Consider the following 65,286-nt stretch of genomic DNA (forward strand, 5'->3'; position numbering starts at 1 on the left):
GAAGTGTCAGGAGTGAAGTGTTTCATGTGAGTAGTAAACGAGACACACAGGAAACAAAGATATAATAAAGAACTGGATTTTCTCCACACAGCTGGAAAACTGAATCCTTGCGCTATCATCTGTCATCTGTCACCTATCTCTATATTTGTATATTGTCCTAGTTCTGATCACCAAAAAGGCTTGTCTGTATAAAGGGCTAAAACAAGTTATTTCTCCTTCTCCATGGAGTTTACTTTCTATAGCTGTTCTCCTGGGAATCTGATAAGAGTGGAATGTCAGCTGCGTTACTAGGCGGCATTGCTTGTGGTAAAAATGGTGCACTGTATCTGGACTGTGAGGACAGTGAATGAATTAGGAAGCCCTCATGCGAAGCTATGGTTTGGGAGAATCATGACTTAGAACTGGACATTTGTCCTGTCAGGGCACAGGAGTAAGCTAGTCCCATAAATTGTTACTAGTGATATTGGCTCCTAACTGGGATAAGAGGTTTTTATTCATTGTTTCTCTGAAACTGAGTCTCAATTGGGCATCCTGCACTTGAGCTGGCAATCCCATGGTAGAAACAGGGGTGGGGGGTGTTGGTTTGCAAACTGGCCCCTATCCCCGGAGGGCAAGGAGAGACTGAAGAAAGAGGCGGACCCCTCCAGATCAGTAGGTGGCCAAGTTTAATCAGCAGGGGAACTTACTTATGAGGCTGCTCTTGTGTGGCTAGCAGCAAGATGAACAGATCTCTGCCTGCCAGAACCTTCAAAGTCCTACAGAGGACTTAACTGGGTTCAGTTACATGCACAGCCCAGAGGGTCTCCACAATACCTTACTCTATCAAGGCTATGTCCTTGGAGTAGCTCCCACTGTGGGAGGGGTAGGCAGAAGTGTATATTCCAAGTACTGGGGGTGGGGTTGGAATAGGGGTTGGAGGTAGACTGATGGAGGGGGTGGGTGGTGGTGAGGAGCCTCTCATTTTCCCAGTCTAGCTCATGGGTCAACCATCAGTCGGCGCCCTCTCGATGACCAACTCCCATGGGGGCAGGGCGTGTAGGACCTAGAGAAATGCCCCCCACTGCCTGGCTGGTGTGCTGTGTTTCCTGTCCTTGGATCCTTATTCTAAGTGAAATCAATGCCAAGTATGGCCTATTATAGTTATGTGAGTCCAAATGTTTAAAAGAGCCTGAAAAGAATGCCATAGTAGGCACTGTAACCTACAAATGGTGACCAGCTCAGGATCAGTCTCACCCTGAGAACCCAGACGGGACTCTCTACATAATATTTATTTAAAGGAAATGGCTGATTCCATTTGGGACACCAAAAGTACAGGATGAACCTGGCACCTCTTGTCATACTGAAGAACAGGACCACTTGAAGATGACTAAGTTCATGTTGAAGAACTCAGGAGCTTGTATGGAGAAGCTAGGATTTGCTTATGTGAAGAGACAGGGTATAAAGGAGGTGTTGGGTATGTGAGGATTCATTATGTCATTTCCTCTAAATTTGTATTTTTGGAATTGTCCATAATAGAAATCTAAAAATAATAAAATAAGAAGTGACTGCGCCAATTCCTTTTCCCCTCCAGGAATTGTAGAATCATAATTATCATTTAAAATGGCTGCACAGAGTTGAAGTAGTATAAATTATTTATACATCCATCTATCATTTTAAATATATTTTAAAAGACAAGTTGTTATTTAGGTTGGGAGTTTGAAAACTTTGAGTGTAAAAAGACCACGTGAAAAATTGCAGAGACCTGACATACAATGAAGTTAAATGCATCAGTAACTGAAAAACGAGCTTTAACAAGTGAAGAACCAAGGTTGAGAGAGAATTTCGATTCTGTTTAACAGAATAAACCAGAGGAACCACACTGGCCATTGTGGGATGCGTATACCTGTGAACTCCCTATTCTTTTGTCTGGGAGCAGAGATGGGACAAACCAACCACCCTGGGTCCCCAGAAGACCCATTCTATGAGTCTAGAGGTAAGGCACCCTTCCCTGTCTCAGCATATACAGGGCTCTTAGGACAAGTCATCACTACACCTTGCCACAAGGGGACGCTCTGAGACAATAGCCTAAGGTGAGTTAAGGGACACAGAGAAGGAGGCTCCTTCTTCATGGGAGGAGCCAGGGTTGCTGAGAGTTACTGTTCAAAAACCTCTTCTCAACTGTTCAGGGCCCAGGAGGAAGTTGTGCTGGGACGCCGACGAACAGTGTCTCTGAGCGCCCTCCTCAGGCAGTGTGGATGCTGGCAAGCCCCATGCTGTGGCTCAGCCTGTCCCACGTCACCCAGGTGCCCTGAGCCCATGAGGAACCCCCACCCGCCCACAGTGCCACTTAATGTCTTTTGAACACTTCCTGTCTCCTTGTAGAACAGGCCCTGGGCCACAGCAGAAGGGGCTCCGTGGTGGAAGGCCTTCTGGACGGTTGCCAGCCTTGAGGTCTACTTGCAGTTACTGGAAAGCAGCTTTAAAAATAGAAATAGCTGTGGTAAAAACTGTGGTCAGAGCCATCAAACCACAGTAAGGCCAACTTCTCTCTCTTGAAAACTCATTTCTGAGAAGTGGTCTGTTTCCAGCGGTGGGAATCTCCAGTTCCTAAAGGTGCAGAAGAAGCCTGTGGTGGATGATGGCCCCACTTTCTCTGACCCTGGCTGACTTGTCAGCAGGAAACCGATTTCATAGCCAAATTGGGCCCCTTCTGGATTGCAACTGCTGCCTAATACATATCTTTTAAATCAAATTTACTCTTGCTTCACCTCCTTGACATTTTGGGTAAGAGAAACATACAATTACAGCCATGCTGGCAAGCATTTGCTTCTAGAAAACTTCAACGTCTCGTTTTTAGAATGAAAAGAGCTTGACTTTGTATGCCATTCTTCTCCCTGTTAAAACACTTGGATGGCCTACCTTGGGAGCACAGATTACAGAGTAATTATTATTTTGTTCAGCACATATAACAGGGAGGAAGCACAAATGGATAAGGCTGTATCTTATATTTATTTTATTTTTTAAAAAAGATTTTATCCATTTGGGAGAGAGAGAGAATGAGAGAGAGCGCATGAGAGGAGGAGGGGGTCAGAGGGAGAAGCAGACTGCCTGCTGAGCAGGGAGCCTGATGTGGGACTTGATCCCAGGACTCCAGGATCACGACCTGAGTCAAAGGCAGTCACCCAGCCAACTTCGCCACCCAGGTGCCCAAGACTGTATTTTAGATAAAACAAAGTGTTCCTCTGCCAGGACTTTGAGGTCTTTTTCCTCTCCTACTGTTTAACAGATGCCACCCCTATTGGGTGGCAAATACTGTGCCTCTCTAAGCCGATGAAGAGAAAATGTGGTCTTATGTGCTCCTTCCCATGACATTGATCACCTGTCATTCTCCTCAAACTCGTCTGGAATCGTTCTCTGCCTACTCTGAAGAAAAGCTCCTCTTGGTCCTCCTAACCTTTTTCTACAGATGTTCTGAAAACATGAAGAGAGACCTCAGTGTGTTCCTTTTTTTTTTTTTTTTAGTTCGGTGTCATGGAGAGGAGAACATTTTGTGTATGGCATCCATGGGCTCACATCTCTCATATATACATCTCTCATATTCTCTATAAAATTCAACCAGACAAATATTTATCAAGTGTCTACAGTCAGTAAGAATCTACCAGAAATAAGTTTGGCTGCAAGTGACAGAAAAAAAAAAAAACAACAACTTAAAAAGTGAGATTCATTTTTCTCATGTAACAAAAATTCAGGAGACATGCAGCTTCTGGAATTGGTTCAGTGGCTTATTTGAAGAATATTATGTATAACATCTGTGATTGTTTTGCCATTTCCTCACAAGTTCAGGATAACTATTATAGCTCCATATTCATCCATATGAATCTATATTCAAGTCAGGGAGAAGGATGAGGGGCCATGCAAGCACTGTCTGTGCCTTGACATTTGGAAAGACTTTTGCTAACATCGCATTGGCAGGACTATGTCCCATGGCCACTTTTAGCAGCAAGGCTAGCTGGAAAAGCAACTATTTAGCTTTTCCCATTCCAAATGTAAGTCCAGGAAAGAAGGAAGTTGGCAGTGGGCACTGGATTAGCCAAACTACAGTGTCTACAATGAGACCCTTCCAACTACATTTGGAAAAGTAAATGCCATCAGAGAAGTCCATCATCCAAACATTAGGAGTTCTGGAGGAGAAAACAGAAAATCAGAAAGGATAGCATCATCAATAAAATGCTTCAACAAAATCTCCCACAACCAAAGGACACCAGTTTCCAGGTTGAAAGGCTCACCTAAGTGCCTAGCACAATGGATGAATATCACATATCATCGTGAAATTTCAGATCTCTGGGGTCAGAGAGAAGATCCTGCTGGCTTCTGGAGAGAGAGGGAAAGCGAGCAAAAGAGAGAGGGAGAGCGAAGAAAAAAACAGTCCACAAAAAAAAAGGATCAGGAATCCACACTGGAAGTTAAAAGAACATTGGAAGAATGCCTTTAACAGTGGAAGCTAGAAGAAAATGGAAAAATGCCTCTAAAACTGAGTGAAAATAATTTACAATCTAGAACTTCATGCCCAAAGTATTAATCAACTGTGAAGGTGAAATAAAGTCATTTTCAAATATGCCAGGCTTCTAACTTGTTATTTCTCACACTCTTCCTCAGAAAGTTGCCGGAGGATGTGTTTCAGCAAAATGAGGGAGAAAACCAAGACAGAAAAAAAAGGCAGGGATACAGAAACAGGAGACCCAAGAGGTGTGGAAAGTGAAAGGAATCCAGGATGATACTGAAGGGATATTGCAGGATGACAACTCTGTAGCAGGCACAGGGGGACGACCAGCCTGTGTTTGAGCAAGCCAGAGGCTCTGGAAGACAGTTCCTCAGAAGGCAGAAACTTATAAAATGCCTGATGTGAATACATGTCTTGAGAAGAGATTTAAATAATTGGAGGAGGATTTAAGAATGGATTGCTAAAAAGTTTATAGACCGCTAATAAAAAAAACTAACCAGGCAGGGCACTTGGGTGGCTCAGTTGGTTAAGCTCCTGCCTTCAGCTCAGGTCATGATCCCAGGGACCTGGGATCGAGCCCCACATTGGGCTCCCTGCTCTGTTTCTCCCTCTCCCTGTACCACTCCTACTGCTTGTGCACCTGTGCCTTCTCTCTCTCTCAAAGAGATAAATCTTAAAAAACCCCCCAAAACCTAACAAGTTAAAAAAAAGACAATTATTAACAAAACAAATGTACAAGAAAGGAAAAATAATCATAGTTTGTTACATGGCTCAACTCGGACACACAAAATTATAATAATGTAAAAAACGAATATTGATTTAAACAAAATTATGATATGACTATATCAGGTTGGGTAGGGGAACAGGAATCCAAGAGTGGCAGGAGATGAGAGGGATGAAGGACTTACGTCTTCATCTGTCACGATATGAAGGCAACAGCTATATCCCGAACTGAAAACCAAGAAGTCGTAATCCAGGCATTCTATTTAAAGATACAGAGGCAAATACCAAAAGAATCAACTACAAGAGTTAAAAGAAGTTATATATGGGGCTGGGAAATGGAAGGAGGGAGAAGAAAGACTAGATCTTATTGAGCTATTGGACTCATTAAATCACCATGATGTCTAACTTCAAAACAAAAAAGTAAAAAGAGAAAAAAGAAGTTGATACTCATATAACTCAAGTGGACATTAAGATTTTTATTTATTTATTTGACAGAGAGAGATCACAAGTAGACAGAGAGGCAGGCAGAGAGAGGGGGAAGCAGGCTCCCTGCTGAGCAGAGAGCCCGACGCAGGACTCGATCCCAGGACCCTAAGATCATGACCTGAGCCGACCTGAGCCGAAGGCAGCGGCTTAACCCACTGAGCCACCCAGGCACCCTCAAGTGGACATTCTTAATATATTATATTACTATATATATTATATTACTCAAGATTTAAGTAAAATTTCTTTAAAAAATAAGATTTAAGTAAAACCTTACCTGGATCAATTAGCTTAATGGAACACGAATGGAACATGTTATCACGGACGGTTAACTATCAGGTCCCCATTTAATACCATGATTCTCAGCCCTGGCTGCAGGACTCTGGTGGGTCGCACAGGAGAATCACCTGGAGAACTTTTAGAACCTGCTCAAGCCATGTCTCGCCTAAGCCAATCAAATGGAATCTCCAGAGCTGGCAGGGGCATCCCTAGGGCTTTTTTTTTTTTTTTTAATTTATTTATTTGACAGAGAGAGATCACAAGTAGGCTGAGAGGCAGGCAGAAAGAGAGGAAGGCAGAGAGAGAGGAAGGGAAGCAGAGAGCCTGATTCGGGGCTCGATCCCAGGACCCCGAGATCATGACCTGAGCCGAAGGCAGAGGCTAAACCCACTGAGCCACCCAGGGGCCCCTCCCTAGGGCTTTTTAAAGCGCTGCAGGTCCTTCTAGGGTGTAACAAGATTGACAACAACTGGTCTAGTGACCACCTGAGGAACATGTTTGAAAAACTTTCCCTGACATTTCCTTTCAAGGCAGCTCATATGATCCTTCGTCAGTGGCCCACCATCTACCGAAGAATCTGGCTCCACTTCCTGACGAAGGAGGTGATGTGGAAGATGTAAGTGGAGGCTGACATGCATACCCAGCACAGAAGCAGGAGTGGACCGGGCCAGCTAGGCTGCCTGGAGAAGTCAAGGTCAGTGTTGCCTCAGTCCTAGGGTCAGGAGACTGGTGGTCTCCACAGTTTCAATGCCAGATTAGGATTGCAGGGTGAAGATCACAGATTTATTTACTTTCTTATTTTTGCATTTTCAATTCCTCCTGAATATCAAATGCTGGAAGATTTCCTCTTTACCAGATGGTTGGAGCAAAAGTTCGTCTGTGGCCCCTGAAAACACAAACACGAAGATCGAGCCTTCAAAACTATTTTTAGCAGATGGTAAGTGCACCTGATTACCCATTACAATCCACTCCCTGTGTTTGGGCCGCCAGACCATTTGTTTCATTAGTCTTGGAGGCAGGATGGCTTCATGATTCATTAGGTCTGCTTCCTATTTTTCATTTATTTATTTGTGAGAGAAAAACAGAGAAAGGACACAAGTAGGGGGAGAGGCAGAGGGAAAGAACCTCAAGCAGATGCCCTGCTGAGTGGGGAGCCTGACTTGGGGCTCGATCTCACAACCCTGAGATCATGACCTGAGCAGAAACCAAGAGTTAGATGCTGAACCGATTGAGCCACCCAGGCACCCCAGGTGTGCCTCCAATTTCTAAGAACACATTTTACGGACAAGCATTAGATCAGCATCAATGTCCTATTCAGTGTTTTCATAAATTGAATGCAGAAAACACTTGGAGCCAAGATGTGCCAAGATATCTGGGGCTGTATCAAGAAATCAAGGTCATTACCATTGTAATCCAAGTCAACAGCAATGGCCTCAGATCTCTGCTCTTAAGATATAGTCTTGGCAGTTACGGGGTGCCCTTACCTGAGGGATAGGATGGAAACTTGCTTGTAAGCAAAATAGAGTTCCGTCTTCCTCAAGTATAAACTCCCCCTACTTTCCTCTAGGCCTTGTAGATCTCTCCTGGCATCAGACACGGAGATGTGATAGCAGGGTTGTAAGTGCTTTGTGTGGATTATCATCACCGAGGACTCTAGTCAGAACTAAGAGTCCGATATCAAGGTAGAAGGCGCACACTGGGATGGCACTGGGTTAAATGCCCACAGGACAAAAGGGACTCTGGAAAAGATGTGATGGAGGGCTGCTGGGAGGCCGCAGAAGAGGAAGGCAGCGCTGGTGCCAGACGGCTCTCCTTCTCGACCTAGCCTTTCTCTTTATTCAACCCTCCTATCCCACTCATGCCTGCTGCTTGCCCTCTCATCCTCTCCTGGGGAAAGAACATCGGACCAGGCGGGTTCTGGAGTGTTCCTGCATTCACACATACCTGCGGCCTGGTATGTAGAGCTGTCTCAGCAAATGGCTCCCACCTGACACTGGGGTCCACGGGGTCAGGGGGCTGGGAAGGGTTCTGCCTTGCAGTCAGAGCACTCTTAGGTGATGAGAACAGCTGTGTCCTCTCTGCCTGCTTTACAAAGCCTGAGGCCTCAACGGGATATTGAGCTCAGGGATGATGGTAAAACATAGCTCTGTGATGTTGGTGTAGAGGGAGACACTGCCTGGACCGGACGCCGGATCACCTTAGTAAGCCAGTGCTCAAACTCGGAAAGTTGCAGCTGGTAGGTCCTAAGGGCCTCCCTAAGTATATGTCTAACCAGATGGGGATAGCAGGGCCTTGTTCTGGGTTTTTATAATCTGCGGTCACCAACATTATCAATTTCTTTGAATTTCACAGGGTATCAGAAGAAGTGTGGCTGGGCACCTGGGTGGCTCAGTGGGTTAAGCCGCTGCCTTCGGCTCAGGTCATGATCTCCGGGTCCTGGGATCGAGTCCCGCATCAGGCTCTCTGCTCGGCAGGGAGCCTGCTTCTCTCTCTCTCTCTGCCTGCCTCTCCATCTACTTGTGATTTCTCTCTGTCAAATAAATAAATAAAATCTTTTATAAATTAAAAAAAAAAAAGGAAGAAGTGTGGCTGAGAAACATGAACAGATACATGTCATTAGCCCCTTGTGCAGAACCAGAACAGCAGCTGAAAGATGGACAAATCAGGACCAAGGCCTCAGGGCACTAGCCGCTGAGTGTGGTGGGTTCCCAGGCGTGGCCATGGCTCTGCGTGGGGCAGAGGGACGATGACGGCAGCTGGCCTCGGATCTTGTCTAGGAGAGGTGTCCTGCCCTCCGGCTGCAGGGATGGTGCGTCAGGATGGGTGGGGTCTGAGGCAGGCAGGGGACACAGGTCATAGGTTCCATGGTAAAGGCGCAAAGTGTGTTTTCCTCAGATTCTCCTTGGTGAGTACTCTCCCTTTCCCTTTGAAACCCTGAGGTTTAAAAGCTGAAGCCGGAGCTCTTCTATGTTGCTGATGAGCATGTTAGTATGACTGCTGTGGAAAACAGTTGGGCAGTTCCTCAAAATATTAAACAGAGCTACCACATAACCTGTAATTTCACTCCTAGACATATACCCAAGAGAACTGAAGGTTTGTCCACACATTTTGTAAAAGAATGTTAAAAAAAAAATTCATGGCAGCATTACTGATAATATCCAAAAAGTGTAAACAATCTATGTCCATCAGCAGAAGAATGGATAAACAAAGTCGGGTGTAGCCACACAATGGAGTACTACTCAGCCATAAAAAGGAATATAGTATGGATACATGCTACAATGTGGTTAAATATTGAAAACATTATGTTAAATGAAATCAGACACAGAAAACCATTTGTTGTATGATTCAGTTTATATGAAATGTCCATGATAAGCAGATCTGTAGAGACAGAAAGTAGATGTTCTGGTTGCTAGGGGTTGGAGAGGGGGAATTGAAAGTGACCTCTTTTTGAGGAGATGGAAAGGTCTGGAATTTGGTAATGGTGCTGATGGTTCACATTGTAAACTAAAAACCACTGGGTTGTACGTTTGACAATGGTTAAAATGGTGACTTTTATCTAAAACTGCATTGCAAAAAATAATGGAAGAACAGAAAAACCTTTAACTTTTTAAAAGATTGCCAACCCCCCACCCCCCCCCCCGCCAGCAGATTTATTTAGTGATGTTTTTAACTTCTAAAACCTTGGGTCATAGGAAGATTTTTAAGTGGCTCATGATTCCTCCAAATCTGAGGTATTAACGTGTACTTCAAAGTTTTATTTTAGATTCCCCTTTGCTGTTGCTTCTTGGAAAGACTCTTTCTGCTAAGTTTGTTTGTTACTTCTGCCATTAAGGTAGTTTTCTAAGTTTGGTGATTCTTGGAAGTTAGCTAAGAGTGACTGATGAGGGTTTAGATCAGTACTTCTTAATTCTGGCTGATGATGGGAATCAGCTGGGAGTAGGCCAACTCCATCAGAATTGAGGGGAAGAGGGAGAGGCACCGAGCGTGGGTACACAGTCCCCCCAGGTGATTCTGTGTGTGCCAGGAGTCGAGAGCTTCTAATCTAGTGTAAGCCACATGTTAGTTCTAGCCAAGCCTGAGTCCATTTCCTGGTAGTGTAAGCCACATGTTAGTTCTAGCCAAGCCTGAGTCCATTTCCTGGTAGTCCATTTCCTAGTCCACTTATGTGAAAGTGGGGGCCCGGGGATTCTGCCCCAGGTGATTGTGGTGCCTGGGAAACACTCATCATAGGTGATTATCTGGGTCCAAGAATCTTGAATTTAGATTATTGTGTGGGTCCAGAATCCCTGGGTGATTGTGGGGGACCAAGAAAGTCTAATTTAAATGATTAGGGCCCAGGAAAGTCTACCCTAGTTGCTTGTGTATGCCCAGGTAACTCTCGTGATTAGGGAAACTCCTTGATTGTGGGCATCCAGAAAATTCTACCTTAGGTGACCATGGTCCAAATAAATGATACCTTGATTGACTTCAGATGCTCAGGAAACGCTCTTCAATGATTTCAGGGTGCAGGAAACTCTGACTTAGATCATTGTTAGCCTAGGAACTCTACCTCTAGTGATTGTGGACCCAAAAAACTCCACCTTGGGTTATAGAGGGGGTAAAAGTAATTTTATTGTAGGTGTTTCCAGGGCTCTGGAAAGTCTACCTTACGTGATGGTGCAGGGCAAGGAGGCTTTACCTTAGGGAATTGTCCAAGAAAATGTCACCATAACTTAGGTAGAGTTAGGAGACTCCTCTTAGTGGAGTGGAGAGAGAAGGAATCTGTTAGGTGATTGTGGGAACCACAAGCATGTAACTTAGGTGATCTAGGAAACCCAGGAAACTCCACCTTAGTTGACTATAAAAGGCACAAGAAATTCTAACTTAGGTGAGTGGGTTGGGGAGGGCAGGAGGAATCTCTCAAATGACTTTGGAGTCCCAGGAAACACTCCTTTGTTGATATCCAGGGCCCCAAAAGCCATAGCTACACGATTGAAGGGGGCCAAGATTGTTACCTTGAGGTGACTTGGGGTGGGGGTGAGAACACTGTCCTACGGGACTTGGAGAGCCAAAAAGCTCCAGATTACTTGATTGGTGTAAGTGGAACACAATCGTAGATGATTGTGGGCACCCAGGAAAGTTTCCCATAGGTCCCAGGTAACTGGATTATAGGTGATTATTGGGAGTGGAGGGAGGTTATGGGAGACAGGTGTTTGTATATTAGGTGATTGTAGGGATCAGGAAACTATACAAATGTGTGATTGTGCATGCCAAGAAAACCCTATTTAGTTGATTATGCTGTCCATGAAACTGTACATTAGGTAATTGCAGGGAAAACGGGTGCATTTAACTCTACCCTTTGGTGATAAGGGGCCAGGGTCGTTGTTCATCGGTGATTGTGGGTGCCAAGGTGACTTTGGTGACTGTATGAGAACACTCAAGTGTCCCCTGTATTAGGTTCTGCAGGGGGCCTAGGAATTCGAGCCTAGGCGATTGCTAGAGACAGATGATCCCAAACTGAGGTGATTGAGAAGACTTGTAAACACTAGTTTTGGTTATTGTAGGTGGCCCAGAAAATGTGGCTTCAGGGATTGTGGGAGCCCCAGGAAATTGAGGCTGAGGTGATGGCGGAGGACAAGGAACACTACCGAAGTTGATGTGGGGTACCAAGTAATTTACTTTAGGTGACTCTGGATGCCCAGGAAACTGAGTTATTTTGAAGTCAGGAAAATCTGCTGTAGGTGATTATGTACCATTAATGGAGACTATGTGAATCTGGCATCCCAGGGATCTTCCACAGGTGGATGTAGGGAGGAGTCCAGGAAACTCTAGCTTTTGTGACTATGGGAGCTGGAATAATCCTCTTTAGGTTGAATGTGAGGGCTAGGATAGTATATGTAAGATGATTGTGTGGGTCTGATATCAGGTACCCTAGATAACAATAGGGCCCAGGAAACTTTACCATAGGGACAGGGGAAAAGGGTGGTCAGGAAGCTCTTCCCTAGGTGATTGTGGGAGACAGGAATATGTGGCTGAGTCACTTCTGGGGTCAGCACATTCCAGATTAAGATGTCTATGGGGAAGCAGAAAAATCTACTTGAGATGATGCTGCGCTCCAGAAACTATGGGAGGTTGTCGTGGCTCAGACTCTAGCTAAGATGACTGCGGGTATCCAGGAAAGTCTGATTCGAGGGGTTGTCATGTCCCAAGGACTTCTATCACAGGTGATAGTAAGAGCCAGGAAACTATACCTTTGGTGATTGCAGGGACCCAGGATATACCTTAGGTGACTGGGGGGCCCTGGAAGTTCTACCTTATATGATTGTGGGTGATCGGGATAATGTACCTCTGTGACCAGGTGATCCCAAATATCTATCCAATGTGTTTGTAGAGTCCCAGGAGTGTCTACGTTGGGTGATTGAAGGTGCCAAGAAAACTCTTATTTTGGGAGCCAGGAATCCATACCTTAGTGATTGTGTGGGGCCTAGGCAATTCTCCCTTAGGTGTTATGGGGCCCTAAGAAACACTACCTTAGAAACCATAGATCTAGAAACTCTGTAGAAATAATTGTAGGGGCCCAGCCAAACTAAACGTTAGGTGATTGGATCCAAGCCAATGCTGCCAGATTGCTTGTGACAGCCCAGGAGACTGTAGCTTTAGGTGATTTTAATGGAGAGCCAGGACATACTTAGCTTAGTGGATAAATTGTTGCGGCCCAGAAAATTCACGTTAGGCAATTGTAGGGGGTTCAGACCACTTCAGCTTTAGGATATTTCATGGGGAGTAGGGGGAGAAGGGTAGAAAACTAGAGATGATTGTAGGTGCCCAGAAAACTTGATATTAGGTCTTTGTGGGAGATAAGGAATAAACCTTGAATTTTTTGCAACATTCTCCCCCTCTGCCCTGTCAATTCTACCTTTGGAAATATTGGAGGTCCTGGAATTTCTAGTTTAGGTGTTTGGGGGACCCAAGATGTATACCTTGGGCAATTTGGGGAGTCCAGGGCTGAGTCACTGCTGCGGGAACTCTCAGGGAATAGTGGGGGCCAGGATTTCTACCATATGGGATAGTGGTAGTCAGGAAGACACACCTTAGTTGGTTTTGTGTGTTGGGTCAGGAATGTATCCCTTAATGATTTGGGGTTATCAAGAAATTCTACTTTGGGTCATCTAGGGAACCCAGGAAACTCTTAGCTTATAATGGGGGGCCAGGAATCTCTCCTTTAGGTGACATTGGGGTCCCAGAAAATACCTCTCTAGGTGATCTTCCAGACCCAAGCAACTGACTGTTGGGTGGTGGGTGGGATTCTCACCCTTAGGTGATTTTTGGGGTCTGAAAACTCTTAGGAGGATTTTGGGGGCCCCACTCTGTTGGTTGGTATCAGCTGTCAAGGAAACACAATCTGATGGTTGTGGGCACCTAAAACCATCTTCCTTAGGTGATGGTGGAATCACCGAAAACTCAGTCTTAGGTGGGGATGGGGGAGGTTGGGTTGGGGGCAAGTATCTCTGTATTTCGTGATTGTTGGGGTCAGGAAAGTATGCTTTACATGATCATGGGTGTCCAAGAAACTCTTAGTTGATTGTGCTGCCCATGAAACTATGTTAGGTAATTGCAGAGAGGTTGGGCATCTATGAACTCTACCTTTTGGTGATGAGGGGTCAGGGTACTTTTTCATAGTGACTGTAGATGCCAAGGTCACTGACTTTAGTTAGACAGTGGGGGACTCAGGAAAATAGCTTAGGTCATCCCAGGGGCTCAGGATTCTCTACTTACTTAGTTGTGCTCATGAATTTCTACATTAGGTGTCCTGGGAGCCCAAGAAACTACAGCTTAGATGATTTGGGGGAGTAGATGACTGCAACCTTAGGTGATTTAAACTCTGGCTTTAGTGTCTGTGGGGGGGGGGGCGGGAAAATACAGCTTCAGTGATTGCAAGGGGGCCCATAAAGTCTAGCTGAGGTGATACAAGGCTGGGAACACTCCAGAGATTGATTTGGTGTTCCCGGGAACTTACCTTAGGTGATTCTGGATGCCCAGGAAACAGAGTTCCTTTGGAGCCAAGAAACTCTACCTCAGGTGATGATGGGTACCATTAATAGAGACCTTTCTGTGATTGTGTGGTTCCCGGAATCTTCCGTAGGTGAATGGGGGGCCCAGAACTAGCTTGAGTGTGGGGCACCGGAAGCTGTACCTTAGGTGATTGTGGGAGCCACAATAATCTACTCTAACTGAATCAGCTCATGTGAGGGGCCAGGCTAGTACATTTGAGATGACTGTGTGGGGCTAGTATCATGTGCCCTATAACACTGTGAGCCTGGAAACCTACCTCATCCCTCTGAACGAGACAGGGTACTAAGATTTATTATCTAGAGTCTACTTGAACTTCTACATTTGAAAATACTGAGGGATCGGGTCACCTGAGTGGCTCAGTGGGTTAAAACCTCTGCCTTTGGCTCGGGTCATGATCTCAGGGTCCTGGGATCGAGCCCCGCATCAGGCTCTCTGCTCTGCAGGAGGCCTGTTTCCCTTTGTCTCTCGCCACTTGCCTCTCTGCCTACTTGTGACTTCTGTCAAATGAATAAATAAAATCTTTAAAAAAAAAAATACTGAGGGACCTAGAAATTCTAGGGGACCATAGTCAGGAACTTGTACCTACGACAATTTGGGGAGACCAGAAAACTATTTCTTAGGGCCTTATGGGTTTCCAGGAATTCTGAGGGGATTGTGGTATTGTGGAAACTACACCTTAGTTCATCGTGTGTATGAGCCAGAATACATTCCCCAGCGATTTGGGGCCCCAGGAAATTCTGCCTTGGGTAGTCTAGGGGGCCCAGGGTACTTTCTCGTTGTTGATTATGGAGGGCTCAAGAAACTGTATCTGAGGGAGTTCTGGGAGCCCAGGATACTCCAATACTAAATTAACTGAAGGTAAGTTTCCTAGTCCTACTAGATCACCCAAGGTGTAACATTCTAATTCCTCAAATCACTAGGGGATATACTCATGGCCTTCACCCACAATTCACTGTTTTCCTGGTCTCCACAATTTTCTAATTGAGTTTCCTGGCTTCCCCTAATTGCACAAGGTACATATTCCTCAGTATTTCTGAAAGCCGAATTTTTGTCAGCCCCAAAATCACAAAGGTTTACCCTGTGTACCTCAAAGAACTAAGGTTGAGTATCCTGGGCACCCAAGACTACCTAAGATCAAGTTTTCTGGCATCCCCACAATATCCCAAGTTATAGTTTCCTGTTGATGCCTGCCGAATAGCTAAGGTGATTTTGTCCCCACAATCAATGAAGTGGGGGTTGACTATGTCCTGGCTCTCTAGTCACCTACAATGGACTGTTAGAAGCCCCCAGCATTCTTCTCAAGCAGGGTCTTGACTCCACAAAATCACCTAAAACTGTAGCCTCCTGGGCCCCCACAATCATTTATACAGAATTTGTGGGCCTAGACTTGCTAGGGTAATGCTTCTTGGAACCCAGCATACCTAAGGGAGAACTGCTTAGGTTCCACAGAATCAGTCCCCTATTTCTGGCTTCCACAATGAATTAGTCTGGATGGTCCTTGGGACCTTTCATCACCTAGGGTAGAGTTTTCTGGGAGTCTACAAACACATCAGGTAGAATGCCACCCCACCCCCTGCCAGTTCACATAAGGTATTTTCTTGGGACACCCCAACCATGTAAGGTAAAGTTACTAGGGCCCAACAAACACGTAAGATAGTGTCACTGGTTCCTCAAAATCACCCAATTGCTTTCTGTGCCCCCATAATCCCCTAAGTTCAAGATCTTTATTCCAAATATTTACTAGAGAATTTCCTGGCCCTCCATAAACAAGATTTTTTCCCCCCAGTAACTCACAGCAGTTTCACCGGCCCCCCACATTTACCGAAGCCAGTGCCTTGTGACTATACAAAACCACCTCCAGCTACAGTGTCCTTGCCCCCACATTAATTCGTACAGCACTTGTTTGGAGGAAATTATCAAAACTGTCTCTTCAGGCCTGATAATTGCCTAAGATGCAGCTTCCTGGGCCCACGACAATTGCCTAACAGGGTATAGTCCCTTCCCCTCCCTGCCATTGCCTAATGTAATTCTGTCTCTTAGGTCCCTGACAGTGGTTTAGGGTACAGTCTCCTGGGCCCTAACAGTTACTTACGCTAGTTTCCTGGGCCCCCATAAGCACCTACAATATGGAAACAACCTAAGTGTTACTTGATAGACAGACGGATAAAGTGGTTCTCTATATACAATGAAATATTACTCATCCATAATTATGACTGAGATTTTGTCATTTGTAACCACTTGGATAGACCTAGACAATATCATATGTGGTGAAGTCAGTCTGACAGACATATTTCACCTATATGTGGAATCCAAAAAACAAAAAACAAGATAGAGCTCATATTGCAAAGAAAAATCTTGCAGTTGCCAGAAGGCAAGGAGTTCAGGGGGATGGTGCTGGTGGAATACAGAGGGGATTAAGAGGTACAAACTTCCAATTATGTGTAAGTCATGGGGTGAAAATGACAGTATACAGAATATGGCCAATATCGTAGTCACTTTTGGTGGCAACTGGTAACTACACATATCTGGTAAGCATTATTTGGTAAGTATATTAAATGCTGAATCACTATGTTGCATGCCTACAACTATTACTGTATGTCAACTATAATTAAAGATGTTATTTGAGAGAGCAAGAGATTGAGAGAACAAATGCGGGGAGAGGCAGAGGGAGCAGACTCCAGAACAAAAGAGTCAGAAAGAGACCAAGTATGGGGTGGACTGGCTTGTGCATATACAGTGTAGTAAGGCCAGAGATTTGGGCCCGATGCTGATGGCACAAAACCTTGGCCATTAAGCAGTCTGACCTGCTTTTGGAAACTGGGTCATTGTTACAATATTTAAAGCTGGGAAGCCTGATGCATTGACTGGCTGACTATTTTTTGAGAGAGACAGAGAATGAGAATGAATGAGCAAATGCACACACACAAGCAGAGGAAGCAGGAGGGAGAGGGAGAAGCAGCTGCCCTGCTGAGCAAGGAGCCCTAGGATCATGACCTGAGTTGAAGGGAGGTGCTTAACCCACTGACCCACGCAGGCACCCTCAACTGGATGGCTTTTTTAAGATTTTATTTATTTGTTTGACAGAGGGAGAGATCACAAGTAGGCAGAGGCAGGTAGAGATGGGGGGGGAAGCAGGCTCCCTGCTGAGCAGAGAGCCCGATGCAGGGCTCAATCCCAGGACCCTGGGATCATGACCTGAGCCGAAGGCAGAGGCTTTAACCCGCTGAGCCACCCAGGTGCCCCTGGATGGCTTTTTAAAATTAACATATAATGTATTATTTGTTTCAGGGTACATTTATGTGATTCATCAGTCTTCCACAATTCACATTCACAATAGCACATACACTCCCCAATGTCCATCACCCAGCCACCTTATCCCCACCACTCCCAGTAGCCCTCAGTTTGTTTCCTGAGGTTAAGAGTTTCTTACGGTTTGTCTCCCTTTCTGATTTCTTCATTTTTCCCCTCTTCCTCCCAACCGTCCCTGCTTTGTTTCTCAAATTCCACATATCTGTGAGATGTAATTGTCTTTCTCTGACTGACTTATTTCACTTAGCATTATACCTTCTAGTTCCATCCACACTGTTGCATTTTTTTTTTAAAGATTTTTATTTACTAGGGCGCCTGGGTGGCTCAGTGGGTTGGGCCGCTGCCTTTGGCTCAGGTCATGATCTCAGGGTCCTGGGATCGAGTCCCGCATCGGACTCTGCTCAGCGGGGAGCCTGCTTCCTCCTCTCTCTCTGCCTGCCTCTCTGCCTACTTGTGATCTCTGTTAAATAAATTAAAAAAAAAAGATTTTTATTTACTTATTTGACAGAGATCACAAGTAGGCAGAGAATCAGGCAGAGAGAGAGGAGGAAGCAGGTTCCCCACCAAGCAGAGAACCCAACGTGGGACTCAATCCCAGGACCCCAGGATCATGACCTGAGCGGAAGGCAGAGGCTTTAACCCACTGAGCCACCCAGGCACCCACTGTTGCACTTTTCTGATGGCTGAGTAATATTCCATTGTGTGTTGTGTATACACACACACACATATATAATCATTATATATTAATGTTGACAGACATCTAAGGTCTTTCCATAGTTTGGCTATTAGGGATATTGCTATAAACAGTGGGGTGCATGTGCCCCTTCAAATCACATTTGTATCTTTGGGGTAAATACCCAGTAGTGTGATTGCTGGGTCATAGGTAGCTCTATTTTTAATATCTTGAGGAGCCTCCACACTGTTTTCCAGAGTGGCTGCACCAGCTTGCATTCCCACCAACAGTGTAGGAGGGTTCCCCTTTCTCTGCATCCTTGCCAACATCTGTCATTTCCTGACTGTAGCTGTCCTGACTGGTGTTTGAGGCGGGATCTCATTGTGGTTTTGATTTGCACCTCTGTTCTTATCAAGGTACCAGTCCTAGTGGATTAAAACCCCACCCTCATGATCTCATGTAACATTATGGACTTAAGAGATGTAATACTTTCCAAATGTAGTCACACTGGGAGTTAGGACAGCTCTGTGTAAACGTGGGGGTGAGAGAACGCAGTCCTTAACTGTCCGTCCCACATTTACTTACTTACTACATCTCTTAAGTTGTAAGAGATCCAGGGGAGGGAGTCTTAGATCATAAATGTCTTATTCAAAAATTTTTATTTGACAGAGATCACAAGTAGGCAGAGAGGCAGGCAGAGAGAGAAGGAGGGGAAGCAGGCTCCCCGCTGAGCAGAGAGCCCCATGCGGGGCTGGATCCCAGGACCCTGGGATCGTAACCTGAGCTGAAGGCAGAGGCTTTAACCCACTGAGCCACCCAGGTGCCCCTCAGATTTTGCTTTTTTAAAGATTTTATTTATTTGACAGCACAAGCAGGGGGATGGGTAGAAAGAGAGGGAGAAGCAGGATCCATGCAGGGAGCCTGATGGGGGCCCTAGGACCCTAGGACCCTGGAATCATGACCCACGCTGAAGGCAGCTGCCCTTCTTCAAATTCTACTTGAAAAGCAAGAGAGAAATCTTGGTAGTTTGTCATTCAGCTCAAATACTAACTCTCAGGGAGACATACAGGCAGGCATGAGACCATTCAAGAACACAGCAGCCAGCTGAGGTGCCTGGATGGCTAAGCTGGTTGAACATCCAGGTCTTGATCTCACTCAGGGTTTTGAGTTTGAGCCCTGCACTGGGCTCCATGCTGGGTGTTCTGGGTTAAAGATGAGGTTTTTTTTTTTTTCTTCTATCCCTCATTTCCCATCTGGCTATTTTTTCGGTCCTCAGATCTTTAAGGCTGCTGAAGGACAGAGGGCTCATCTTCTGTAACTTCATGTGAATGAGGTTGTAGAGCTATCCCTACCTATGGGACTAAAATTGTCCCTACGGAGGGCCACTGCTGCAGAGTCCAGATGGTGCACGGGGGTGGACTTGTTCTGAGTACTAAGGATCATGTTCTGGCTCAGTGAAGGAGTCAGGAGCTGCTTCCACGTATCTGGACAACAGGAGAGAACAAAGTGAAGAGAACACACTGGGATTATCATAACGAAAAGAAGAGGAGCAATGTGATGACCCTTTATCATGGGCTGTAGCCCACCTCCTGACCAGGAGTGTAACCAGTCACACAAAGAGCGCCAGTTTGATTACTCACATCAGTAAGTAACCCTGTTCTATTTCTGGTAGTATCGAAAGAATTCTGCCTTAGTAATGGCATATATTCCTCCTTGTGCTGCTTTTAAGACCTCTAATGCCATTCTACTTTGTAGAACTGCTTTATGCATTTGGGTCATTTCAGTGTTTAATACTGTAATGCTATTTTGAGAATCATTTAAGGCCTTCAGTGTGCACTGATCAAGGGCTTCAATGGGCCATATGCCATTTTCTAAGCCTGATGGAAGAAAAATAGAGGTCAGATGTCTAGACCCAATGGAACATGGGTCCTGTCAGTTCTGGGAGCCCATCCCCGGGTTGGCATACTGTCTGAAGGTAAGAGGAAGGCCTCTTATGGCCTGGAGAGTTCCATATAATATTTTCCATAGGCCGCCAAGAAACACCTTCTTAGTAATGGAAATATCCGTGTGTGTGCTGGTACTGAGGTGACACATGGGCTATGCACTGCTACAAATAATGCTCATCTGTACCGTGTAATGGAGAAGACCACTAAGGGCGGCCTGCAGTGCTTGGTAGGGGCAGTAAACCACAAATCTGGTAGGAAGATTGGTTGTGTAGCTCAGCATAATGTGCCCATTGTTTAAAAAAAAAAAAAAGAAAGTTTAGGTATGGTATGCACATCTGCTAAAACTTTGGATACACAGGAAGAGTTGTCTGGGACATATGCATGTCATTTAGTCTCAGTATTAGCATTAATAACTTCCTCTTTGACTTGCAGTCAGGGTATCAATGGCCATTAGGTTTTGGAGGCCCACTTTTCAAATGTGTGGGTGGCTTCATGTTGTGTTTGGTTAAAAGTGGCTCCTGTCTGCTTGGCTAAAGCCTCTACTTACAATGTGACATTGACAGAGGTACCTCCTGGAGCAAATGTGGGTGAAGGATAAAACCATCAAGAAGCCCTCTTTGCCTTGTCTAGCCTTTACAATATCCTAGGAATGAGGAATTGTGGGTAAGTGGGAGAGGACTGGTCTCTTGAGAGAAGGGCATCCCTAAGTGCATTCTCCAATCATGAAGCAAGGTGAGGCCATCCCTTATCTCCACTATTTTATACTTAGCCCCATGGAGTGGGGTAACGCTCTGATTTTTAGTATATGTGCTACCAAAGCGAGCACAACGCTCTGATTTTTAAGGAGCAATTTTGTCATGCCAGCCACAGAGAAGTGCTCAAGGTGATACGAGAGTCCCACAACTGCTGGGGAGGCCATCCCCTCATCCCGCTGTCTCAATCATCATAGGCCCACAGGGTCCTTTTTATTATCCCCACAGAGTAACAATCAGGGAAACTGTTTACATGGGAGCTCTTAGAGCAATCTCTCTGAAGTTTACCTCCAGTTGTCTAGCTTAGGCAAACAACAACATTTAAAGTTGAAACTAGACTCGAACATCATAAGGATACCATACTGGAACAGTTTTTCTAAATTCACCCTTATTTCCAGAAATAGCCAAGTCAAAACTCATTAGTGTTAAAACAAGCCCAGTTTTAACTAACTTGGCCCAATTATTCACATAAGCTCATCAAGAACAGTGACTGATCATTATAGGTCCTTATAAAAAGTTCCAAGTAAAGCAGATTTTAAAGGAATCTCTAGATTGAACTCAAGGCCAGAGACAAGCCAAATTATCATCATCGGACCTGCCTGCAATTCCTGTTGATTTGAGTGAATTTCTCTTCTTCAGATGCCCAAAATATGCTGTGATTCTTGCACCCTCCAGGAAGACATTCCTTACTCACCTGGTAAGGTCGCTGGGAACTCTGCAAGCAAGGAATCAGGCCAACAGTTCCAAGAGGCTCCCTTGGTTCCGTAAGGTCAATCTTAATTCCTTAAAGCAGTCTGGTCGTATCTGAGGTGATGCATTTCTCTCTCAAGCATGACATTCCAGTCAAAGCCTTCGTAATATAACCAATCTTCCAAACAGTGTCCTGTTAGGAGAACAGGTTTTTATTTAACTTACACAAGTAACTATAATTGCCATAGAAGGAAGAATACTCAGTTTCTAGACTCTGGAGGGTTGAGGTAGGGAGAAAAATTAAATGTTTCAATTTGTTCATGAAGGATATTTTATCATTTTCCTCAATTCATTCAGTCCTATATTAGTTTTTGTTTGAATGTGGCTTTTCCATTATTTCTGGAAATTCTTACCTAGCTCAGTTTTGAATATACCAAAAACCATTATTTGTCAAAAGTTCCCTTTATGAATCTCTTTGAAGAAGAAACACATTTTGCAAGAGCATCAAATGAGGGGTGACTGGCTCTTGATTTTGGCTCAGGTCCCTACAATTGAGCACCACATCAGGCTCTGAGCTCAGCAGGGAATCTGCTTGAGGATTCTCTTTGCCCCTCCCCCTGCTCATGTGCTCTAGACTAAATCTTAAAACTATAAATGACAAACGAAAAAACAAAACCACCCCAAAAAACCAATCCTCAAATGGACATGGTTAAAGATCTGAAAGTTCATTATAATGCAACTGACAAGGAAATCTGGTTATTTCTGTGACATAACATATCAATCACTTAAGTAGTGGCCTTATACTAGGACATAGTAAAACAAGGAACTTCATATATTTTCTAGGCTCGTTATAGCATTTACCCATATAATATAACCTAATGCTCATCACTGTTGGTTTGACAGTGCTTTCCAAGTAACTGAAAATACCAAATAAACAAGCCTAATTAGTAAAAAAGACTTCATGTGCCATTTCAAATCTTGGAGTTTGTTGAACACCTCAGAAAGTTTTAAAGCACATACCCAAACAGGATTATAGATCATTATACATTTAATATTTATATCAAAAATACTGTTTTTATTTGAATTCCAGTTATTTAACATACAGGGTAAGTTTCAGCTGTATAATCCAATGATCCACCACTGCCATCCACCCCGTGGTGCTCCTCACAAGCAGTGCACTCACTTCTTCATCCCCATCACCTCACCCGCCTCCATTCTGATGACCATCAGTTTGTTCTCTTCGTTTCTCTCCCCCTAGTCCCTCCTTTGTTTTGCTCTGTAAATTCCACCTGAGCGAAACCATACGGTATTTGTCTTTCTCTGAGTGACTTATCTTGCTTAGCATTATACTCTCTAACTCCATCATGTCATTGCAAAGGCAAGATTTCAATCTTTTTTTTATGGCTGGGTAATAATTCATTACACACACACACACACACACACACACCCACACACACCCACACACACACATCTTCTTTATCCATTAATCAGTCAGTGGACACTTGGGCTGTTCCAATATTTTGGCCACTGTAGATAATGCTGCTGTAAATATCGGGGTATGTATCCCTTTGAGCTACTGGTTTTTGCTTTCTTTGGGTAAATATTTTTAGGGTATTTATTAGGGTATTTATTTTTAACTTTTTTTAATTTTAACTTTTATACTCTTAATTCTTTAAATTTTTTTTAAATTTTTTATAAACATTTAATATATTTTTATCCCTAAGGGTACAGGTCTGTGAATCGCCAGGTTTACACACTTCACAGCACTCACCAAAGCACATACCCTCCCTATAATTTTAACTTTTATACTCTTAACTTAGGGTATTTATTTTTAACTTTTTTGGGAACCTCCATATTGTTTTCCAGTGTATCAGCACCAGAAAAAAAATAGACTTTGTTAAAACAAAGACTGTTTTAGAGGCAAGGAAGGACATTACTACTATAGTAACAAGTGGATATAACAAATATTAATATTTATGCACCCAATACTGGAGCACCTAAGAAGATAAAGCAAGGATTTACAGACCTAAAGAGAGAAACTGATGGTAATACAGCAGTAACTGTGGGTGTCTTTAAAACTCCCATTTCCATCAATGGATAGATGGAGGCAGAAAATCAATAAGGAAAATAGTCTTTGAAGGAAACATTAGACCAGATGGACAGAACATATATTCAGATCATCCCATCCCTAAACAGAATACACATCCTTTTCAAGTGCACATGGAATGTTCTCCAGACTAGAACATAAATCAGGCCACAAAACAAGCCTCAGTAAATTTAAGGAGATTTAACTCCTAGCATGTATCTTTTCTTTTTCTTTTTTAAAGATTTTATTTATTATTTATTTGACAGAGAGAGATCACAAGTAGATGGAGAGGCAGGCAGAGAGAGAGAGAGAGAGATAGAGGAAGCAGGCTCCCTGCTGAGCAGAGAGCCCGATGTGGGACTCGATCCCAGGACCCTGAGATCATGACCTGAGCCGAAGGCAGCGGCTTAACCCACTGAGCCACCTAGGCGCCCACATGTATCTTTTCTGATCATAATGGTATGAGACAAATCCCAGCAAAGGAGGACTAGAAAAAAAAAAAAAGCATAGGGAGACAGTACAATCTACCCATTGTTCAAGGAAGCAAGCCAAGAAGAAAAGAAAATACATGGAGGTAAATGAAAATGAAAAGAAAACAATAGTGCAAGATCTTTGGGATACAGAGAAAGCAGTTCTAAGAGGGACGTATATAGCGCTACAAGCCTAATCCCAAAGGAAAAAAAAAAGAATCAAGTAAGGTTCCAGGGGAGTAGAGGAAAAGAAAGTGTAACGATCAGAGCAGAAATAAATCAAAGAGACTAAAAAAAGAAAAAGTAGGGGAAAAAAGTCAGGCCCTCCTCCCCCTGAAGACCAGTGCAAACTCTGCCAACACAACCCTTGACCTCGACCCTCGGCACAGGGCACATTTCACAAGCATAGGACTGTGTACCTTGTTAAAATGCGCCTCTCCCCTGCTGGGAACCAGGCCCTGCACAGAGCAGGCAAAGCGAACCTCGCAGACAACCGGATCTGAGGAAGGTGATGCCCAGGACTCAACCGCAGAACAAGCACAGCACACCCAGGAGACACTCTGAAGTGCCAGGCCCCAGGGAACAGGGGACAGGGCACTGCATTACTGGCCCTATTCTTCAGAAGGCTGCTATCGCTAAGAGCGAGAGAAGTGGCTGGCTTTCCTCACACATACACAATATGAAGAGGAGACACAGAAATCTGTCCCAAATGAAAGAACAGAACCAAATCAAAGCAACAAATCTAAGTGAAACGAATGTAAATAATATGCCTGATTGACTCAATCGAATGTGGTAACATCTGTATTATGGGGATGTTAGAGGAGAGAAGGGGACAGAAAATTTATTTGAGTAACAGCTGAAAACTTCCCTCATCTGGGAAAGGAAACAAATCTATGAGGCACAGAGAGCCCCCAACAAATTCACAGAAGGTGCACACCAAGACACACAGCAATTAATGTGGCAAAAATATAGTGATAAAAAAAATTTCAAAGCAGGAAAAAATTACATACAAGGGAAACTCCAAAAAGCTATCAGTACCGTTTTCAGTAGTCACTTGGCAGCTCAGAAGGGAGTGACTGCATGATATACTGAAAATGCTGACAGGAAAGAAGTCTGCAGCCAAGAATACTCTGTTCAGCAAGTACATCATTCAGAATAGAGGGGGAGAGAGAGTTTCACAGACAAAAATGAAAGGCGTTCCCGACCACTAAACTAGCCCTGCAAGAAATACTAAAGGGAACTGTTTGGAAAGGCCAGACTGAAAGTGATAGTACAAAGGGAGGAAACACAAAAGCAGTAAAAATAAGTATTTCTGTAAAAGCCAGTCAAGGGATCCATGAAAGGATGCTAAATATGACACCATATGTGTAAAACATAGCAGGCAGAGGAGTATACAATATATTCATACTTAAGTAACTATCAACTTCATACAGATGCTATTACGCAGAAGATGTTACGCAGAAGATGTGTGGAGACCTGATTGTAACCACACACACAGTAACACATACGCAAAGAATAAAGAGAAGGGAACACAAGTTGTCACTAAAGAAAGCCAACAAACCATGAAAGAGCAAAAGAGGAAAAGATTAGAGAAAAATCTACAGAAACAACCTCAAAACAAGTAACAAAATGGCAATAAATACACATCAATAATTACTTTGAGTGTAAACTGACTAAATGCTCCAATCAAAAGGCAGAGGGTGGTAAGCGAATAAAAAACAAGACCCATCATAATGCTGCCTACAAGAGACTAATTTCAAACCTAAACACAACTGCATTTGGAAAATGAGGGGATGGAAAAGATTTATCATGTAAATGGATGTCAAAAGAGAGCTGGGGGCGGATGGGTGGTGTGTGCCCGGGTGGCTCAGTCAGTTGAGCAGCTGCCTTTGGCTCAGGTCATGATCCCAGGGTCCTGGGATCGAGCCCTGCATCGGGCTCCCTGCTCAGTGGGGAGACTGCTTCTCCCTGTCCCTCTGCCTGCCACTCTGTCTACTTGTACTTTCTATCTGTCAAATAAATATATGAAGGAAATAATATTAACACAATAATAGTAGGGGATGCTACCATCCCACATACACTGATGGATGGATCATCCAAACAGAAAATCAGTAAGGGAACACTAGCTTTGAATGATCCTCTGGACCAGCTGGATTTAACAGACATACTGAAATCACTGCATCCTAAAACAGAATGAATACACATTCTTTTCAACTGCACATGGAGCATTCTCCAGAATGGGACACAAGTCACAAAACAAGTCTGAATAAATTTTTTAAAAAACTGAAGTCATACCATGCATCTTTTCTGACCACAACATTACGAAACTAGAAATCAACCACAAGAAAAAAGCTGGAAAGACACAAATACATGTAAGTTAAGTAAGATGCTACTGAACAACGAATGGGTCAACCAAAAAAATAGAATTATATGGAAACAAGTGAAAACAAAACCACAATGCCCCAAAATCTCTGGGATGCAGCAAAAGTGGTTCTAAAAGGGAAGTATAGAACAATATAGGCCTGCCTCAAGGAGCAAGAAAAGTCTCCCACAACCTAAGTTTATACCTAAAAGGAGCTACAAAAAGAAGAAACAAAACCCAAACCAAACTCAAGGAAGGAAATAATAAAGTTAGAGCAGAAATAAATGATACATAATCTAAAAAAATAGATGAAACTAGGAACTGGTTCTTTGAAAAGACCCAAAAACTGGTAATCTTCTAGACAGATTCAAGAGCGAGAGACAGAGACAGAGGACTCAAAATCACAAATGAAAGAAATAACAACCAACACAACAGAGTATCGTTGTGTTGTCCGGATGTTGCACAACTTTAACAGATTATTATGAAAACATATATGCCAACAAATTGGACAACTGAGAAGAAATGGATAGATTCCTAGAAACATAGAACTTAGCAAAACTAAAGCAGGAAGAGAAAATTTGAACAGACCTATTACCAACAATGAAAGTTAATCAGTAATATTTGAAAATTCCCCTAAACAGAAGTCCAGGACCAGAGAGCTTCACAGGTGGATTCTATCAAACATTTAAAAATTAATACCTATTCTTTACAAACTGTTCCAAGAACAGAGGAGGAAGGCAAACTTCCAAATTCATTCTACAAAGCCAGTATCACCCAGACACCAAAACCAGATAAAGATACCACAAAAAAAAAAAAAAAAAGGAACCACAGGCCAACATCCCTCATGAACACAGATACAAAAAACCCCAACAAAGTATCAGCCAACTGAATTCAACAGTATACTGAAAAAATCATTCACCACAATGAAATGGGAATTATTCCTAGGGTGCAAGAGTGGTTCAATATTGGCGAGTCAAATCAACAGGATATTTCACACCAATAAGAATAAAAACCGTATGATCACTTCAATAGATACAGGAAAACCACTCCACCAAGTACAAATCCATCCATGATAAAACCCTCAACAAAGTAGGTTTAGAGGGAACACAATGAAGGCCATATATGAAAAACTCACAGCTAACATCATACTCAATGGGAGAAAACAGAGCTTTTCTCCTAAGATGGGGAACAAGCAAAGGTGTCCAGTCTCACTATTTTTATTCAACACCGTACTGGAAGTCCTAGCCACAGCAATTAGACAACAAAGAAATAAAAGGCATCCAAACTGGTAAAGTAGTAATAAAACTATTTGCAGATGATACTATATGTATAGAAAACCCTGAAGACTCCAAAAATCCATTAAAACTGAAAAATGAATACAGTAAAGTCATAGACTACAAAAATCAATGTAGAGAAACCTGTTGTATTTCTACCCACTAATAATGAAGCAAAGAACGTGAAATTAAGGAAACAATCCCATTTACAATTGCACCAAAACCAGTAATATATCTAGGAATAAATTTAACCAAGGAGGTGAAAGACCTGTAGTTTGAAAACTGTTGAACACTGATGAAAAAATTAAAGACAATGCAAAGAAATGGAAAGATATTCTGTGCTCATGGACTAGAAGAAGAAATATTGTTAAAATGTCTATACTACCCAAAGCAGTGTATAGATTTAATGCAATCCCTATCCAAATACCAACAGCATTTTTCACAGCACTAGAACAAACAATTCTAAAATTTGTACGGAAGCACAAAAGACCTCAAATACTCAAAGCAATCTTGAAAAAGAAAAAACTGGAGGTATCACAATTCTAGATTACAATGTGGTAGTAATTAAACCAGTATGGTATTGGCATAAGACAGACATGTGGATCAATGGAATAGAACAGAAAACCCCAAAATAAACCCATGGTTAAACAGTTAATTAATCTTCAACAAAGGAGGAATGAATATACAACAGAAAAGAAACAGTCTCTTCAACAAATGGTGTTGGAAAAACTGGACAGCTACATGTAAACGAATGCAGTGGGACCACTTTCTATCACTATACACAAAAATAAAGTCAAAATGGTTTGAAGATGTAAATGTGAGACCCAAAACCGTAAAACTCCTAGAAGAGAGCACAGGCAATAACTGGTCAGACACTGGCCATAGCAACATTTTTCTAGATATGTTGCCTGAGGCAAGGGACATAAAAGCAAAAATAAACTACTAGGACTATATCAAAATAAAAAGTTTCCCTAAAGCAAAGGAAACCGTCAATTAAAGGCAACCAAATGAATGGGAGAAGATGTTTGCAAATGACATCCAGTAACAGGCTAGTATCCAAAAATATATAAAAAACTAATAAAACTCAACACCCTCCCCAAACAAATAATTTTAAAATGGGCAGAAGATATGAACAGATACTTCTCCAGAGACACAGAGTTGGCCAACAGATATATGAAAAGATGCTCAACATCACTCATAAAGGAGTTGCAAATCAGAACTACAATGAGGTATTACCTCATACCTGTCAGAATGGCTTAAATAAAAAACACCATCAACAACAAGTATTGGCAAGGATGTGGAGAAAAATAAACTCTCTTGTACTGTTGATGGGAATACCAACCAGAGCAGCCACTGCAGAAAACAGAATGGAGGTTCCTCAAAAAATTAAAAATAGGGCGCCTGGGTGGCTCAGTGGGTTAAGCCGCTGCCTTCAGCTCAGGTCATGATCTCAGGGTCCTGGGATCGAGTCCCGCATCGGGCTCTCTGCTCAGCAGGGAGCCTGCTTCCTCCTCTCTCTCTCTCTCTGCCTGCCTCTCTGCCTACTTGTGATCTCTCTCTGTCAAATAAATTAATAAAATCTTTAAAAAAATTAAAAATAGTATTACTGTATGATTCAGGAACTGCACAACTGGGTATTTAACCAAAAAACCCAAAAACACTAATTCAAAGGGATACATGCACCCCCATGTTTACTGCAGCATTATTTATAATAGCCAAACAATGGAAGCAGCCCAAGCATCCACTGATGATGAATGAATAAAGAAAATATATATGTAGAATGCATTATTATTCAGCTATAAAAAGAATGGAATCTTGCCGTTTGCAACAACATGGATGGAACTAGAGAGAATAATGCTAAGGGAAATAAGTCGGCCAGAGAAAGACAAATACTATATGATCTCATTCACATGTGGAATTAGCAAAGGAGCAAAGGGGGAAAAAGGGCAAAACAGACAAACCCTTAGCCAGATTCATCCACAAAAAAGAGAAAAGGATCTAAATAAATAAAATCAGAAGAGAGAGAAGTAACAACTCACACCAGAGAAATACAAACGATTCTAAGAAAATATTGTGACAAATTATATGCCAACAAATTGGACAACCTAGAATAAAGGGATATATTCCTAGAAAAATACAACCTTCCAAAAATGAACCAGGAAAAAAACAGACCACCTGAACAGACCAATTCCTAGTAGTGAAATTTAATTGGTAATCAAAAAATCACCAAAAATAGTTGTTCAGAACCAGAGGGATTCACAGGTAAATTTTACTACTCATTTAAGGAAGAATACACAATTATTTTCAAACTATTTGAAAAAGAGTAAGGAAAGCTTCCAAATTCATTTTATGACACCAGTATTACCCTAATATCAAAACCACAGGCATCACACACACACACACACACACACACACACACACACACACACACCCCACACACACACAATCTCCAATTCAATATCCCAGAAGACTTTTGCATCTATGAGGATGAAAAACACAATATAAGCCAACTGTATACAGTAATCTAGTAAAAAGATCATTCACTGCAGATCATGTGGGATTTATTCCAGGGATGCAAAAATGGTTCACTATTTGCAAAAAACAATCAGTGTTATACACATCATCAAAACAAAGGATTAAGATCATACAATCATCTCAAATGCTGCAGAAAAAGTATTTGACAAGATTCAGTGTCAACTCATGATAAAAGTCTGAACAAAGTGGGGTTAGAGAGAACATACTTCAGTATAATAAAGGCCATATATGAAAACCCACAGCTAACATAATAGTGAAAAAACAGAGCTTTCTATGTAAGGTCAGAAACAAGACAAGGATGTCCATTCTCACCACCATTATTCACCACTGTACTGGAAAGTCCTAGCCACAGCAATCAGACAAGAGAGGAGGTACATCCATCTCTTGGTAAAGTAGTAAACTATCACTATTTGCAGACAGGATGATATGATACACAGAAAATCCTGAAGATTCCATCAAAAAACTATGAGAAGTGATAAATGAAGTTAGTAGAGGGGCAGGATACAAAATTAATACCCAGAAATCAGCAGCATTTCTATACACTGATCACAAAGTAACAGAAAGAGAAATTAAAAAATACCATCTGCACTTGTACCAGAAAGAATACAATACCCTGGAATAAAATTAATAAAGAGATGAAAGACCTGTGCTCTGAAAACTAAAACATGGGTCAAAGAAACTGAAAATGCACAAATGGAAATAAATTCTGTGCCCATGTACCGGAAGAATATTGTTAAAATTTCCATTATACCCAAAAGATCTAGAGATTCAGTGCAATCCCTATCAAAATACTTACAGCATTTTTCACAAAATCAAACAAATAATGCTAAAGTCTGTATGGAATTAAAGAAAACCCCAAAGAGCCAAAGAAATTTTGAGAAAGAACAAAGATGGATGTATCCAAATCCCAGATATTAAGATACACTACAAAGAGCAGTACTCAAAACAGTATGGTACTGGCACGAAAACAGACACAGAGATCAATGGAACAGAATAGACAGCCCAGAAATAAACCTACTATTTATTATACAGTCAATTTATCCATGACAAAGGAGGCAAGAATATACAACAGGGAGAAAGACAGTGTTTTCAACAAATGGTGCTGGGAAAACTGGATAGCTACATGAAAAGGAATGAACCTGTACCACTTTCTTACAACTTATATAAAAATAAACTCAAAATGGATTAAAGACCCAAATGAGACCTGAAACCATAAACATCCCAGACGAAAACACAGGTAGTATTTTCTCTGACACTGGCCACAGTAACATTTTTCTAGATAGGCTCTCCTAAGGCAAGGGAAACAAAAAATGAACTATTAGGACTACATCAAGTGCTTCCGCAGAGCAAAGCAAAACAATCAACAAAACCAAATGGCAACTTACTGAGTGGAAAAAAGTATTTGCAAATGATGTATCTAGTAAGGGGTAGTCTCCAAAATACATAAAGAACTTATACAACTCAATGCCAAAAAAATAAAAAATCCAAATACAAAATGGGCAGAGAACATGAACACTTTTCCAAAGATGTCATACGGGTGGCCAGCAGGCACATGGAAAGATGCTCAACATCACTCATCAGGGAAACGCTAATCAAAACTATAATGAGAGATCATCTCATACCTGTTAGAATGGCTAAAATAAAAGACACAAACAATAACAAGTGTTGGCAAGAAATAAGAGATGGCAAGAAACACTTGTGCACTGTTGGTGGGAATCTAAAATGGAAGGCAATGGAGAAAACACTATTAAAGTTCTTCAAAAAGTTAAAAATACCACATGAGGGGCACCTGGGTGGCTCAGTGGGTTAAAGCCTCAGCCTTTGGCTAAGGTCATGATCCCAGGGTCCTGGGATCAAGCCCCACATTGGGCTATCTGCTCAGTGGGGATCCTGCTCCCGACCCCACCCCACCCCCGCCTGCTTGTGATCTGTCAAGTAAATAAATAAAATCTTTTTAAAAAACACCATATGATGCAGGAATTCCACTACTGGGTATTTACCCATAGTAAATGAAAACACGAACTGGGAAAATATATGCACCCCTATGTTCATTGCAGCATTATTTATAATACCCAAATTATGGAAGCAGCCCAAGAGTCCATCAACAGACAAACGGAGAAGGAAAATGTACTGTATGTATTTACATTTATATACGTATGTTTGTATATATATTTAAATACAGGGAGCCTGGATGGCTCAGTTGGCTAAGCATCTGCCTTTGGCTCAGGTCATGATCCCAGGGTCCTGGGAAATCCCTGCTCAGCAGGGAGTCTACTTCTCCCTCTCCCTTTGGTACTCCCTGTTTGTGCTCTCTCTAATAAATAAAGGCTTTAAACATACACCTACATGGATACTAGATTATGTATATATAAAAAGGATGACATCATTCCATTTGAGACCAACATGGATGGACCTAGAGGTTATTCTAAGTGAAGTCAGACAAAGAAAGACCAATATCCCATGAAACCACTTGTATGTGAAATCTGAAGCAAAACAAAAACCCAAATTCACAGATATAGAGAACAGGTTGTTGCCAGAGAATGGGCACATGCTGGATGGGCAAGGGGTGTGTGTGGACAAAAATGGGTCACAGTAGTCAAAAGGTACAAACTTTATAAAGTCATGTGGATGTTATGCACAGCAGGGCCACTACAATTCAAATATAGGCATACCTTGGAGATAATGCATGTTTAGTTCCAGATGACCACAATATAACGAATATCACAATAAAGTGAATCAAATAAATTTGTTTTTCAGTGCAGACAGAAGTTATGTTTGCACTACAGCCTATTAAGTGTCCAATAGTATGAGATACAAAAACATTACATACCTTGATTAATATGGTATTGCAGGGCACCTGGGTGGCTCAGTGGATTAAAGCCGCTGCCTTCAGCTCAGGTTATGAGCCTAGGGTTCTGGGATTGAGCCCTGCGTCAGGCTCCCTGTTCCACAAAGAGTCTGCTTCTCCCACTCCCACTCCCCCTGCTTGTGTTCCCTTGCTGTGTCTCTCTCTGTCAAATAAATAAGTAAAAATTAAAAAAAAATACTGTATTGCTAAAAATAAATGCTATTCATCACTTGACCTTCCAATGAGTCCTAATGACTGATCACAGACCACCCTAATTAATACAGTAATAATGAAAAAGTTTGCAATATTTCCAGAGTTACCCAAATGTGACACAGAGACAAGAAGTGAGCAACTGCTGCTGAAAAATGGTGCAGAGAGAGCTGCTCAAGGCAGGGTTGCCACAAACCTTTAATTTTTTAAGAAATGCATTATCTATGAAGTACAATCAAGTTAAGCACAATAAAACGAATTGTGCCTGTACTGTATTACATATTTGAAAATTGTTAGGAGAGTAAATCTTCAAATTTAAAAAAAAAAGTTTTTTTTTTTTACCTCTGTATGGTGATGGACGTTGATGAAGCTGTGATGATCATTGTGCAATATATACAAATATAGAGTCATCCTGTACACCTGCAAGTAATGTAATACCCTGTCAATTATACTTCGATTTGAAAAAAAACCCAATTAGGTCTGTTAAGTATTCTGAACACTTTATATGTTTGCCTTTGTGTTGATAATGAATTTGGGAGGGAAGCAAGTGTCGAGAATTTGTGCTTCTTTTAATATAATTTACAGCCCATTTGATGCAGATGAGAGAGGGGAATAAACGTAGTAAGAAACAATGAAAGTACAGAGCAGCGATCTGAGCAAACGGAAGCACCAAGAATGCTTAGACTCGAGAGAAAGTGGTCTCTTGCAAAATCACTAGAGAGATAAAATTTAAGTTGGGTATTGAAACATTTTAACTAGCAGTGACAGGGGGTGTGTGAGAAAGGTGGTTATTACTGGGGAAATGCCATGAACAAAAATTTGCTGAGCAAGGATCGCGTGAATCCAATGAACAGTGTGACAGACTGGCAGTAATATTAGGGGAAGTGAGGGAAAGCCCTCTAGGGGATTTAGACTGATTCCACTGTAGGCCATGAGGACACTATAAAGATTCTTCGACAAGGACATCTCTCTGAGAAGTATCTTACTAGTTACTTCAGGTAGCAGAGTTGCAGATGGATTTGGTATGTAAGGATGAAATGTGTTAAAGTGGAAGGCGGGTTTTAAGGTTATAAGGGAATGTGAGGTTATAAGGTTATAAGGGAATGATGGCTTCTAGAGTAAGAATGGAAAACATTTGTATTAATAGAAACAACAGACTTCTGGGAAAGATGGTGAACTAGGAGATCCTAAGCTTACCCTGCCCCACCATATACCTAGGTAACACTCACATCAGTGTAAATAGCCCAGAAAATGACCCAAAGACTGGCAGGACAGACCCTCCAGAGCTAACCAAAGAGGAAGAGGCCACATGGTAGGAAGGGTAGAGATGCAGCCTGGAACCAACCTGAGCCAGGAGACTGTGTGTGGGAAGGAGGCCACTGTAAGCACAGAGAAGGGAAAGAAGCAGACCCCACCCCTGGCACCCCATACATGGGGGACCTGCACTGGTTAGATGAATCCCCATACATTTGCCTTTGAAAGCCAGAGGGGCCTAAGAATCAGTGGGCTTAATATCCAGAACTTAAAACATCAGTGGCTCAGCTCTGGGAGAGCAGGAGGGGTGATAGGAAACTGAGTCTCCACCCTTAAAGAGACAGCGTAAGGAAGAACCCTGCTGAGATACTCCAAAAAATGGCAGTTTAAAAAAAAAAAAAAAACAAACCTGCTTGGAGTACATGGGAAGAAGATTTATTTACTAATCTCAGAGCGTGCCCTGGAAGGGCAGGGATCTTTGGGCAACTTCTCCAAGAATGAAACAGCTGGTGGGCACTATTTAGCTCCCCTGCCCCTAAGCCTAGATACATGGACAGCTATAGGAACGAGAGCAGCACAAACTTCTCCACCTAGCTTGCTAACACGTGCCCCATTCCCCTGAAGTCTTCAGCATACTCAAGTCTCCTAGTTCTCCAAAGTGGCTCCAGGTCCCTTCCCTTAGATCTGCACAAACCTGGCTAACAGCAGGCCCCACTCCCACACTCTCCTGTGCTCCTGCACAAACCATCCTCTGCAAGAGTTCTCCAAAGCAATGTGACAAACATGGCATTGTGCAAGCAGTCCTGACTGCCCTGGGGAGAGGGGAAGATAACCACACTCACCAGCAATACCAGCAGTGGGCTGAGGGTACTCATCTGGTCTGACTGCAGGCCCCTCCCAACATGGAAGGCCTCAAGGGACAACATAGTTTGGTAACTGCAGCTCTGGCAAACTTCTGGTCTGACCTAGCTCAAGCGGAAGATGGCTCCAGACTGGCCCATTAACAACACAGGGACCAAACCCTGCCCCCAATCTGGCAAAAAGAGCCACTGCAGATGACTGGACTTAAGGCAAACACAGCTCAACCACAATACCAGGGCACACAACAACACACAGAAGAGACAGCCTTAAAGTGCCAGATTCTGGGACACAGCAGACATTACACTGCACAGCACTACAGGACTACTTCTTCACGAAGTCACTACCTCCAAGAGCAGGAGATGTAGCTGACTTTCCTTACACACAGAAACAAACACAGAGCATTAGACAAAATGAGAAGACAAAGGAATGTGTCCCAAATGAAAGAACAGGTCAAAAATCATAGCAGGAGAACTAAACGAAAGGGAGATAAGCAATATGCCTGATAAAGGATTTAAAGTAATAGTTATAAAGATACTCACTGGACTTGAGAAAAGAGTGGAGGATTTCAGTAAGACTCTCCACAAAAGACAGAAAATATAAGAAAGAACCAGTCAGAGATCAAGAACTCAGTAACTGAAATGGAAAATATGCAAGAGAGAATAAAGAGCAAACCAGAGGAAACAGAACAAATCAGCTACCTGGAAGACAGAGCAATGAATGGAGAGCAATCCAGCTGAAAAGGAGAAAGAAAAAATAATAAAAAATGGGAATAGATCAGCAACATCACTGAGCACAGAAACATCTGCAATATAGGGATCCCAGAAGGGGAAGAGGGAGAGAAGGGGGTAGAAAATGTATGTGAACAATAGATGAAAACTTCCCAAATCTGAGGAAGCAAATAGAAATCCAGATCCAGGAGGTACAGAGTCCCTAGCAAAATCAACCCAAGGAGAGCCACCCCAAAACATGTAGTAATTAAAGTGGCAAAAAGTGGTGCTCAATAGATAATTTTAAGATGAGCAAGAGAAAAAGAAAACAGGCTAACATGTGCCCCACCCCCAGCAGAAAACCTCTGTAGGCCAGAAGAAAGTGGCATGATACATTCAAAGTGCTGAAAAGAAAAACCATGCAAGCAAGAATACTCCACCCAGGAAGGCTACCATCCAGAATCAATGAAGAGATAAAAAGTTTCCCAAACAAAAGTTGAAGGCATCACCACCAAATAAGTCCTGTAGGAAATGTTAAAGGGGACTCTTTGAGCCTAAAGGAAAGACAATAAGCAGGAGTAAGAAAAGTACAAGTGCAAAAGCAGTAAATTATGCCTATGTATAAAAAAATCAGTCAACGGATTCACAAAATCAAAGGATACATAGTATGACACCATATACCAAAATAGGGGGAGGAGAGTAAAAATTTAGTGCTTTTAGAGCTGGTTCAAACTTTAATGACCATCAACTTAACGTAGACTGCTATATGCATACTATTATTATATATAAACCTAATGGTAACCGTTAAGTGAAAAACTGGTAATAGATATGTAAAAAAATAAACAGGAATCCCAGTTTATGACTAAAGAAATCCAGCCAATCAGGAGAGAAGAGAACAAGGAATAGAGAAGAACTACAAAAATACCTATAAACAAGTAACAAAATGGCAGGAAGTACAGATCTATCAGTAATTACTTAGAATGTAAATGGACTAAACTCTCAAAAGACACAGGGTGACAGAATGGATTAAAACAAAAGCAAGACCTGGGGCACCTGGGTGGCTCAGTCAGTTAAGTGTCCGCCTTCAGCTCAGGTCATGATCCCAGGTCAAGCTCTACATCAGGCTCCCTGCTCAGCGGGAAGCCTGCTTCTCTGTCTCCCGTTCCCCCTGATTGTGTTCCCCCTCTCTCTGTCAAATAAAAAAAATAAAATCTTTAATTGAAAAAAAAAAAAAAAAAGGCAAGACCTATGTTGCCTACAAAAGACTCATTTCAGACCTAAAGACACAGAACACAAGTAAAGGGATAGAGGTGCCTGGCTGGCTCAGCTGGAGGAGTACATGACTCTTGATCTCGGTGAGTTTGAGCCCCATGGGGTGCAGAGATTATTTAATAAATAAAACTTTTTAAAAATGTGAGGGTTCCTGGTGGCATAGTCGGTTGAGCGTTTGACTCTTGGCTTTGGCTCAGGTCGTGACTTGGGGGTCTAAGATCAAGCCCAACTCAGGCTCTGCAATCAGCCCAGAGTCTGTTTAAGGTTCTCCCTCCCTCTCCATCTGCCCTCCCCCAAACCCTGCTCTAAAAAAAAAAAAGAAAAAAAAAAAAGGTGAAGGGTTGGAAAATAATTTATTAACCAAACAGAAATGAAAAGAAAGCTGGGGTCATAATACTTGTATCAAAAAAATAGACTTTGAAAGTAGCACAATAATAGTAGGGCACTTTAAGATCCCATTTACATAACTGGTTAGATCATCTAAACAGAAAAATAACAAGGAAATAGTTTTTAATGACTCAAGGACCAGATGGATCTAACATATATTCAGAACATTCCATCCTAAAACAGCTGAATACACATTCTTTTCAAGTGCGCATAAAACATTCACCAGGGTATATCACATGTTAGGCCACAAAACAAGTCTCAACAAACGCAAAAAAATGAAGTTTTATCATTCATCTTTTCTAAGCACAATGGTATTTAACTAGAAATTGGATACAGGAAAAAAATCTAAAAAGAACACAAATATATGGACGTCAGACAACATGCTACTAAACAATGAATGGGTCAACCAAGAATTGAATAAAAAAAAAAAAAAACCCACATGGAAACAAATGAAAATAAAAACAATAACCCAAAATCTTTTGGATGCAGCAACAGTTACTCTAAGAGGGAAGTTTATAGTAATACAGGCCTCCTTCAAGAAGAAAAATCTCAAATCAACAACCTAATCGTAGAATAACCAGTAGAATAAAGATTAGAGCAGAAATAAATGAAACAGAAACTTAAAAAAAAAAAAAAAGACCAATGAAATCAGGAACTGGTTTTCTGAAAAGATTAACAAAAAGCCAGACTCCTAAAGGGAGAGAGCAGGGAGGGAGAATGAGCGCACAGTCAAAATCAGAAATTAAAGAGGGCAGCTAACAATCAATACCACAGAATATAAAAGATTATAAGAGAATATTATGAGAAATTATGTGCCAACACATTGGACAAAGTAGAAAAAATGGACAAATTCCTAGAAACATATAAACTACCAAAATTGTGCCAGGAAGAAATGGAAAATTTAAGCAGACAGATTACTAGCAGGGAAACTGAATCACTAATCAAAGAACTTTTAAGAAGTCCAGATCAGAGGGGTTCACAGGTGAATTCTAACAAACATTTTTTTTTTTTAAGATTTTATTTATCCATTTGACAGACAGAGATAACAAGTAGGCAGAGAGGCAGGCAGAGAAAGAGAGGAGGAAGCGGGCTCCCTGCTGAGCAGAGAGCCTGATGCGGGATTTGATCCCAGGACCCCGAGATCATGACCTGAGCCGAAGGCAGCCGTTTAACCCACTGAGCCACCCAGGTGCCCTCTAACAAACATTTAAAGAAGAATTTAATACCTATTCTTCTCAATCTATTCCAAAAGATAGAAGAGGCAGGAAAATTTCCAAATTCATTCTACAAGGCCAGCCATCACTCAGACACCAAAACCAGATAAAGACACTACGAAAGGTAAAAAAATTATTCACCACAATCAAGTGGGATTTATTCCTAGGGTTTAAGGGTGGTTCACTACCTGCAAATCAATCAATGGGGTACTTCACATCAAGATAAAAACCCTATGATCACTTCAAGAGATGCAGGAAAAGCATTTGACCAAGTACAACATCCGTCCATAATAAAACCCTCAACAAAGAAGGTTTAGAATATAACGTAGTAAAGGTCATGTGTGAAAAACCCATAGCTAGTGAAAAACAGAGTTTTACCTCTAAGCTCAGGAACAAGACAAGGATGTCTACTCTCACCACTTTTTTAATTCAACATTAACAGCTGAAAGTCCTAGCCACAGCAATCAGACAAGAAATAAAAGGCATCCAAATTAGTAAAGTAGTATGACTCTATTTGTAGATGACATGATACTATATGTAGAAAATCCTAAAGAATCCACAAAAAACTACTAGAACTGCTAAGTAATTCAGTAAAGTTGCAGGATACAAAATCCATATATAGAAATGTACTGCATCTCTACTTGGTAATAATGGAAGTAGCAGGAAGAAAATGTAAGACAATAGTCCATTTACAATTGCACCAAAAATACCTAGGAATAAACTTAAAAGGAGGTAAAAGGAACTATCCTCTGAAAATTATAAAACACTGAGGAAAGAAATTGAAGATAACACAAACACATGGAAAGATATCCCATGCTCATGGACTGGAAGAATAAATACTGTGAAAATGTCCATACTACCTAAAGAAATCTACAGATTTAATGTAATCCCTATCCAAATACCGACAGCATTTTTCACAAAAGTATCAGAAATAACTCTAAAATTTGTGCGGATCCATGAAGATAGGCAAAAGCAATCTTGAGAAAGACGAACAAAATTGGAGCTATCACAATCTCAGATTTCAAGATATACTATAAAGCTTAGTAATCAAACCAGTATGGTACTGGCACAAAAAACAGACACACAGACCAACAGAACAAAGAGCCCAGAAATAAACCCATGATTATATGGTCAATTAATTTACGACAAAGGAGGCCAGAATATGCAATGGGAAAAAGACAGGCTCTTCAATAAATGGTGTTGGGAAAACTGGACAGCTACATGCGAAGAATGAAACTGGACTTTCTTACACCCTAACAAAAATAAGCTCAAAATGGACTTAAGACTGAAGTATGAGACCTCAAAGCCTAAAGCCCTAGAAGAGAAAGGCCTGGATGGCTCAATTGGTTAAGTGTCCAACTCTTGGTTTTGGTTCAGGTCATGATCCTGGGGTCCATAGACTGAATCCTGTGTTGGGCAGTGTGCTTAACACGGGGAGTCTGCTTGGGATTCTCCCTCTCCCTCTGCCCCTCCCCCCATGCACATGAACACTCTCTAAAATAAGTAAATCTTAAAAAAAAAAAAAATCCCAAAGGAGAACACAGGCAGTAATTGCTCTGACCCTGGCTATACCAACTTTTTTAGATATTTCGGCAAAGGAAACAAAAACTATTGGGACTACATTAAAATAAAAAGCTTCTGCACAGCAAAGCTAACAACAAAACAAAGACAACCTACAGAATGGGAGAAGATATTTGCAAACCAATAATGATTTAGTACCCAAAATATTGAAGAACATATGCAACTCAACACCAAAAAAAGCAAATAAGCCAATTTAAAAAAATGGGCAGAAGACATGGACAGACATTCCTCCAAAGGAGACATCCAGATGGCCAAGAGGCATATGAAAAGATGCTCAGCATTCCTAATCACCAAGGAAATGCAAATGTAGACCACAATGAGATACCACCTCACACCCGTCAGAATGGCTAAAATAAGAAACAAGAGGAATGCCTCGGTGATGCAGTTGGTTGAGTGTGACTCTTGGTTTCAGCTCAGGTTGTAATCTCAGATTTGTGAGATCGATCCCCATGTTGGGGCTCCCGTGCTCAGCATGGGGTCTGCTTAAGACTGTCCCTTTTTCTCCCTTTGTCCCTCCCCCCATTCCAGGCACAAGCAGATGCACACTCTGTTTCTCAAATAAATAAATCTTTTTTTTAAAAAAATAAATCTTTTTTTTAAAAAAGATTTTATTTATTTGACAGAGATCACAAGTAGGCAGAGAGGCAGGCAGAGAGAGAGGGGAAGCAGGCTCCCTGCTGAGCAGAGAGCCCAATGCGCGTTTGATCCCAGGACTCTGAGATCATGACCTGAGCCAAAGGCAGAGGCTTAACCCACTGAGCCACCCAGGCACTCCTCAAATAAATAAATCTTAACAAAAACAAAAACAAGAAACATCAGTGTTGGTGAGGATGTGGAGAAAAAGGAACCCTCTTTCACTGTTGGTGGGAATGCAAACTGGTTCAGCCACTGTGGAAGACAGTATGGATTTCCCCCCAAAAATTAAAAACAGAACTTCCATGTGCTCTAATAATTCCACTATTGGGTATTTTCCCAAAGAATACAAAAACAATAAAGATACATGCACCCCTATGTCTATTTGCAAAACTCAAGATATGGAAGCCACCCAAGTGTTCCTTAATATATACCACATCTTCTTTATTCATTCATATTCATATATGCACATACATATACACAACAGACTATTACTCAGCCATAAAAAAGAATTAAAATTTTCCATTTGCAATAACAGGGATGGATCTAGAAAGTATAATACTAAGGATAATAAGTCAGTCAGAAAAACAAACACCACATGATTCCACTCATATGGAATTTAAGAAACACAACAAATGAACAAATGAAAAAAAAAAAGAGAGAGAGACAAAAAACTAGACTGTTAAATACAGAGAACAAACTGATGTTACCAGAAGGGAAGACGAGTGGGAGAAATGGGTGAAATAGGTGATGGCCTATATTAAGAATATACTCAACCGGGCCACCTGGGTGGCTCAGTGGGTTAAAGCCTCTGCCTTCAGCTCAGGTCATGATCCCAGGATCCTGGGACTGAGCCCCGCATCGGGCTCTCTGCTCAGCTGGGAGTCTGCTTCCCCCTCTCTCTGTCTCTGCATACTTGTGATCTCTGTCAAATAAATAAACAAAATCTTAAAAAAAAGAATACACTCAAACCAAAAGGAGCACTGAGTTATGTATACAACCGTTGAACCCCTATGTGGTACTTCTGAAATTAACACTGGAGGTTAATTATGCTGGCATTAATAAAATAATGATTAAGAAAAAAAAAAACCTAAAGAAACTCAAGAAAGAAAAAAATACAAAGATTCCACCCTGGAAGTAATAGCTGTCTGCGTTGGAAGAACCAGGCGGGAGGATGATGGGGGTGAACAGGGTCCTGAAAGACTTCAAATATACAGGGAAGGTACAACTGCAATAAAACTGGGTTTGAAGCAAACAACATTTACCCTAAGTGTCCATCTAGATTCTAAAAATGCAGGGGAAACCTGAGAGAAGATACTAACAAATACACTGCTCTTCCAAGTAGACAACAGATCAGGCAAAAATTCGAGGGACCCACTCTTGTACAGGCTGATGGGTAAGATTCTCACTTGGAAACGCACTTCAACCCAGCATCCTGAGTGCCTTGAACTGTCCCATTCATCAGTAGCACATCCTGCAATCATCGTCCTCTTAGGAGTCCTGGCTAGTTTATGGAACAACCATCCACAAGCTAAAAACAAGGAGACTACGTCTTGGTCTTGTGGCTAGAGTCAAGAACACTCCCCCAAACAGGAACACCTCGTCACTTAGCACTGTCAGTGACGCTCACCTTTAGGATATTGTTTAGGATATTGTTTCTTACCACAGATGATTAACAGATGTATCTAGTCCTTGATTTACTCCAAGAAACTGACAGGCCCTAAGGTTAAATTACAGTTTGAGCAATGATGCCACTCCAGCCTCCTAAAATGCTAGTGGGGGAAAAAAAAAGTGCTGGAAGAAAAGAAGGCCATCAGCCGAAATCAAGGAGTTTTCCAGTACATGGAAAGTATCTATCACACCCATTCACTACCCATACAACTGGCCAAGAAAACAAAGTGAGAGGGGCGCCTAGGTGACTCAGTGGGTTAAGCCTCTACCTTCGGCTCAGGTCATGATCTCAAGGTCCTGGGATTGAGCCCCGCATCGGGCTCTCTGCTCAGGGGGGAGCCTGCTTCCAATTCTCTGCCTGTCTCTCTGCCTGCTTGTGATCTCCCTCTGTCAAATAAATAAATAAATAAGAAATCTTAAAAAAAGAAAAAAGAAAAGAAAGTGAGGAAAAAGGAACATTAGTCAGAACTAGTGAGTGTTCAAGATAGTCAGAATTTATAATCTGACTATCTATTAGTCAGATACTATATATTAATATATATTAAATTTCTCCTCAGGATAGCCATAACCAAATAATAAATATAACAGGGAAAAACTGATCCTTTGACTCAGGGATGAAATTGAGTTGTACTGAAAACCTAAGTCAGTTTAAGCAGAAAAGGGAATGTATGGAGTCCCAAGTAGCTTTGGGCACAGTCACATTGTGAGACCCCAGCAATGTTTCTCAACATTCTATCCTACCCCATATCTCTGACTTGCATCCTTCTGCGAGGTCTTCTCTTCCAGACAGACTCTCTCCATGAATTGGACACCCCAGCTGAGAAAGAGTCTCATCTGGTAATATCCACAGAAATCCTAAAATTGAGTCCTGCTAACTTACTTCACCAAGGAATGGACTCTGTTAGGTCAGGTCTGGGTCATTTTTCTCAACTTGGGGTAGGGTCAAATGGGGAGGAGTCAGTATCACCAGAACTACATGGTCTAACAACAAAGGAGGGATAGTTTCCCCTAAGAAAACTATGGGTGTTGGGGGAAATGGGGAAGACAAAATATCCTCTCTAGATTCCATTCCCCATAGCAGTAGAACCCAAAGTGTTGGAATACACCTAAGAATACAGGATCTGTACAAAGGAAAGCATAAGACACCTAAAATACATTAAAGAATTCATGTTCTTAGACATGTTCTTTACAATATCGTAAAGATACTACTTATTCCCAAATTGATCTATGACCAATCCCATTCTATTAAAAAATCCTAAAAAGCAACATCTTAATGGATTCTTTATAAATTGTTTTTCAGAATTCACCTTAAACAATTCACAAAAATAGCCAAGGATTTATTTTTTCTTTTTAAAGAAGAGCATTGGGGAGACTAGATTTAGACCACTAAATATTCAGGCATACATTTTTTTTTAAGATTTAAAGATTTAATTTATTTGACAGAGATCACAAGTAGGTGGAGAGGCAGGCAGAGAGAGAGGGGGAAGCAGGCTCCCTGCTGAGCAGAGATCCCAATGAGGGGCTCCATCCCAGGACCCTGAGGTCATGACCTGAGCCAAAGGCAGAGGCTTTAACCCACTGAGCCACCCAGGTGCCCCTATTAAGGCATATATATATTAATAATAATATATATGAGTAATTCAGACAGAGTGCTATTAGCAGAGGAAAAGGTAAGTCAACAAAATAGAGAATTGGTAGGGGAAAATGGACTATCTGCAATGCTGAAATATCTACCCCAACTCTGAGAAGAAGTGAATCCCACTTCATACTAAAAGAATTACGGACTGGATCAATGACCCAGAACACAGAAGATTTTCTTTATAATCGTGGGACAAGGATGACTTCCCCCCAAAAGACCCAAACTCCAAAAGCCATAAAGGGGAAAGACTGGCAAGGCTGTGAAGAGCTAAGCATTCCCTACCCTGGTATAAATTTGGATTGGTAGATTCGATTTTGAATAATAATTTGGTAGCAGCCAAGTATTAATACTATTATCTGATTCAGCAACTCTTTCTAGGATTTTCTCCTACAGATATAGTCACGCATAACTATGGGAATAAAAAGACTATGAACCAAAAAAAAAAAAAAAAAGAAAAGAAAAAAAAAAGAAAAGAAAAGAAAAAAGAATCATGAGACTTTTTTCCTCAGTCCTTAGGAGAAGAAACATGCTAAAATACAGAGCAATGAAAGGTCCCATCAGCTTGATCCCAGGATGCCAAAACCAGGACCCCACCAGAAATCAAGAGTTGGATGCCTAACTGACTGAGCCACCCAGATGTCCCCTGACTAGTCTTCTGAGTCCTTTCTCTTCAGAAAATACAGTTCTGCATTACTGCAGAAGTTGATGTAACCTTTCATTGTTGCTGGTGTAGAAGCTGCTCAGGATTCTCTCTCTCCCTCTCCTCTGGCCCCAACCCCTCGCCCACTGTGCACACACTCTCCTCTCCTGTCCTGTCCTCTCTTTCTCCCCCTTCCCCTCTACCTTTTCCTCCTGTTCCTCTCTCTCTCAAAAAAAAAAAAAAAAAAAGAAAGAAAGAAAGAAAGAAAAAGGAAAGATGACTCAGAAGAGCATGTCCAGTTTTTATAAAGCCCTGAAATGCCTGAAGGGATAGCATACTATTTTTTGAAACCAAGTATGAGTATTTTCATTAAAGGTTGCAAATGCAAAAATAAATAAAAATAAATAAATAAATAAATAAATAAATAAATAAATAAATAAATAAAAGGGTGCAAATACTATTTCAATCAAGTGCCAAATGGAAGATCAAGCCCTGGAGTTCAAAGAGGAAACAACCTCCTGAATAAGGAACATCAAGGGCAGTCTTCTACTTCAGCCACACCATCCAGGGCTGTGTCGGTGCCAGTGTGTCAGCCAGATTCCTGTTTACCGCATCATCAATCTGTACAATGTTCCAGTTTCAGTTGCTAGAATAAGTGCACTGACTGAAATCAAAAAGGCTGGACGACCCGTTCTTCCAAAATAACTGGAAATATTATTTTACTATTTTTTTTATTATTATTATTAATTTGGATATTAATGCCTATAGGTTTTCTCCTTGGGCATGTCAGTTTGTTAGTTCTGTTACTACAAAAATGGGATTCAGGCCAGCAGTTTCAGCTAGTGTACCTGTACCACTTCTATTACATCTGCCTTAGAACACAGTGGAATTCCAGACCACTCAACGTTCCTGAATATTCAGTTAACCATAGGGCCAACTTTCCTTCCAGAACCCCGCCTCCTGCAAGAAGAGCTCCTGCTTCACTCAACAGTGAGTAGCACATGCGGCTTCATGAATGGAACACTCTGCTTCTTCAATCACCAATTTGTCAGAACCATGCACAACTGTTAATTTTTTCCCAGTGATCTTAAGCAATTTTCCAGAACCATTTAAACCGACCCCCTCAGCTTGTCACCAGTGAACTGGTTACCATAAGCAACTGGACTGGTTCCACTGTCCTACAGAGGACTTCGAGGTCTTCTCTTCCAATATTCCTAGCCATCATGATCTTCATTTTGTTCGGGAAATGTAATGCAAGATCTCTAAGAGCATGTCTTAAGAATAGACTTCTGTATGAGAACACTGTATCTGGTTAAAAAAAATCTGCCTCACTAAATTTAGAACACAGGCTCTCTTCTTCCTTAGCACTGGGCCCATCTGGGCATCGGAAACGACTATGTGATTATCCCTATCTGTTTTAGGAGCAGATAAGGAAAACTGCGTATGCCCATCTTATTAGCCTTTTCAGCTCTGGTTAGGTCGTCTTTTGGGTGAGAACCAGCCCTTCTACCAACATGTAGTCATCATCTGTACCACCCAGGTTTTGTTATACATAAGCTACATAGAGTTTATATATAAACTATACATATGTGGTAACTAAAGATACATATAAATATTTATTTAAACTAGAACAAAATAGGGGAGCCTGGCTGACTCAGAACATGAGACTCTTGATCTTGGGGTCCTGAGTTTGGAGCCACGAACTTACATACATACATACTTGGGGTTCCTAGGTGCTCCGTTGAGCGTCTGACTCTTGGTTTCGGCTCCAGCCCTGAATTCAGGGTCATGGGATTGAGCCCCAGGTTGAGCTCCACGCTGGGCAGGTAGTCTGCTTGAGATTCTCCCTCTGCCCCTTTCCACCTTGCTCTCACCCAATAAATCTTAAACAACAACAACAACAAACACTTAAAAAATAAAGTTGGGCAACCCTGTCGGAATCCCTCTCACTCCTGAGAGCTTTTTCTGTTATCTTCACTAAACTTCTATTGCTTTACTCACTGTCTGCTGTCCACCGAGATTCACTCTGACTCCGTGAGACAAAAACCTCTCTCCCCCACATCATTTTGGTGCTGAGACCTGGGATCACTTCCACTAAGGGTGAGTAAAAAGCGGACTTTTTTCTTTCCTTTCCTGGGAGACGCCTCTTCCCTTAGCTGACCTTTTCTCATAAACAGCAAAACCCGCCCACCTGCGGCCAGTTAAAGGCAGAACTGTGCAGGCGCAGTCTTAAGTCTCAGGTAATAGTCTTTGGGGAAAGGTTTGGTCAACCCTGCTTCCTCAAAGGAAGGGAATGAATGTTGGCCTAACCCTACCCAGTTCTGCTTTCTGTTCACTGGCTGGTCTTAAACGACTTTCTCCTGCCTCAGGGACTTTTTGCCTCAGGTCCTTCCAATCTCTGATAATCAGTAGGGCCTTCTGACCAGGGACTCAGTTCACAGTTGCCCTTAGACTCCTCAATGCCTTCTGTAAGTACCTGGGGATTTTATGGGTTCAGTGGTCCTGCTGACTTTGTCATGTTGGGGAAGGATGTTGCCTATGGAGATATAAGTTTTATTTTGTTTTGTTTTTCATTTAAAAAGGTCTTTTCATGAGAACTTAGGTTCAGGAGGAAAATCTTTTCCTTATTTTTTGTTGCTTGGTAAGGTGTTTTTCTCTTAGGTACAGTTTAAGTTTAATCACAGCCAGGGACCCAAACCCAAGTTACTGGCAAGCAGGATTAGAGCGCTCTCTATATATAACAAGTTAGAGGGAGCCCAATGTTTCCTGAGCATTTACTGGAACACCCTGGGTATTGAAGAGGAAATTACAGACCCCCCAGCCAATTCCTTATTGGTTGCATTAGTGGCTGGGACTTTAATGGGTCATATAGCTGAGGCTTTCTTATTCCAACAACGGGAATATGAAACTATGATGATTCTAAATCTTGGGGTCTGCACCCCTCAATAGGGTCATGCTTACAAATGGGACCTCAGGTATATGGACAGAAAAAGCACCCAGGGGAAGGGAAGGGAACATAACTGACTCAAAGTTGAAACTGTTAACCTTGTTAAAAAGCCTTTATGATTAGGGCAGATTTTTGGGGGTGGGGGGAGTCCAGAGAAAAAAAGGAGGATCAGGTGACGGATGGTTAAGAATGGCTACTCCTGCCAGCCTGATACCTCCTCAACCCAAGATGTTAGACCACTCTCTCAGCTTGGGTAGGAAACCATGGGACACCTTGGTTCCCAGGGGAGTGCTGGTATGTAGGGACGCCACATCACCTCTAACAGGTACGGAGAACTCTTACAGGGACCTCGAGATGGGAAACCATTCTCTGCAGGGACTCCTGGATTGGGTACTGCAAAACTGGGTAATTCCCAGGGTGCCTGGGTGGCTTAGTCATTAAGCATCTGCCTTTGGCTCAGGTCATGATCATGGGGTCCTGGGATTCAGTCCTGCATCAGGCTCCCTGGCCGGTGGGAAGTCTGCTTCTCCTCTCCCACTCGTCCCGCTTGTGTTCCCTGTCTGTCAAATAAACAAAATCTGAACAAAACAAAACAAAAAACTAGGTAATTCCCCTTGTAAAACTTTTCTAGTGTTTTCCATGGGTTAAACTCAGCAGGTTCTTCAAGGCAAGGTAAAGTAAGGCATGACCTTCAGGTAAGACATGGTCTCTTCAGTTCCCAAGGACGCCCCCTTGTGGTGCCTTTTAACCCACTGGCAAACAATCTGGATTGCAAATGTGGGAAAGGACTGAGCTCTAACACACACTACATGGCCATAGTGGGATCAGGTCTCCTACAGGGAACCCGGTGGATAGACTGAGGTACCCTAAATCCATCCAGGCTTTCAGGGCCCTGACAAAAAGACCTCTAGCAGAAGGCGTTTACCCAAACATGGTGGCTAGTAAACTCCCTCCTGACATATTGGGTAATTGTCTAAATATACCTACTCCAAATAAACCTAGATTGCTGGAGGAAACACAGGCCATCCCTAGCAAGGGGATGCAGACTCTCCCTCTCTCTCCCTCTCACTGTTCCTAAAAGAGGTGAGGGGCTTTTCCCTCATTCATTTCCTAGGTTAATGGTTCTAAGCGGAGCCAACCGTGGTTAGTCTCTCTCAGGACGAGGAGTTTAAAGAATATTCCCCAAGCAGCTGAAACTCCTTTGTTTCAGGGAAATTTCCTGTCTTCTCTGGCCTGACATGGACTGCCTAAACCCACCTATTGGTGGAAAAACTACTCATCTGTCCAAGCAGACGAGCTTTAGAACTGGGAACCCTTTTCTAGGTCTTCTGGCAGCACTTTGCCGGTCTTTCTGCCCCACCCCCTCCTGTTTCTGCACCTTGGGTACAGACGCATACACTGCTCACTACAGATCTCCCCACCTGTGTCTCAGGGGATAACTGACAATGGGGAACAAATGGACTTTTAAAAGTGGGCCCACGGGTGCCTGGGTGGCTCAGTGGGTTAAAGCCTCTGTCTTCAGCTCGGGTCATGATCCCAGGGTCCTGGGATCAAGCCCCGCATTGAGTTCTCTGCTCAGCAAGGAGCCTGTCTCTGCCTACTTGTGATCTCTGTCAAAATAAATAAAATCTTTAAAAAAAGAAAAAAAAATAAGAAAAAAGCAGCTACATCTCCTTTAAAAAAAAATAAGTGGACCTGGGTGGAACATAACTTGGTATTTAAACTAAATTTAAACTATAGGTCTTTAAAGTTATCACCATTAAATGTAAAGCTTGTATACTGTCAAGGTTTGCTGAAGGTCAAATAAGCTCGTATTATCTCTGTTGCAATTTGTCAGCAAAAAGATGGCTGAAACGATGGTTAATTGTATGTCTTATCTCCAAGTTTTCACAGAAAATGTTAAAAGAGCTTTCAAAGTCTTTGGGATTAAATTCACTGGACATCTAGGTCTTTCTCAAACAGGAAAAGGTGCTCAATCATTGATTCCTGATGTAGGTTTGTGCTTCTGACTACTTATTGCAAAGAAACTAAGGATATTTTAAGCTGCTGGTAAACGTACTTTGTGTGCAACCAGTTCATAACTTTGCCATTTCAGGAATTCTGGTGTGACAAATCACAATGGATTACTACTTAGTCTTCACTGGAAACTAAGATTTCTAAGAATGTAAAATTAGGCAACTCTGTAGAAAAAAAGATGTGTATGAAAGACAAAAGGAATGGAATACTTTTTTTGTTGAAGGATAAAAAAACAATTTTGTCCTAGTAGAGACTGGTTGTTTGCAGAGAAATGGCGTGGGACAAAATCTCAATGCAAAAGAAAGTTGTTGGTTTGTGAAAGGAAATCTTTGAAGAGGAATTTTAGGTGTGGTCAAGATAGACTAAGATTACAATAAAGGGATTTTATAAGTACACTGGCAGAAGATTGTTAAAAAGACAAAAGTTTTCTTTAATTGCTCTTGATAAAATGTAAACAGCTATTTTCTCTTTGCCTGCCCCGAAAAACTAGTTTCTAGGTTTTGCCTTTATCAGGTCTTTGAGATGCTTAATCCTATTTAGCTAAGTGCTTTAAAACTTTCCAAGGTTTTAACAAACTTCTCCAAGACTTAAACCGTGAAGTCTTGTTGATTCATCAGGCTTGTTTGTCAAGTTATATTCTGGTATAAGAGTCATCACTCAATGTTCGGGCCGTTGTGAATTGTTTATGTGACCCAGAAATAATTTGTCAGTTGTATCATAATGAACTCTCCTATCATTAACAATGTCCATTTCTGAGTTTTTGTCTTTTATAACTTCTTTATTCTCTTGTGAAATGAGTTTATCTTCAATGGGGTTCATAAAAAGAACTTTTAGGACAAATACTGTTATTCACTATCTTTTTTTTTAGTAAGTTTTTTTAAGATTTTATTTAATTGACAGACAGAGATCACATAGTAGGCAGAGAGACAGGCAGAGAGGAGGAGGAAGCAGGCTCCCTGCTGAGCAGAGAGCCGGACTCGGGGCTCGATCCCAGGACCCTGGGATCACGACCGGAGCCGAAGACAGCAGCTTAACCCACTGAGCCAACCAGGTGCCCCGGTATTCACTATCCTTAAGGTCAAAACTAAGTAAAAACTTCCTAAACTAACAGCAAGAGCTTCTTGATTTCATCTCTGACAGTCATTTATCCGAGAAGCCACCTTGACTAACCTCCAATTGCAACCAAAGGCTTTAACCAAGCATCCAACAGCCTTTCTGGTGAAAAGAACCTCAAAGCTCACTATGGGACTTCCAGGACTTCTGTTACGATTGAGTATGAAACAGGCAACACAGTACGCTTGCTTAGGATTCTAAATGCTACTTCCCAGGCACCGGATGCACTCCGCCAAAAACTAAATGAGGTCAGAGAAGGAATTCTTGAGACTGTCTACTACTGCTACGCCTTTCGGGGTGTGAAAAATGTTCTCATTATGTGTGGTTTTAACATTACAGTTAACTCCTCCCAGGTGTCCCAATTAATAGGGGACCTTTGTGATCCATTAAGTAAGATCGAAATATCCACTGATCCATTTGATAAAACTGGTAATTGGGGATCTTAGCTAAGGGATGGGATCGTAATTTTGGGCCTAACACTTTTTTTAAAGATTTTATTTATTTGACAGAGAGAGAGATCACAAGCACACAGAGAAGCAGAGAGGGAGGGGGAAGTAGGCTCCCCGCTGAGCAGAAAGCCCGATGCGGGGCTCGATCCCAGGACCCTGAGATCAGGACCTGAGCCGAAGGCAGAAGCTGAACCCACTGAGCCACCCAGGTGCCCGCCTAATACTTGTTTTATGTTCATCCTTTTGCATGTGCTGATGCGTGTACCGTTTGTAGCTCATCGGGACTCACTGGAGCCATACCACAAGCCCCTGGACCGGCCCCTGGGTAGAGTCTAACAGCCGCGGCCCGACGCCCCATTTCGGCAGGGAGCAGCCAGAGCTGTCATCATCCCACTATTCTCTAAGGGCAGTTAGGGTTACTATTTCCAAGTGGGAGGAATGAGGAAGGGCCAGGTGGGGCTAGGTAGGGAGAGACAGGGAGCCACGGGATCAGGCTAACAAATTCCAAAAATGTGGAGGCACGGGAAAACCAGAGATAAGGGAATAAAGTGACCACCCTGCCCTGCTCGTGGGGGGGGGGGGTGTCTTTTACGATAAACTTGTGACCAACACAGAATAACCAGACCCCAAAAAGGAAGTAAGCCATCGAAGGTGTTATCACTAGTCCTTGCTCAATGGCGGTATCGGTAAAAACGTTAAAGAGATTTCAGATCCCTGGTTCACTTTCCAGAAGGGACCAACCCTAAAGGCCTTTTTCGATTCCACTCAGGAGAGACATCATCAGTATTGGTCTTCCTCCATCTGACTTTCTTCACTTGGCATAGTGCCCTTGAGGTTTCTGAAGTACTTTGTTATTTTTAAGATCTACACCAACAGCCCCGGTGGGGTCCGTCACTTCCCTCACTCCATTTCCACTTACTGGATAAAGCAAACTTCAACACAAAGACTGAGTTCAATGAAATGGCTGTATTACTGAGCAGTTTCTCTGTCATTCAATACCATGGGTCAAGACAAGTTAAGACTTCAATACCCTTTTCCAAATCCTTCTGGAATGACTTGGAAATAATAGTTGGATGAACCCCTTTCTGAAAAAGCTTCACACACGAATCTAAGAGAACCAGCAACAACAATCACCAATGTGGTACCATCTCCTGCTTCTTTATCTGGACAGCTCCACCAGCATTCCGGCTATAGGACACAACGTCCGCGTTTGCTTCAGCATGGTGGTACCATCATTTGTAATGGTCACATCCTTCCCCATCTTCACTTATTTTTATCCTTTTGGTCCCAGGCTTGTCCTAATAGCATCAGCAACAGCTTGACCACGGAGAGACTGCTCAAGTAGCTTTGGGGTGGCTTGTGGTTCTCAGGCAGCCCCAGGCAGCCCCAGGCAGCCCTGGGGGCACCCACTCAAAGAGCACCACTGCTTGGCTGTGGGAAGCCTGGAGGGTCTGGGTGGGCTCCAGAAAGGAAAGACGGGTATGGATTCCAGCTGGCTGAAGAGTAATGGCATACACCATTCACCACTGAGGTGGATTCGAACAGGTCACTCCAAAATATGAAACTGGCATATTATTTTGAGCTTAAGGCAACTGAGAAATAGCACATACAGGAAAGGCTCTTTGCCCTCCACTTTTCTGCCTAAAAGCAGGGCATGCATTTCCTATGATAAAGGGGTTTTTTTTTTTTGGTTTTGTTTTGTTATGGGAATACATGTGGGGGTGGGGCACAGGAGGAGATCCGGAAAGAAATCTTACATGAACTCCACACCCAACACAGAGCCCAATGTATGACTTCATCTCACAACCGGGGGAGGACAACCTGAGCCGAAACAAGAATCAGGTGCTTAACTGACTCAGCCACCCAGGCACCTCCACTTTTTATTTTCAGAGGTGTAGTTCATTGATTCATCAGTTGCATGTAACACCCAGTGCTCATTCTATCAAAGTGTCCTCCTAATGTCCCCACTCACCTCCCCTCCAGCAATGCCCATTTTGTTTCCTATAATTAAGAGTCTCTATGGTTTGCCTCCCTCTCAAATTTTCATTTACTTTTCCTTCCCCCAGGGTCATCTGTTTTGCTTCTTGAATTCCACATTATAAGTCATATATTTGTCTTTCCCTGACTTACTTCACTGAGAGTAATACTCTCTAGTTCCATCCACCTCATCGCAAATGTCAAGATTTCATGCTTTTTGATGGCCATGTAGTATTCCATCGCGTATATATACCGCATCTTTATTCATTCATCTGTCGATCGACATCTGGGCTCTTTCCATATTTTGGCTATTATGGATTTTGCTGCTATAAGCATTCCCCCTCCCTTTTTAAAGAGATTGTTTAAAAGTAATCTCCATCCTTAGCCTGGGGTTCGAACTCACAAGCCCAAGATTAAGAGTCACACTTTCCAGGGCACCTGGGTGGCTCAGTGGGTTAAGCTGCTGCCTTCGGCTCGGGTCATGATTGCAGGGTCCTGGGATCGAGCCCCGCATTGGGCTCTCTGCTCAGCGGGGAGCCTGCTTCCTCCTCTCTCTCCCTGCCTGCCTCTCTGCCTGCTTGTGATCTCTGTCAAATAAATAAATAAATAAAATCTTTAAAAAAAAAAAAAAAAAAAAAAAAGAGTCACACTTTCCACCAACTGAACCAGCCAGGTGCCTCAAGAAAGGTGCCCTCTTATTCCAGGAAGGAGAGCACAATTATCACTGGAGATGGAAATCAACTCCAAGAAGACCATACAAACAAACCGGACTAAAATAACCTTCACCTTCCATTAGATTTCCCCATCTATTTCCTAGTCCCTTTCCTCAGAATATACTACCCCTACCAGTCTCACCCCTCTACTTTGTCTACTCCACAATTGATCACTTTTTGTTAAAATGGTCTATAAACCCTGAATCTACACATTTCTTTGAAGTTTCCACTCTTCTATAGTTTCCTGTAAAAACATCAAGATCCGTGTATTTTTTAGCTGTTAACCTGTCTGATAAAATTCCCAGGACTCAGGTGGAGAGCCTTAGAGTATAATGTTTTCCTCTCTATCATCTTGCCAGTGATGGGTTGACTGCAAAATGGAAGGTAGAAGTAAAGGACTTTTTATGAGCTTGTGTACTGATTGCTTAAAATCAAGAATAGTATATATTGTATTTAAACAAGTAAAAAAGGAAATTTTCATCAATTCAAGTTACTCCTAAGAACAGTCTTATTAAATTCCAAGGAAAACCAACAAATTTTAAAAAAAGATACGTAAGTTTATTAAAAATTTGAAGATATTTAACAATTTAGTGAAGTCAAAAAAATAAGTTCTTTGTAAAATCTAGAAAGGCAGAATTAGGAACTGGATTTCAAAGGATTTAGAAAGAATTCCCTATAAAAGTTTTTAATGTTACATTCCTTGTCAAACTGGGACTTGGGAGGGCCTTCGGCATTCCATCCCTGACTGCCTGCCTTGAGAATTAAGTCCGCAGCAGCACAGGAAACTGGCTAGACGAGAGATGCACATTCACTCTGATCCAAGTGTAGCAAAAAGCACCATGTTTCTTACTTACTAGAATGTAGCTTCTACTGCAATTTCTTAGAGCCATGAACCTTTAGAATCCATCTTCCCCACTCAAAGAGCCATTTTCGCCTTTGTCTTAATACCTCGGAGTACTCGCCAGGAGTTAAAGCTCCTGCTGAACTATCACCACGAGGCTCCTTAGATGAAGGCAGGTAAAAAACAGTCTCAGAGGATGGTTTACTCTGTTCTATTCTTTCACATCTCAAATTCAGGTGGCTGGTCACAGTTTTTAGGCAGGTAGAAATGCGTTAAAAATTTCAGAACTCACGGTAATCTTTTCCAGAAGTAGATTAAGATCACTGCCGTAAAGCATGACAGAAGAGCCTGGACCAGCAGTCTTTTCCAAGACGACAGCAGCACGGGTGTGAAGAAGAGACAAAAGCCATCCTGCAAGGGGGAGGGATAGGCAGTGAGACTGGTGCAGAATCCCCCACAGCTGAACTTCATGAAATACACTAGTGCTTTGGGATTAAACAGCAAGGAAACTTTTGGATTTAAAGCATAGAGGCAACCTGTACTTTGGAAACTGAGTTTGGATTTGTAAGGAATCCAACAGGGCAAAGAAGAACATAGGAGACACAACTTTGTCACAGCAAGAATACTTATCTTTTGATTTGCACCCCCCCCATTTTTAAGAGGACACCAACCCCCTCACCCACCCAGGAGGGCGCCTGGGTGGCTCAGTGGGTTAGGCCACTGCCTTCGGCTTGGGTCATGATCTCAGGGTCCTGGGATCGAGTCCCGCATCCGGCTCTCTGCTCAGCAGGGAGCCTGCTTCCTCCCCTCTCTCTGCCTGCCTCTCTGCCTACTTGTGTTCTCTGTCAAATAAATAAATAAAATCTTTAAAAAAAAAAATGGGCAGAGGAGGGGTGCCTGGGTAGCTCAGTAGGTTAAGCATCTGCCTTCGGCTCAGGTCATGATCCCAGGGTTCTGGGATCGAGCCCCACATCAGGCTCTCTGCTTCGCAGGAAGACTGATTCTTCCTCTCTCACTCCCCCTGCTTGTGTTCCCTCTCTCACTTTGTCTCTCTGATAAATAAAAAAAAATCTTTAAAAAAAAAATGGCAGAGGACCTGAATGGACCTTTCTCCGAAGACGACCTACAAATGGCTAAAGGACCCATGAAAAGATGCTCAGCATCACACATCGTCAGGGAAATGCAAATCTAAACCACAGCAAGAGGTCACCTCACACCAGTCAAAAATACAGTAAGTGTTGAAGATTTGGAGAAAAGGGAACTGTTTACGGGAATGTAAACTCATGCAGCCACTACAGTATGGAAAACAGTATGGCAGTTGCTTAAAAAAATTCAAACAGGAATGGTGTATGACCCAATAATTCCATTTCTGGGTATTTACCTGAAGAAAACAAAAACAATAAATTGAAAAGATATATGCACCCCTGTGCTCATTACAGTGGTATTTACAATAGCCCAACTATGGTACAACTCAAGCATCCATCGACAGGCTAATGGATAAATAAGATGTAGTATATTTATACAATAGAATATTAGCCATAAAGATGGAGATCTCGCCACCTGAACCAACATGGGTGGACCCAGAAGACATTATGCTAAGTGAAGCAAGTCAGAAAGACACAAAACATGATTTATATGTGGAATCTAAAAAATGAAAGAACTGAACAAACATAATAGAAATGGGCTTATAAATACAAAAAACTGGAAGAGAGGTGGGTGGGAAGATAGGCCAAATAAAAAATAAAACCATGAAGCATTTTTATTACTTATTTACTGTTTTTTAAAAATTTTACTTATTTCAGAGATTGAGCACCAGCTGGGGTGGGGAGGGTATGGGGAGGAGGAGCAAGAGGGGGAATACAAGGGGAGAGGGGCGGAGGGAGAAGCGGACTACTCCGTGCTAGGCAGGGAGCCCGAGGTAGGGGTCTATCCCAGGACACCAGGATCATGACTGGAGCTGAAGGCGGATGCTTAATCAACTGAGCCACTGAGAGGCCCCTCATTTCAATCACTATACTGTACACCCAAAATCATTAACACTGTAAGTTAATTATACCAAATTTTAAGTTAAGAAAAAATTTAAAATTTCAAAGAAAAAAAAAAAAAACCTAAGAGGATCGTAGACTACTTTACCACATTCTTTCCTGAGCAAAGGGCAGGGCCATTTGGGAAACTGGCAAATCGCTAGGTTGAAATCGATCATTGAAGACAGTAATACAAGAAGCTCCATTCAGGGGGCACCTGGGTGGCTCAGTGGGTTAAAGCCTCTGCCTTCCGCTTAGGTCATAATCCCAGGGTCCTGGGATCGAGCCCCACATCGGGCTCCCTGCTCAGGGGGGAGCCTGCTTCCTTTCCTCTCTCTCTACCTGCCTCTGCCTATTTCTGATATGTCAAATAAATAAATAAAATGTAAAAACAAGGAAAGAGGCTCCATTCAGAAAAATGGAGAGGAAATGAATGAAGTCTGGAGAGTGGCTTTTTTAAATGCAGGGGAAGGGAAAGAGAAAGAGTGCAGAGGGGAGAGAGAATCTTCAGCAGGCTCCGTGCCCTGCCGGAGCGACTCAATCTCACAACCCTGAGGTCAGGACCTAAGCCAAAAATCAAGTCTGACATTTCACCCACTGAGCCACCAAGGTGCCCTGAGATAGTGGCATTTAAGTGTAGCTGGGAGAGGTATGGCCATGTCTTTACTCAACTGGGGGAATCTGGGCCTCTTGATGCTAAAGGAATAGTCCTTAGTCAATGCTATTGAGTCAAAATGAGAATAAGAACTATGAGCTCCTTCCAATCAATTTCCTCTAATTACAGAGGGCCCTTCGGGGCCAAATGCCTTAAAAAGGGCTCAGGTCCTTTCTGAAGAGTGCCCAGGCCTGGATGGTTTTAGAACAGCACATAGGCCAAGAAGAACACAGGAGTTAATGCTAACAGCTCGAACTGTTCATAGATGGTCAAGGTTCTGATTCCTGTACTACCTCTCCTCCACAAATGGGGCCAATTTCCTCACAACAGGGGATGCCAGCGACCAACAGGAGCTAAATTTCCTGTCTTTCTTAGGGTTTTTTTTTTTTTTTTAAAGATTTTTATTTATTATTTGACCGAGAGACAGCAAGAGAGAGGGAGAAGCAGGCTTCCTGCTGAGTAGGGGGCCAACAGCGGGATTCAATCATCCCAGGATCCTGGGATCACCACTGGAGCCTAAGGCAGACACCTAACCATTAAGCCACCCAGGTGCCCCTCCACCCCTTAGTTCCTTTCTTAATAGCTGGTTCCAACATTTTGGCCAAATTCATTCTGTAACTTGGGTCACTGCAGTCCTTGACTCAAGACCAGGAAGGAAGAGAGGAAAAGACCAGGAGTCTCGCTAAGAAACCAAGAGGCATGCTCTCCACATACTGAAGGGTGGGTGGGCTTCCCTTGATCACTGACAGGGTTCAGGAGCTGCAGGGCAGAAATCAATGACCTGCAGCTGAAAGCCCAGGCACCTGGTTATCACTCAGTGAGGGGCTGGGTGCAAAGGGCTGGAAGTTAAGGAACCTTGAGTCAACACCACCACTGGGTGCCTGCGCACACTCTCCAACACTTCTGGCCTCGGCTCTTCTTAGCTAAGAAGTGTCGGGGCCTGGGCAGGAGAATGCCTTTTCACTTGTTACGGTTTTACGCTGGTGCTCTCCAAACGTTGTTTAACAGGCAAAGGAGAGTTCTCACCCACCTGGCCCAGGGCCACCCCACTGCTGACTTTACCAGTTTGGGGATCTCTCTGTGTGCGAAGCGTCCAGCCCTAACGTGGGCGCATCCTAAAACCCCTAAGACCGGCAAGGGTAAGGCCAAAGTGTGCCAAGGAGGTCATGCGCGGCTGCTTTAGAATGAGTTAACAGAGAGCGGTCTAGCGAGGGCGGTGTCTGCCAGTCTGACCACCAGGAGAGAAAGCCCGACTTAACACTGGAAATCCTCGTCTTGCTGAAAGGAACGCCTCATGCGGATGACCCCGCGAGCCTCCTCCCGCGGTCGGGCCATTGGAGCGCGCCCCCGGCTGCCTACCCGCCCCCCCTCCCGCGTCCCCCCGCGCTCACCCAGCCGCCGTGCGTCTCCAGCCAGGCGCGGTGCTGCCCTGTGAGCCGACCGCAGAGGAAGTCCACCAGGCGCCGGCAGTCCTGGCGAACGCTGGCCTCCCACTCCCCCAGCTCCAGTTCCGGGTCCGGCCCCAAGTTCGAGCAGGCCCCCGACGGCGGGCGCTCCAGCAGCGTTCCCGCGAAGGTCAAGAGCGCCACCACACGGCCCCAGCTTAGGGCTTGGGGGTGGGCGAGTATCTCCCGCTCCACCTGAGCCACCAGCTCGACGCGGTTGCCGCGGTAGCCGCGGTAATCCGACAAGAAGCGCTCGTGACGCTGCCGCACGTCGGCGGCCACCGAGCGCAGCACCGCGGCCTCGCGCGTCGACGGCGACCGCGCGGGGGTGCCGGGGCCGCGGGCGCAGTACTCCAGGTAGTCGGTCAGCAGCTGCGCCGTGCGCTCTCTCAACGCGTCCGCCATGGCCCGACCTCTCCCCGCGCTGCCCGACCCGACCCGGTTTTCTAGGTCCCGCTGCGCCTCCGCCCAGGGAGGGGCCGCCACACCCCTCCCCGGTTCGGCCCGGCAGTTGTTTTTCTAGGTCGGGAGAGGAGCCTTTGATGGGAATCCCATCCGCACCTGTTCCAGCCCCAAAAGCCAGGCCCCGTGGTGTGCACGCGCTCACAGGGCGATAAGAGACTGAATGAGGCCTTTTGTGGGGGGTGGGGGTGGTGATTATTGTTTAGCTCTGGGGCTGGGGAACCCAGAGGGGACAGTTTGGGAAGTTGAGCCAGACTTTTGCCTCCTCTTAAGAAGAGGTTGACAAAGGCTACCCACAGCCCTCCACGGACGACTCCATTGCGAGGATCATTATCTCCCGATTGGACGGAAGCCGCAGGTGTGTGTGCTGGGGATACCGGCCTGTGGATCTGGCATATGCGGCAGGAAACAGGATACACTGCTGCAGGCTGCGGGAGTGCCAGTACTGGCCGTGTCCATTCATTCACTGGTATTTATTCAGAGCCTGTTAGCGCTGGAATGTAATGCAGAACAAGGTGTGTGGCCCCTGCTCTCAAGAACCCTACAGTCTGGTGCTGAAACAAAGAAACAGCCCCCCCCCCCCCCCCAGCAGAGTTTAATTATCACTATAGCCGGAATGGCTGAGTACCCAGCTCCAGGATAGTGGCTGCTTCTGGTAGCTACCATTTCTATATTGCTTACAATTCTCTTTACTTTTTACTGGCAAATTTCTCATTATTCCAAGGCTCTATTATAGTTAGCATTCCCCTCCCCCCCTTTTTTCTAATAGATTTTATTTATTTACTTGAGAGAGAGAGAGAGAGAGAGATCACAAGTAGGGAGAGCGGCAGGCAGAGAGAGAGGGGGAAGCAGGCTCCCCGGGGAGCAGAGAGCCCGATTCTGGGCTCGATCCCAGGACCCTGAGATCACAACCCGAGATGAAGGCAGAGACTTAACCCACTGAGCCACCCCGGTGCCCCTATAGTTAGCATTTCTTATATTAACCTTTCTCTGTTCATGATACTGTATGGCTTCTTTCTCCTGATTGGTCCCAGACTGACACAAAATTGGTATTAGCAGTAAAAATTCTGTGGGTGCAGTGGTCTGGATTATGTTTCACCCTGGTCCCACTCAGGGTGAAAGAGGAGTTGGTGCCCCTTGTTTCACCTACAAGAAAGAAGAGGCAAGACATTTGGGAGGTCCTTTCGGATTTGGGAGGCAACATACACCACGTATGAGTGTGTGAATTTGACCCATCCTCAGGCTGGTGGATTGGGAGGAACAAGAGAAGATTCTATAGTACATTTAGGCTGTACTACAAGCTGCTCTACCACCTGGGTCTTATGCTCCACCAGATCCAATGATCTGTGTGTGACATGCCAAAGAGGAATCCTGTATGGACATTCCAGCAAATGCCAATAGGAGAAATTACAGCACAGACCTCTAGGTTTTCAAAGCAAATCTGTGTTCTTCTCTGCACATAGCTATTCTCTTTTCAAAAAGCAGGTTCTGACTTGCTACTGGACCTTGGTAGAGTCCGGATGGCTAACCATGTGCTATCAGGTGACCATGTAGCTTGAGCTCTCACCGTGTGGATGTTGTCTGACCTACCTAGACATAAGGTTGGGCACGCCCAGCAGCAATCTGTGCATCTCTCTGTATACAAGACTGAACTCAGGCAGTTCCATTAGGTACAAGTAAATTGCATGAGTAGGTGGCTCAGAATCCTGCAACACCAATTCTTACTGCTTTTCCTCCTCCCTCATCCCATGTCTATGGCCTCCAAGGGATTGCTTATGATCAGTTGACTGAGCGAGAAAAACTCAAGCCTGGATTACAGATGGATCCACATGATGTGTGGTACCACATGCAAATGGACAGGAGGAGCAGCACAGCCCCCCTCAGCGGGGACTGTGAAGACACTGGTAAAGGAAAATCTTCCCAGGGGGCAGGGATTCCAGCCAGGTATTTGACTGTCCACTATGTCTGGAGGGACAGATGGCCATAGTACCCATCTACACTGGTTCTTGGGCAGTTGCTGGATGGTCAGGGCCTTGAGAAGACGAGGCCTGGAAGATTGGTGCTAAGGAAATCTTGGAAAGAGTTATTGTCTAGATGCCTCTGAATGGGTACAGGCTGAAAATATTCATGTCCCATGTGAATATCAGGAGCAGACTCTTAATAATCAGACAGACAAACTTCTGTGCTCTCTGAATGTCAGAGAGCTTCTTTACCCAGCTAGCTTGGTGCTGATTCTGTGAGTCTGCAAGCAAAGAGGCCCCGGCAGCAAGGAGAGTGTATGGCAACAATGGGATTCTCCCTACAAAGGCTGAGCTGGCCATTGGTACTGGTGGGTACCAATGTGGGTCTGCCACATCAGGGGTTCGTGTATAGCGAGCCAAATGAATTTCCTCAGAAGGGATTATAAATCTCTGTGCATCAAGCTCCCATTTGAACTCTTTTTGACATCTTATGGGTTCCTTGTGGAGTTAAATGTTTTTCTATATGGTCATATTTTATTTGCCAGGGACTCATGATTTTACCTGATTAAATATAATATAATGCTATATTTTAGCAACAAGCACAGTTTTTTCTTAGATTTGGAGTAGTTTGGTTGTGGGTGGTGAATCCTCTGGCCTGGCCATTGGCTAACTCCTAATAATTATCAGGTGAACCAAACAGCAAGTGAACAAATGAGCCTCTACACAGAATTTCTGATCCACACCATGCAAGGAAGCAGTTTGTAGTCAGATTTGGTTAAAATCCTTGCTCTGCCACTAAGGAGCTGTGCAACCATGAGCAAATTATCCAGCTCTTCTAGCTTCAATTTCCCTAAAAAATGGAGGTAATAACTGCACCATCCAGCTGTTACAAGGATTATGGGACTTGGTGTATGCAAGGTGCTTTGCACAGTGCTTGGTACATAGGGCAAGTTCTTTACAGAGAAATTTTTTATTATAGGTATGAACTAACCAGGGTTACTATGCTCACTTGTCCCACTTTTAACCAAAAATCAAAATGTAACATTTTGGTAAGCCTTACCTATCTGGTTTCTTGTTTTTTTTTTTTTTTTAAATACTGAAAATACCTATGGAGTACCTACTATTTTTCCATATATCTATAGATTTAGCAGCTTTATTGTGATAAATGTGCAGCCATCACCACTAATTCCATGACCTCAAAGGAAATCCTGTATCCATTGGCAGTCCCTCCCCATTCATCCCATCTGAGCCCCAAGCAACCACCAAATGACTTTCTGTCTCTGTGGATTTGCCTGTTCCAACTATTTCATGTGAACAGAATCACACACTGTGTAGTCCATTGCGTCTGGCTTTTTTCGCTCAGCACAATTTTTTCAAGGTTCATCCACGCTGTGGCATGAACCAGGACTTCATTCCCCTTTCACTGCCAAATGATATCCCGTTGCCTGATATCCCGCCCTTTGTTCTTCTGTTCATCAGTTGTTGAACATTTGAGATGTTCCACTTTGGGCTAATGTGCACATTTGTGTTCAAGTTTCTGTGTGGGCATGTTTTCATTTTCCTTGGGTTACAGACCGAGGGATGTGAAGCCACTATTATCGGGGAGCACAGATAGGTTAACCTGCGCTTCGTGGTTCCTGGTTTACAATAAGGCCAAGTGTTCACCAGTGGTGTATAGGTTAGATAAGCTTAGGTTCGAAGACGGGCATTTTCTGTTGTCACAATCTTTGTGTAAATGCTCGCACCACACTCACCTTTAGCTCTTCAGAGTTATTTTTGAGCCACGAACAGAGCATCACTCCTGATGTCATCCCCTCATGAGAGGGTCAGCATCCTTTCTACAGTGACACAAACACACTCACTTCATTTTTTTTTGTCACCAGAAATGGGGGTCAGCCCACGGTGGAGACGGACCAGTCCCGAAGGCCAGCCTAGCTCCAGCCACATCCCATCTAGAGAGCAATGGGTTTGTGGTATGTCGTGAAGAGTGGCCCGATTCTCTCCTATCACAGGTGAGACGGTGAGTGGTTTAGCCTCATGTTCTTGCAGAGGATCCAGAGAGACAAAAAGATTAACTGAGTGCCTTCCCCCACATTGCCTCCTCAGTGTTCCTGGCCCACCTCAGTCCTGCCCAGTCCAGATCTCTAGGAACTGTATATTTTTAGGACCTTTTTTAAAAAAAAATTTAAAGATTCTACTTATTTATTTGATAGACAGAGATCACAAGTAGGCAGAGAGGCAGGCAGAGAGAGAGGAGGAAGCAGGCGCCCCTTGGAGCTGAGAGCCCGATGCAGGGCTCGATGCCAGGACCCTGGGATCATGACCTGAGCTGAAGGCAGAGGCTTTAACCCACTGAGCCACCCAGGTGCTCCTGTATTATTTTTTTAAAAAAAGACTTAAGAGAGAGAGAGAACAAGCTGGGGGAGGGGCAGAGAGAGAAGGGGAGACAAGCAGACTCCCCACTCAGCAGGAAGCCCATTGCTGTGATGCTCAATCCCAGGACCCTAAGATTGCGAACAAGCATCAGACGCTTAATCAACTGAGCTACCCAGGTGCCCCCAGGACCTGTATTTTTAACCTGCTGTTGACCCGAGTTTTCTCAGCAGGCAAATTTGGGAGATGCAGATCTACAAATTCTTGCTCAGGCAGCTCTCCGGGGCTCAGAGGAAGCCAGCAGACAGCAATAGGGCCCCGACCCCAACCCTGGTTAATCTAACCTATCTGCTGGGCTTACCCCCAGGATCCCAACTGCCCTCCTCGGAAAAGCTTTTCAGCAGTCCGAAGACCCCAGTTGGTCTCTAGCCTCTCCCACTGCCTCTCTGTGTCCCCTTAGAACCTCCTCTGAGGGCCTCTCCTCCAGCTCTCCTCAGTGACCCTCATCCTTATCCCCCTTTTTCCCAAGCTCCCGTAAGGGTGTTCTCACTCAGTGGGGCTTGAGAAGGGCTCATTAGCCCATCTGCTGTTTCAAAGTCGAGTTCCCAACCTAAGACCCTTTCGGGGGGGGGGGGGCAAGATCAAAATTATTTTAAATATGTAATAATACTCACCCTTTCTCTATATGTGTGTCCTTTAAGACTCTCACTCTCTGGGGAGTTATCCAGAAGCTCCTGATATGTGGGGAAAGAATCACCAGTGGGAAGTGCGCTTCTGTATTCTTGTGTTTTACTGTTTTCCTCAGCTTTAATTTCTAATATGATAAATATTGATAGATATAACCCACATAACCAAAAAGCTCAATAAGTTTTAGGAGTGTAGAGGGATCATTAAGACCAAACACTGGAGAACCAGGGGCCCGGATGAACCTTTAATTGGCGACAGTGACTAAGTGGCTAATTGGAGACGTGCGTGGGGGCTGCTCAAGGAGGGGGAGGAAATGAGGGAGGGTTGAAGGGAAGAAAGAGCACAGGAAGGGGAACCAGGAGGACGGGAGGAGATGGGGGTAGGCATGGAACAACGAGAAGGAGCGAGAAGGGAGAAGGGGGACATAGGAAGGGGAGGGATGGTGGACAGATGGAGGAAGCAGGAGCCAGCCCGTGTTGAAAACAAGCCAAAGACGGAGGATGGTGCTTTATGAATTTCAGTGCCGTCCCTGCACACGCCAGCGAGCTGAGGCTGGGAGGGCTTCAGATATCACGTAGGCTAGAACTGGTAG

At 43.2% G+C, this 65,286-nt stretch overlaps 1 protein-coding gene and 1 long non-coding RNA gene across 4 annotated transcripts; one reads left to right on the top strand and one right to left on the bottom strand.

The window, feature by feature from the left end:
* The first annotated feature begins 1,851 nt into the window (after positions 1–1,851).
* Positions 1,852–8,335, top strand: LOC116589987. Its single transcript, XR_004285464.1, has 5 exons — positions 1,852–1,972; positions 6,496–6,659; positions 6,822–6,902; positions 7,863–7,919; positions 8,318–8,335. It is a non-coding gene; the product is annotated as an uncharacterized LOC116589987 (long non-coding RNA).
* Positions 8,336–19,173: 10,838 nt separating this feature from the next.
* Positions 19,174–59,660, bottom strand: BCL2L10 (BCL2 like 10). Of its 3 annotated transcripts, none has more exons than XM_032343751.1 (4): positions 59,158–59,660; positions 55,380–55,498; positions 21,392–21,580; positions 19,174–19,483 (listed from the first exon to the last, which is right to left on the bottom strand). In XM_032343751.1, exons 1-3 carry the CDS (start codon positions 59,614–59,616, stop codon positions 21,541–21,543), a joined length of 618 nt encoding a protein of 205 aa, XP_032199642.1. In that variant the 5' UTR covers positions 59,617–59,660; the 3' UTR covers positions 19,174–19,483; positions 21,392–21,540. The 3 variants fall into 3 exon arrangements, with proteins under 3 accessions (XP_032199642.1, XP_032199640.1, XP_032199641.1); XM_032343749.1 differs by lacking the exon at positions 19,174–19,483 and adding an exon at positions 55,101–55,248 and having other exon boundaries at positions 21,397–21,580; positions 59,158–59,639; XM_032343750.1 differs by lacking the exons at positions 19,174–19,483; positions 21,392–21,580 and adding an exon at positions 46,865–46,914 and having other exon boundaries at positions 59,158–59,639.
* Positions 59,661–65,286: the final 5,626 nt, after the last annotated feature.

This window comes from Mustela erminea, chromosome 5 (genome assembly GCF_009829155.1).
Source record: "Mustela erminea isolate mMusErm1 chromosome 5, mMusErm1.Pri, whole genome shotgun sequence".
Classification (NCBI taxonomy): Eukaryota; Metazoa; Chordata; class Mammalia; order Carnivora; family Mustelidae; genus Mustela; species Mustela erminea.

Coding starts and splice junctions, on each gene's coding strand:
- BCL2L10 (XM_032343751.1), bottom strand. CDS start 59,616: ATGGCGGACGCGTTGAGAGAGCGCACGGCGCAGCTGCTGACCGACTAC. Junction 55,499..59,157: donor TGGAGACGCACGGCGGCTGG/GTGAGCGCGGGG, acceptor TCCCCCTTGCAG/GATGGCTTTTGTCTCTTCTT. Junction 21,581..55,379: donor TACTTCTGGAAAAGATTACC/GTGAGTTCTGAA, acceptor TTCTCCTAACAG/GACACTGTTTGGAAGATTGG.